General features: G+C 54.7%; 3 long non-coding RNA genes across 4 annotated transcripts; 1 reads left to right on the top strand and 2 right to left on the bottom strand.

The window, feature by feature from the left end:
• Nucleotides 1-30,356: 30,356 nt before the first annotated feature.
• On the bottom strand, nt 30,357-47,093 carry LOC106782777 (uncharacterized). Of its 2 annotated transcripts, XR_011432609.1 has the most exons (4): nt 46,433-47,093; nt 45,638-45,729; nt 34,576-35,756; nt 30,357-34,177 (listed from the first exon to the last, which is right to left on the bottom strand). It is a non-coding gene; the product is annotated as an uncharacterized lncRNA (long non-coding RNA). The 2 variants fall into 2 exon arrangements; XR_011432608.1 differs by lacking the exons at nt 30,357-34,177; nt 34,576-35,756 and having other exon boundaries at nt 41,265-45,729.
• Nucleotides 42,309-51,231, top strand: LOC138920799 (uncharacterized). Its single transcript, XR_011432610.1, has 2 exons — nt 42,309-44,820; nt 47,034-51,231. It is a non-coding gene; the product is annotated as an uncharacterized lncRNA (long non-coding RNA).
• A 2,538-nt stretch (nt 51,232-53,769) lies between these two features.
• On the bottom strand, nt 53,770-56,085 carry LOC138920800 (uncharacterized). Its single transcript, XR_011432611.1, has 3 exons — nt 55,953-56,085; nt 54,415-54,523; nt 53,770-53,921 (listed from the first exon to the last, which is right to left on the bottom strand). It is a non-coding gene; the product is annotated as an uncharacterized lncRNA (long non-coding RNA).
• Between the last annotated feature and the right edge of the window lie 14,285 nt (nt 56,086-70,370).

Here is a 70,370-nt window from a genome sequence, read left to right on the forward strand (position 1 = left end):
TGAGATCCACGGGGCAAATTCTCCCCCTCCGCCTTCTCCTCCTCCATTGTCATAGTTTTTATTTATTTGGCTTTCAGATGGGCCACCCAGAGTTCTTTATAAAGATAAAAATATCATAACTCAAAGCTTCCCCCAGCAACCCAGTCCCGTCTGCGTGATGGAGGGTTGCACACAACGGCTTTGTTCCTTCCAGCTCTGACCCTTTGAAGGTCTTATAAAATGAGAAAGTCCACTTTAAACACTAAATGGAAGATAACGGTGCCGATGGCGATGCCGACGGGGTGGCCGGCCCTCGCCAGCACTTGCTCTGTGCCAGCCCCTGTGCGCAGCCCGGGCGAGCTTCGTCTCATTAACTCTTCACAAGAACCTACAAAGCACTCGGCTGTCATTATTGCTTTTACGCGGGTGAAGAAACCAGGCCTGGAGAGGGAAAGTAATTGTCCAGGGTTGCAGAGTTAACGAATGGGCTTCAGACCCAGGCGTCTGCCTCCAGGGTCTCAATTCTGAATAATTAGGCTGTTTTGTTCCCTGGCAACAACAACAATGGCTGCTACTATTATTCCTACTGTTTTCAGCCTTCGCTGAGCACTGATGTGCTGTGCATGGGGCCAGGGCTTTATACTTTGTTCTAAAACATCCACGCTGTGGAACAAATCAACCCAAAACTTAGTGACTTCAAACAATGACATTTATTTTGCTCATGAACTTGCTCGATTTCAGCAGGGCTGGACGGGGACAGCTCATCTCTGTCTCAGCCCGGATGACTCCGACATCTGGGGCAGGAAGAGCTGGGGGCTGGGCATCTTCCTCTCTCCCTTCACGGAGGCTCGGGGTCTCCCCACCGTGGTGCCTCCGCACGGCATCCTCAGGGTCATCCGATTTCTTACATGATGGTTGGGGGCTCCGTGAGGCCAAAGTGAAGTGGCAAGGCTCCTCAGCTTCCTGGGAGGGCCGGCAGCTCGCTCCTGCCACATTCTGCGGTTGTCAGCCAGCACTAGGGTCAGTCCAGGTTCCAGGCGAGGGGCATTGAACCCCCATCTCAGCGGGAGGAGGGTCAGAGGACTTGTGGCCATCTTTCCTCTCCCACGCTGTGCTCTCATTTAGGAATCTTTACAACAACCTAGGAGATTCATTTATTCACTCGCGTTTGTGGAGCACCTACTGGCAGACATGGCTGCGGGCACTGGGAGGGAGCAGCGAATGGAGAGATGCTACTGCACCCACTTTACAGATGAGGCAATGGAGACTTACAAAGGTTTAAGTGCCAAGGAAAGGCCCAGCACTTTCCCTGTAGACTCCAGCTGATTCTTGACAACGAGTGTGTGAGGTAGGTACCGGGACTGCCCGCCTTGACGTGGAGGAGCGGGATTCAAACCCTGGCTGGCGGGATCCTAAGGCCAGGCAGTTGTCCTGCACCCCATGCTGCCCCATCTTAGCATTTGCTACATCCGTGCTTCATGGGATGCCGATGCATGGGTCCCACTGGACATGGGGGCGTCTCTTGGGAAGAGCCAGGCTCGTTGAGGAGAAGCCCTGTGACACCAATGCATGGGTCCGACTGGACATGGGGGCACCTCTTGGGAAGAGCCAGGCTCGTCGAGGAGAAGCCCTGTTGGCCTGTTAAAAAGCCAGCCCTGATGAGAGCACGAGGGAGGGAGGGGCAGGAGCGAGGATAATGGCCCAGCCTGAACCGGTCGCCACGGCAACCGCAGGAGCCGTCTGGAGCCAGCAGCTTGCCAGGCCTTGGCCCCACAAAGCCCGGGGGGAGGCAGAAGGGGCGGGCCCAGGGGGGCATAAATCAGGGAGCCCTATGCCCCTGACTCCGGGCAGACGATTTATGGGGCTGCTCACAGCCCAGGGGATGCGCTGGGGAGAGAGGAGGGGATCTCCCTGTTCCCACCGCCCCTGGGGCCCCTGCTCCGTGCGGGCTGGGCGGGAAGAGGCGCCTGAGCCTGGGAGCCCCTCCAGGCCACCCTCAGTGCTGCTGGAGGCCCCTGCCCCCACAGGCCTGCCCTGACCCCTCCGTGCCCACCGCACCGGCGTGCTGCCCCCATGCTGTCAGCAAGAATTTCGAGAAACAAGTCTTCTCCTAAGCTACTTGAGATGCACACTGATCATTTCTATCCTATTCTGTCCTGTTTCTTTTGTAAAATGCTGGTCACATCTACTAAATTAATGTCACGACTCACTAATGGTTTGTGACCCAATTAGATAAACATTGAGCCGGAGGAAGGCAAAAGGGGAAACTGAGACTCACTCAGCCCTCCCTCCCCTCACGCACAACTGGAACAGACTGTACATGCATCAGCTCTTCTGTCCTCCCCACAAGCACCTGAGTCTGCCTCCGAAGCCCAAACTCGTTCCACTATCCAACCAGTCATTATTGCTATCCAAGACGAACCAGCTTCCTCGAAAGGTAATGAGCTGCCCATCTCTGGAGTCATCCAAGCAAAAGTTGAATGACTCCCTGCTGCAGTGCTTCAGGCGATCCCAGCACCCATCAGGGACGGGGCAGACCTGACGCCTCTGAGCTTCCACGGGATGGCAGCAGGCGAATGCTGACCACTGTGCCGTGTGGGGATGGAGCCCTGGGTGGGATGGGAGAGAAGCTGCCTGCCAGCCAGCACCACTGGGGAGGACTCAGAGCTCAGGCTGGCTCAGACAGACAGAAGCAAAGATGTCATCAGGAAGGTCAGCGTGCCTGGCGGTGGCCTGGCAGAGACGGCAGGAGCAGTTGCGCCCATCTAGGCGGGGCCACTGGAACCCAGCCCCCTCTCCCTTGGCACCTTTGCACCTGGCCGTCCAGAACTGAAGGCAGCTTGGGCCTACCCTGGATGAGCCCCTCCTCCCTGAACCAGCCCCACGGTCACCGCGTCCGCCTGCCTCCTGCCACTGTACAGGTCTGTCCCTTTCAGTCACCCCCTCAACTCTGCCTCCAGGGGCACGTCCTTCCCAGGTCACCTGAAGAGGCTAAGAAAGATTAATGACAGTATTTTGGTGCATCGACGAGGCCTCGTGCTCCACATTCAGATGGACCTGGGTCCCAGTCCTGGCTCCGTCACTCACCAGTGCGGGACCTCGAGCAAGAGACTTCCCTCTCCCAGCCGAGGTCTTTTGCCAATAAACTGGGGTCATAATTTCCACCCTGAAGATGTCCCCCATATGTTAAGTTGAAAGGGCAAATATGTCCCCTTGTTTGTTGAAAACAAAAACCTGCGTTTACATGTTTGCTCGGCGTGGCAAAGTGTAGAAGGAAACGGCCAACAGGCAGCGGGGGCACTGGGTTGGGGGAAGGGAAGATCCCCATTTCAGACTCATGCGCTCCCATGCTATTTGCAAAAGTTTAGACCAATAAGCAAGTATTAATTTCATAACAAAAAAATTGAAATTAAAAAACCTGCCTGCCCACCCCATTTTTGTTGTGAGGATTCAAAGGGGCAAATGGACAGAGGAGGTCAGCCCAGCGCCTGGCCCGGCCCTCACCTCCAGCCCGTTCTTTCTTCCAGGGGTCTTGTGCGGTCCCAGTTCTTTTAAAAACTAATTAATTAAGGCTGTATAAAGATATACATATAAGTTATTCCGGTTATTTGGATAACTGAGGACGCTCCTTCACCATAAAGAGCGTTTGCTGACTGGTCTGGCCTCCCAAAGGGATGAAGGGCGGAGTTCCAGGCAGAGAGGCGTGAGGAGGGGGGATCCCCCTTTCTCTGCCTGGGAACAGGTAAACTTCACACGGACCCTATGAGGTGCACACTGTTACTATTGCCATTTCTGGAGAAGGAAAGTGAAGTTCAGAGATGAAGTCCTTGCCCAAGGTCAAAGGGCCTGTGAGGGGCAGGGAGGGGGGAGCCCTGGGGCCGGGTGCCTCTCCAGGGCTTCCCTTGGATCAGGAGTGGATTCACTGCTCTGGGTGACGGGAGGGCAGAAGGAGGAACAAGGCATGGAATGGGGGAACCGAGGCTGGTTACCGCCAGCCTCCTCTGCTCTAGGTCTGAGCTGAGTCCTTTAGTCCGTTGAATCTTCACAGCCACCCTCCAACTCCTCAAGGCCTCCACACTGGCTCTTCCCTCTTCCCGAAATGCTGTTCCACTATATGTCTGAATTTTGGATTTTCTCCATATTCAGGTCTCCTCAGAGAGGCCTGCTCTGACCATCTGGGCTCAACGAGGGCCACCTGCGGACCCCCATGGACCCTGGCCGGCCACCCACCCCTGGGTGCCCCTTCCTGCTCTGCCCAGCATAAAGCTGCCTGCTGGTTCACTGGCTGATGGTCTGTCTCCCTCTTGGTGTGTCAGCCCTGCAAGGGCATGGCCTGGCCTGTGTGCTAGGGGGCTGCATTCCACATGCTTGGAATGGCGCATGTGCACACAGTAGGCGCTCAATAAGGACCTGGTGGACACTGTGGATGCCCCGTCCACCTCCCCTCAGCACTGCCTGACCTCTGCTGGAGCCTCCCCATCCACACACTACTCAGGCCAGAGCTCAGGGCTCCGTGTCCCCAGGAGCAGGCTTTGTGCGAGGACGGGTGGAAGCTGGTGGACAAACCCCTTGGCTGGGGTAACCCTGAGGCTGTGATACCCTCTCCCTGAGCTCCCAGGGGGCCCAGCCTCAGTTTCCCACAGCGGCCATCTGCTGAACACCGACACTGCCCTTTTCTTTACAGCTGCCTTCCTGGCTTCCTAGGGCCACCATGACAAAATACCACAGACTGGGGGCTTCAGATGGCAGAAATTTCTTCTTTCACAGCTCAGGAGGCTAGAAGTTGGAAATCAAGATGTTGGCGGGGCTGGTCCCCTCTTGGGGGCTCAGAGGGAGCATCTGTTCCAGGCCTGTCTCCTGGCTTCCGGCAGTCGCCAGCAATCCTTGGCGTGCCCTGGCTTGTGGTGGCATCGCTCCAATCTTGTCACACGGCTTCTTGTGTGTGTCTGTCTTCACACAGCCATCTTCCCTCTGTGTGTGACCATGTGTGCAAATTTCCGCCATCTACGAGGACGCCAGTCACTGAATTAGGGTCCACTCTAATCTAGTACCACTTCCTCTTGACTTGGCTGCATCTCAAGACCCTATTTCCAAACATGATTGTGTTCACGGGTGCCAGGTTAGCCCTTGAACATATCTTCTTGGGGGACACAGTTCAACCCACAGCGCCCTCCCTGTCTCCGTCTCCCCTTCTCCGTGGTTCTTCCTGGGATCACCTCCCAAATACTTGCACTCAAATCCTCATCTGGCGTCTGCTTCTGGGGAAACCCAGCCTGTGGCAAGATATTCATAGAGTGGATGAATGATCCCGGACACAAGAGGGGTCTCGGCTGGGAGCCCCTGCTCAGGGACTGGGCTGGTGCTGGCGAGCATCGGAGCTGGGAGTTTGCTCCGGGTCTGTCCGTTTCCACAGCCCCCGAGCAGAGAGATGACGGAGAGCTCTCTATCACCAGCACGGCTGCTTTGAAAGATGGCGAGCGCCCCATCCCTGGAAGGCTGCAAATATGCCAGCGGGGCTCGCCGCACAAGGCTGAGAGTTGGTTTGGGTGACCTCAGAGGCCCGACGAGCGCTGACATCCAAGTCTGTACATTTTAAAAGCATGTGGTAACAAATCCGTGCCTCTGGGTCAGAAAGCAGAATAACCTTCCACTGACCTCCCCAGAGCCTCACGGCAAAGCCAAGTTTCTCCAGAATCAGCTTTAATTTGATGTCTCTTCTTCTCGTTTATTAAAGGGACACAAAAGAGAGAAAACCACTTGAATTGTCCCCAGACGGGCTGGCTATAAATGTCTGCAGGAAGGGACCCAGCTTGGGCTCTGGTGCCCAGCAATTACAGCCGCCTGGAGCCCCGCCCAGACGACCAGCCCCGGGCACCTCTTTGCTCTCCTCTCGGCCCAGGCAGCTCACTGCCAGCAAAATTCCCTCTTGAGGGGCAGCCTATGGACCCCAAGCTTCACCCAAGACCTCAACAAACACTCCCAGCTGATTCTTGTCCAAGCGCAGGGGCGGCCTGGCTCTGCGGGCCTGTTCCAGCATCTCCTTCAAGGTCACAGCAAGCCCAGCCGGGGGAGCGTGGAGGCGGGACGGCCAGCAGAGCGTTCTCAGCACAAATGCCCCTCCTGGCCCTCTCGGTTTCCCCGTGTGCCTCCAGCCTGAGGCAGAGGCGGGGGAAGGTCAGACCTTTATCCTCTTTCCCAAGAGCTGTGACGGCTCCCTCTGGCCCAGGGAACACAGCCGCAGTCCTCAGGCTGTTTAGAGGAAGAAGCAGAGAGCGAGCCCTAACAGAACAGCGGGTACAAGCATGGACTCTGGTTCGAATCCCAGCTTCCCCACTTGCTAGCTGTGTGACTTCGGACAAGTTGTTCAATCTCTCTGAGCGTCTGTATCCTCATCTGTTAGAGGGGTTGATAATAATGATACCTACTTCATAGGGTTGTTGTAATGCTTAAATTGAGAGTTAAGCCAGGTAAAGCCCTAGCACAGTGCCTGCCACCTGGCGGTACTCCAGAAAAGCCAGGTCTGTTACCTGCTGGGTGCTCTCTATGCCGCCGGCACCATGCAAGCGGTGAAGCTGCATTGATTATCTCCCTGGACCTTCAGGAGCACCTGGTGCAGTGGACACTACATTGTTCCCATTTTGCTGAGGACAAAACTGAGATTTCAAGCAGTCACGCCCCACCCCCAACAGTCTCGTAGAAAGGGGTGGAGCTGGCCTTTGAATCCTGTCTCTCTGACTCCGGGACCTGGGGTCTGGCAGGGCTCTGCGCAGCCCCTGGGTAGAAAAGAAAGATCTGTGTCTGTCTCCGCCCCAGCCGAGCCACTGTTTCATTCATTGGTTCCTTCCTTTCTCCATTGAACAAGCACGTACTGAGCTCCTGGGCAGGTGTTGTCAGGCCCCGGGGACGGAGGCCGACAGGAGCCCCAGGACCCACGCTCTCAGGGGGCCCCAGCCTACTGCTCCTCCTGCTTCTCCAGAAACTGGTTTTCAACTGTAGAGTTTCAAAATATGCTGATCCTTCTGGCCCAGCTCAAAAGCCTCTCCAGGAGGCCTGGCCCAAGCTACTCTCTCAATCCAACAATCACAGTTAATATTTCCTAATGGCAGCTGTGTGCCAGGCACGCGCTGGGGGCTAGCCAGGTATTAGCCCATCGGTGCAGTAGGATGGGGCAGGCCCCTGGCCTTTCTGACTTCTGAGGCAGGAGGCACATAGTAGGTCCACAGACAATGCTAACTGACTTCCTGTCCCTTCTCCCAGGGGCAGGACCCTTGCACGTTTGTAAAAGTCAAAGTGCTTCTGATGGCCGAACTTGACCTGCCCAACCCTGACCTCATCTCCTCGCTCTCCCTGCTCCAGACACCCTGGAATTCTTTATCTTTCTCAATTCACAAGCACCTGCCCACCTCAGGACCTTTGCACATACCCTTCCTTCTGTCTAGAAGTCTCTTCTCCCCAGATACCAACATGCCACGCTTCTTCATCTCCTCCAGGTTGCTGCTCAAATGTCACATTGTCATTTAGGCCTTCTCTGACCACTCTGTTTAAAATTGCAATCCCATCCCCACCCCACACTCCCTAAGTCCTAACTTGCCTTTTTTCCTTCACAGTACTTGTCATCTGATATAGTAAATACTTAAGTTATTTGTTAGCCTTTGTCTCCCCACCCACTACTTCCCCCACCAGGAATGCAAGCTCTAAGACGGCAGAATTTTTTTTACCTACTTTGTTGACTGAAGTATTCCCAGACCTTGGAAGAGTTTATGACTGTATACAGTGTATACAGAATATATGACAGTGTAGTAGGTGCTCAAAAAATGCTTGTGGAGGGGCTGGTCCCATGGCGTACTGGTTAAGTTTGGTGCCCCGGGTTCATGGGTTCAGATCCCGGGCGCGGACCTACACCACTTGTCAGCCATGCTGTGCCGGTGACCCACATATGAAATAGAGGAAGATTGGAATAGATGTTAGCTCAGGGAGAATCTTCCTGAGCAAAAAAAAATTGCGCGTTGAATAAATGAATTTCTGTAGCTCCAAAACTGCTTTGTAAATAGTAGGTAATAGTTTGCAAACAGTAGGTAGCCAATAAGTGTATACGGCTTTTTAAAACAGCTGTGTTGAGCTACAATAAGCTGCACGTATTTAAAGTGTACAGTTTGATAAGCTTTGACATACGTACACACGGATGAAACCAACACTGCAAACTACGTGATCCCCTGGTAATTTCTCCTTTCTGCAACAGCCTAGGCAACCACTGATCTGCTTTCGGTCACTAAAGATTACTTTGTATCTTCTAGAAGTTTATAGAAATGGCTCTTTCACTCAGTGTAATTATATTGAGATCTATCAGAGTTTGTTCCTTTTGATTGCTGAGTAGTATTCCATTGTATGAATATACCCCGACTCCTCCTTGTTGACCGACTCCTCTGCTGATGGATATTTGGTTGTTTCCAGCTTTGGGCTACTCCGAATAAGACTGCTATGAACACATATGTACAGGTCTCTGCATGCATATAGGGGACTCATGCTTTCTTCTCCTGTGAGTGAACACCTGGAGTAGAACGGCTGGATTATATGGCGGGTGTACATTAACTTTATGAGAAACTGACAAACTCTTCTCCGAAGTGTTTGCACCATCTTCCATTCCCTCCAGCAGCGTATAAGGGATGCGGCCGCTCCACGTCTCACGGACGCCTGAAATGGTCAGTCTTGCAGACTGTCGCCGTTCCGATAGGTGTGTAGAGGTGTCTCATGCCTTGATTTGCATTTCCCTCATGACTAATAATATTGAGCATCTTTCCACATGTTTATTTGCCATCTGTGTATCTTCTCGGATGAAGTGACTTTTCAAATCTTTTGCCTGTTTTACAAAGTGGGTTGTGTGTTCTCTTATTTACAGTTTGGGGAGTTCTTTTCATATTCTGGAATAAGCCCTTTATCAAATAAACGATTTGAAGCAAATCCCTCCAAGTCTATGGCCTGTCTTTTCATCCTCATAACAGCATTTTTTGGACAGTAGAAGTTTTATTTTTTATTTCAATGAAGTACAATTTGTCCATTTCTTCTTTTATGGATTACGCTTTTTGTGTCTCATCTAAGAACTATTTGCCTCACCCAAGGTCACAAAAGATTTTCCCCTGTGTTTCTTCTAGGAATTTCGTAGCTTTAGATTGACATTTAGATCTATGATCCTTTTTGAATTAATTTTTTTTTTCCCTGAGGAAGATGTTCCCTGAGCTAACATCTGTGCCAATCCTTCTCTATTTTGTTTGTGGGTCACTGCCACAGCACAGCCGCTGACAAGTGGTGTAGGTCTGCATCTAGGAACCAAACCCAGGCTGCCAAAGCAGAGCACACCGAGCTTGACCACTAGGCCACAGGGCCGGCCCTTTGAATTAATTTTTTAATAGGGTATGAAGTATAGATAGAAGTTTTTTACTCTTGCTTTTTTCTCTTTCTCTCCCTCCCTCTCTTCCTCCTTCCTTCCCTTTTCTGCACATGCTGACATTCAACTGTTTCAGCACCATTTGATGAAAAGACTATTCTTTCTCCAATGAATTGCCTTTGTGAAATTAGTTGTCCATGTTTGCGTGGGTCTATTTCAGGATTCTCTTTTCTATTCCGTTGATCCATTTTTCTATCTCTATGCTAACACCACTCAGTGCTGATTACCGTAACTTTATAATAACACTTGAAGTGAAATAGTTTGTCATCTCACTTTGTTCTTTTTCAAAGTAGCTTTGATCACTGTCGGTCCTTTCAATTTCCATGTGCATCTGGGAATCAGCTTGTCAATTTCTAACAAAAACCAGGGGTTTCGATTGGAATCGCACTGACCCTACAGATCAATTTGGGGAGAAATTGATATCTTAACAATATTGAGTCTTCTAACCCATGAACATAGTATCTCTCTCTATTTATTTAGGTTTTCTTTCATTTCTCTCAGCAATGTTTCGTGGTTTTCAGTGTACAGGTCTTGTACATCATTTTTCAGTATTTTATATTTTTCAGTGTTAGTGTAAATGGTACTTTAGATCTCAATTTCTGATTGTTTCTTGCTAGAAATACAATTAACTTTGGTATATTGATCTTGTATCCTGCAGTCTTTTTTTTTTTTTTTGGAAGATTGGCCCTGAACTAACATCCGTTGCCAATCTTCCTCTTTTTTTTTTTTCCTCCCCAAAGCCTTAGTACATAGTTTTGTATCCTAGTCATAGATCATTCTAGATCTTCTACGTGGGATGTTGCCACAGCATGGCTTGATGAGCAGTGTGTAGGTCCGTGCCCAGGATCTGAACTAGCCAACACCGACTGGGCCATTCAAGTGGAGCACGTGAACTTAACCACTCAGCCACAGGGCCGGACCTGTATCCTGCAGTCTTGGTAAACGGAAGTATTAATTCTTAGTGCTCACTGGATTTTTTACATGCAGCGTCATGTCGTCGGCAGGTTTTACTTCTTCCACTCCAATCTGGATGCCTTTTATTTCTTTATCTTCCCTCTTCCCCTAGGACCACCAGTACAGCGTGAAGAGCAGTGGTGACAGCAGGCATCCTGGTCTTGCTCCTGGCCCGAGGGAGAAAGCATTCAGTCCTTCTCCATTAAGTATGATGTCAGCTGTAATTTGGGGTTTTTTTGTTTTTGGTAAGTGTCTGTTATCAAGTTGAGGATGTTCCCTTCAATTCCTAGTTTGCTGAGAGTTTTTCTAAGGAATGGATGTTGAATTTTGTCAAATGCTTTTTCTGCATCTGTGGGGATGATTATGGAGCTCTTTTCTAGTTGGTCAATGAGGTGAATTACACTGATTAATTTTAAAATGTTAAACCAACTTTGCATTCCTGGGATAAACCCCATTTAGTTATGATGTAAAGTCACGTGTTGCTTAACAAAGGGGGTACGTTCTGAGAAATGTATCGTAAGGGGATGGCGTCATTGTGTGACCATCATAGAGGGTACCTACACAGACCTAGATGGTAAAGCCTACAGCACCTGGGCTGCATGGTACTAATCTTATGGGACCACTGTCGTGTATGCAGTCCATTGTTGACTGAAACGTCATTATGCAGCACATAAGTGTGTTATCTCTTTAACATATTGTTAGATCCAGTTTGATAACATTTTTTAAAGAATTTGTGCATCCTTGTTCATGAAGGACATTAGTTGCAGTTTTCTTTTCTTCTAGTGTCATTTTCTGGTTTTGGTAAAAGGGTAACGCTGGCCCTGTAGCATGAGTAAGGAAAGTATTCCTCCTGTTCAGTTTTCTGGACAAAATTGTGTAGAATTGATATTATTCTTCCTTAAATGTTTGGTAGAATTCACCAGTGCAGCCTGAGGTGTTCTTTGTGGGAAGTTTTCTAACTATACTGGAATTAATAGCTGTGAGGCTGTGTCTATTTCTTTCTGAGCAACCTCTAGTAGCTTGCACCTTTCGAGGAATTTGTCCGTTCCATCTAAGTCCTTAAAATTATCGGCATAAAATTATTAATAATATCTCCTTACTATCCTTGAAATATCTGTAGAATTTGTAGTGATGTCATCTCTCTCATTCTTTTTTTTAAACAAACTGCTTCAATTTTTTTTCTTTTTCTGAGAAAGATTCGCCCCGAGCTAACATCTGTTGCCAATCCGCCTCTCTTTTTTTTTCTCCCCAAAGTCCCCGTGCATACTTGTAGATTCTAGTTGTAAGTCCTTCTAGTTCTTCTCTGTGAGCTGCTGCCACAGCATGGCTGCTGACACAAGCGGTCTGGTTCTGTGCCCAGGAACCGAACCTGGGCCCCCTAGGCGAGTGCGTTCTAGGCCATCAAGGCTGGCTCTCTCTCGTTCCTGGTATTGGTAGTTTGTGTCTTTTCTTTCCTCACCAGTATGACTAGAAGTTTAGTACTTGTATTGATCTTCTCAAAACTAGCTTTTGGTTTTATTAATATTTCTCTCATTTTTCTGTTTCACTTATTTCCTATCTCATTTTCACTATTTCTATTCTTCTGCTTATTTTGGTTTTAATTTGATCTGTTTGTCATTTCTTTAGATGAAAGCTGAAATTGTGCATTTCAGACCTTTTTCCTTCTCTAATACAGATACTTAGTGCTACAAGTTTCCACCTAACTCCTGCTTTAGAAGCATCCCACAAATTGTGATAGGTGTTCACTTTCATTCAGTTCAAAATATTTTATAATTTCCCTTTTGACTTCTTCTTTGAACATTGGGTTACTTAGAACTGTGTTATTTAGTTTCCAAATATTGGAGGGGTTTTCCAGAGATCTTTCTCATGTTGATTTCCTGTTTAATACCACTGTTATCAGTGATCATATTTTCTAGGACTTAAATTCTCTTAAATTTATTGAAACTTGTTTTATAGCCCAGAATGGACTCTATCTTATAACCATTCCACGTGCACTTGAAAAGAATGTGTATTCTTCTGTTTTAGGTGGAATGTTCTATCAAAATCAATTAAGTCAAGTTGGCTAATAATGTCCAAGTCTTCTATATCCTTACTGATTTTCTGTCCACTGGTTCTATCAGTTATCAAAAGAAGGATAATGAAATCTCTGATTATAATCAGGGGATTTGTGTATTTCTCCTGGCAGTTCTATCAATTTTTGTTTCTTGTATTTTGAACCTCTTTTATTAGAGCTTGATCATTTAGGAATGTAGATCCTGTTGGTGAGTTGACCCCTTCATACTTTTGAAATGACCTTCTTTACCCTTGGTCAAAATCTTTGCTTTGAAATCGACTTTGATATTAATACAGCCACTCCAGCTTTCTTTTGATTAGTGTTACATGGTAAATCTTTTTCTATAATTTTACTTTTAACCTATTTGTGTCTTTACATTTAAAGTAGGTTTCTTCTATGCAGCATATAGTAGGGTCTTATTTTTTGTCCAGTCTAACAACTCTGTCTTTTCATTGATGTATTTAGATCATTTATATTTAGCGTGATTATTGATATGGTTAGATTTCAATCTACCACATCACTATTTGTTTTCTAATTGTCCCATCTGTTCTTTGTTCTCTTTCTCCTCTATTGCTGCCTTCTTTTTCTATTAATTGATTTCATTTTATCTTCTTTGTTTGCTTATTAGCTGTAACTCTGTTTTGTTATTTTCATGCTTGCGTTAGAGTTTATAGTGTACATATTTAAGCTATCATTCTACCTTCAAGCAGTATTATATCACTTCACAAATAGTATAAGAACTCTAAAATGGTGTGCCTCCATTTCTCCTCTCTCAGCTTTGACGCAATTGTTTCCATACATTTGGCATCTATAATACGCTAGAAATTTTACATTCCTTTGTTATTGTTTTTGTTTAGCCAGTTGTCTTTTAAGTAGTTTTAAATAATAAGAGAAAAATCTTGTATTTTTATCTTCATAATTATCATTTCCAGTGTTCTTCATTCCTTTTTTTAAATCTATATTCCACCTGGCATCATTTTCTTCTGCCTAAAGGACTTCCTTTTTTTTTTTTTTAACATCTTTCTGTATGGATCTGCTGGTAATGAATTATTTTGGCTTTTGTATGTCTTAAAAAGTCTCTATTTCACCTTCATTTTTGAGGGTTTTTTTCCCTTGGTGTAGACTTCTAGATAGACAGTGGAGGGTTTGGTTTTTTCCCAGTACTTAGGCATTGTTCCATTGGCTTCTATTTGCATTGTCTCTAATGATAAATCTACTGCCATCTTTATTTTTGTTCCTTTGTACATGATGTGTCTATTTTCTTTGGCTACTTTTAAGATTTTCTCTTTACCACTGGTTTTGAGCAATTTGAGTATGACGTGACTTAGTGTAGTTTTCTTCATGTTTCTTGTGCTCAGGGTTCATCCAGATTCTTGGCTCAATTTGGAAAAATGTCAGTCATTATTTCTTCTAATAATTTTCTTTCTAATATTTTTTTTCTTTCCCTCACCCCTTATGTCTCCTTTCCTTTCCATTTACTCATAGATTAGGTTGCTTCAGGTTGTCCTGCAGATCACTGATGCTCTGTTCCTTTTTATTTTTGTGTCTTGTTTCTCTCTGGTTTCATTTTAGATAATTTTTATTGGTGCGTCTTCAAGTTCACTAATCTTTTCTTCTGCAATGTCTAGTCTGCTATTAATCCCATCCAGGGTATTTCTCATTTAGAACATTGTAAATTTCACATCCAGACGTTTGATTTGAGTCCCTTTTTATATCTTCTATCATTTTATTTAACATGTCCAATCTTTCCTCTAGTTATTTAACCATCTAGAATATAATTATAAGAACTGTTTTAGTGTCCTTATCTGCTAATTCTAATAGTTGTATCAGTTTTGGAGTGGTTTTGATTGATTTTTCTCTTCTTTGCGTGCCTGGTAATTTTTTATTGGATGCTAGACATTGTGAATTTTGCTTCATTGAGTGATGGATATTTTTGTATTTCCATAAAAAATTCTTAGTCTTTGTTCTGGGGCACAATTAAATGATTTGGCAGTCATTTGAGCCTTTCAAGTATTCCTTTGGAGATTTGTTCACAGTGACCAGAGCAGCATCCGTATGGGGACGATTATTCTCGCTGCTGAGGCGAGACCCTTCTGAGTGCTCTACCTAATGCCCCATGAATTATGTGGTTCCTCAGACTGTGGGAATAGGCACCGTTCCAGGCTCTACGTGAGTCCTGAGTGCTGTTCTCTCTAATGCTTTTGGGTAGTTCTTCCCCAGTTCTGGGTAATTTCCTCAAATGCACATGCTCATGAAACTTAGGGCCTCTTCAAAAGCCCTGAAATTACACACAGAAGGACCCCTGCATGTGCACTTGTCATCCAAGGCCTCCATCCCATTTTCCATGGTTGTTCCATACTCCAAACATCCCAGCAACAAAGACCAAGAGCCCACTCTCCAACCTGACACCTATTCTGAATTTTAAAAGCAAATCCAATGACAATGATATAAATTGGTGCCACTGTAGCACAGTCAGGTGTTGTCCTTGGCCACTCATTTTTTTTTCTTATTATTCAATTAATGCCGTTATCAAACTTAACAGACAACCATTTATTAAAATGAGGAGCCCTTGTAGTGTAACAAAGATACGGTCCTTGTGAACCAGAAATGGAGTAGGACTCTCCCCTGAGAGGAGGAGAGAAGCAATTTGCCCCACCATCAATGCCCCAGGCTAAAATTCTTTTTACACTACATCCTGTACCCCCCCAAAAATTATGTCATCTTTCTTCTTCATTTATCTGATTTTATACTCAATGTACCGTATCAGTTACTGACAGCATTTAGTTCTATTTAATATTTTCATGTATAGAGTGCTTTAAGGCATCGCCACATTAAAAGGCACTAACTTTAATCAGATTCACAAAGGACTCGGTGGCCAGAAAACAAGTTAAAGTAACCATCGGAGGAAAGAATCTCTAACACTCAGAACTTCCCCTCCCCCCACTCTGTGCTTATCCCTCTTTTCCCTACTCTCTCTGCTCGTTCTCTTTCCCACCCCCTGCCCCACCCACCTCGGGTAGAAGTCAGAGACCTGGAGTCCAATCCTGGCTCCACATCTTGTTGGGTGACACTGGTTAAGTGATTTCTTCACCTCTCCAAGCCTCAGTTTCTTCACACATAAAAAGAGGGACAGTGCTGTTTTCCTCAGTCAGTGGTCATGAGGATGAAATGAGATAACATTTATAAAATGCCCAGCACACAGTATGCACTTAGTAACAGAAGACATTATTTCTTCATCTGGTAAACATTTATTGAGCACCTATTCTATGCCAGGCCCTGTGCTCGGTGCTGGAGATACAGAAAGAAAGGAGTCTGATAATTTAATAACTTATTTGTAAATTACACTGAAGCATAAATTACACTGAAACGTAGTAAGAGATGTGATAGAAGTCTGAATAACGTTATCAAAGGACAGGGCTGCCCCCATGCTGGTGAGCTCTCCATCACTGGAGGGGTGTGAATGGAGAACATGGGTACCATGTTGTTGAGATGGAACACATTTATGGTTCTGTTACTTGGTGTCTGGGGATGAGGCTTGGGTAGAAGTGCTACTTCTGGACTTCAGGCAGAGTTGACTCAGCTCCCAGCTTGGAGGTTGGGGTGGTACATGTGACTAAGCCTGGCCACTTGGAATGCCACATCCTAAGTCTGTGGGACTTGAAGATGAGAGCATGAAGCTGCTGGCACCATCTTGCCTCTGTATGATTCCAAGAATGAGGCCACCAAGGAGGGAGCAGAGCTGAAGGATGTTCAGAGACCAGATCTTGATGACTTGATTGAAACTGCTGGGTCCAGCCATACCTGAAGCCAAACTCTCCTTGGACTTTGAAGTGAACTGAGCCAATAAAATCCCCCTTTAAATTTTGTCTAGATCAGCTTGGGTACTTTTTTCTATTCCTTGTGGCCAAAAGAGCCGTATAACTGACATGACGAAGATGCTGAGATGCTCCATCGATGTTTGGGTGGCAGGGAGGAGAAAGGAGGAGTGAGGTGACCTTTAAGAGCCCTTCCGGCCAGAGAGGCTCTGACTTGGGCATTGAAGGGGCTGAATTGGTGGTTGTTTAAGGGACTGAAGACCAGAGCGGGCAACACAGTGCCCCAGCATTCCACTGACTCCACTTTCCATTCTGGGGGCACTTCCTGGTGCATTTAAATGTGCCCTGTGTGCCAGTGCCTTCAGGAAGTTTCAAAATAGCCTGAAATATAAACAGACTGGAAACTCACTCCTGCTCTTCCTCTCACTGCCTTTCCTGCTCCCTGAGGCGGAGATGGGGCAGAGGTGGGGGGGGGGGGGGAGCGGGGGCTGCAAAACGTCTATTTGAAGGATGTAGAAAACGTTTCAAATGAGGTCTCCCTCTTTCTGGGTTTGGCAAACCCACCCTGCCCTGGGGACTTTCTCCAGGCCCAGGTGTGGGGGCAGGAAAAAGCAGACTGCTGTGCTCCAGTTACAGGTGCTTCAGGTCCCACGACCTGGCCCCCACCAGCCTCTGGTCCCCAAGGCAAAGGGGCCTGTGGGAAAGCGAGGAGCCAACTGGGGAAGGAGCTGGTCCCCGTCACCTTCCTGCTGACGGAGCGGACATATAGATATAATATATGTCCTTCAAGATATAATTCCAGGCATCAACGATTTATTAAGCACTTGCCCTGTGCCAAACCCTGTGAGCTCCCCCAGGGTGGACAAAAGCAGGGAAGAGAAATGCTGTAATCTGGGGCTCAGGCGGTGTGTGAGCTTTCCATGTCACTGGGGTAGCTTGTTTCCAAAAATGACTCCCAGCGCCCCTCCCAGTATTCATGTCTCCTGTGGTCCCCTCCCCTGAATCTGCGCCGGGCTCTGTGACTCGCAGTGGACGAACGGAATACAGCAGAGTGACGCTGAGTGATTTCAGAGGGTCGGTCCGAGGACGCCTTTCAGCTTCCCCGTCTCTGTCTGAACACTCGCTCTGGTGGGGCTCCCTCTCGGATCTCAGCCGCCACGGAACTCAGCCGTGAGATGGCCAAGCCACAGGCAAAGGCCACAGGCAGTGTTGTGGCTGAATTGCGCCCCCTCCAAATCCCTCTGTTGAACTCCTAACCCCCAGCACCGCAGAATTTCCTGATCTGGAAATAGGGTCACTGCAGATGCAATTGGTTAAGATGAGGTCCTGCTGAAGTAGGGTGGGCCCTAATCCAGCACGATGGGGGGCTTTATAAAAAGGGGAAATTTGGACACAGACACACACACGGGGGAACACTGTGTGAAGATGAAGGCAGAGATCAGGGTGGTGCTCCACCAGCCAAGGAGCTCCAAAGTTGGCCAGCTCACCACCAGAAGCGAGGCGAGAGGCCCGGAACAGATTCTCTCTCACAGCCCTCAGAAGGAACCAACGGTGCTGACACCTTGACCTTGGACTCCAGCCTCCAGAATTGGGAGACATAAATTACTGCTGTTTAAGCCACCTCGTTTGTCCTAATAAGGACAGTCCCAGGAAACTAATACAGGGCTCTTCCTTGACTCCATATCAACCCGATGAGACATGGACCAGAGATGTTAGGTGGTTTTCCCAGGGCCACACAGCAGACTTGGGTCCTCTGCCAGGTAGCCACTTGTGCACTTGTCTTTCCCCTACATCCTTGAGACTGTGAGCATCTTGGGGCAGATGCCATGTCTTCTTTTTTTTTTTTTTAGGAAGATTAGCCCTGAGCTAACATCTGCCACCAATCCTCCTGTTTTTTTTTGCTAAGGAAGATTGACCCTGAGCTGATGTCTATGCCCATCTTCCTCCATTTTTATATGTGGGACGCCAGTCGCAGCATGGCTCAACAAGTGGTGTGTAGGTCCACACCCATGATCCTAACCGGTGAACCCCAGGCCGCCTAAGCAGAGCACACAAACTTAACTGCTGTGCCACTGAGCTGGCCCCACATGCCATGTCTTGCTTATCAGTGTGTCTCATGCAGCAGCCAGTGCAAAGCATAGCACACAGTAGGTGCTCTGTACTTGTTTGTGGAATCGAATGTGGGGTTTTCCCTTCCTCCTTGCCACCCTGGCTTCCTGAGTGTGCCTTATTTCTGCAGATCTTGCTGCCAGCGAGCCGTCCTTGACAAAGACTAACGCCACTAAAGCCTAGGTGGCCATGAGCGCTCCATTGAGTCCTCCCAACACCCTTTGTAGGTGTCGAGTGATGGACTCACGTCTCCTTCCTTGATTTCAGAAAAGAAATTTGGGCATCAGAGAAAAGCTATTTGAGGATGATGCCAAGGCCCGAATGGTTCAGACCGACTTATTCTTAACTGATGTGGGGGCCCTTTCCTTGCTCAGGAAAAAGGCAAGCACGCCCTTGACTCAAGGATGCCAGAGCTGTTATTTTGCAAGGGGTAGGGGCAAACCACAGCCATAGAGGGCCTTGAACTCGTCATGCGAGCCCAGGCTGTGTGGTTCAGGGGAGAAAAGTCAGTGCTTGGTAAGTGCAATGTGGGAGCTGGATTGCATCCCGGGACAGCACAAGGGCATTAGGGGAAAAACTGGTGAAACCTGGAGAGTCCATAGTTTAGTTAATAACAATCTATCTCTGTTAACGTCTTAGTTTTGAGAAATGTCCCGTGGTAACGGAAGACGTTGACATCAGAGGAAATGGGATGGAAGGTGTTATAAGAAATCCCTGTACTATCTTTGCAACTTTTCTGTACATCTAAATTTTTTTTAAATAAAAAGTTTATTAAACAAAAAATCAGCACTTGCAATGGCAAAGTCAAAAGGGAGTTGGCCGAAGCCCCTGCCGATGAGGAGGTCGTACCAAAAGCCACGCGCTCGCCCTCCGACCCTCCAGCGACCAGGCTGCTCCCCGACATCCGGAGCCCCAGCGACACTGGCTGAGCCCGGGAGAGCAGAGCCTGCAGCACAGAAGGCAGGATTAGGTGCTGGGGCGCCGTCAGCATGAAGGGGAGGGTGGCGGTGGTGGCCGGGGCGAGCGTAGAGAGGGAGCCGAGGAGGAGGGTTACAGAGGCGTGGAGGAGTGGAGGGCGCTGGGGAGGTGGGGGGAGTGTCCCATGAACCCCTTGAAGGCCTAACGTGGGCCTCGCCCCTCCCCACCTCCCCTGCCTCAGCTTCTGCACCATTGGAGGTGAGATTCAAACAATTCAGAAAAACTGCTGCTTAAATTTCCCCCTGAGCTCAGGATGGATCTGATTTGGGGCCATGAGTAAGATAACACTTAGTCCCCACCCTTGGAGGTGCCAAAGGAGGGTCACAGATCGGCAGAAGCCCCTTCTGCCCTCTCTCTGATCTCCACTCTGCCCCCACCCACAGGGATGCCTGGTGACAGCCACCGTGTATTTATTAAGGACTTTGCTTTTGTCCTCTCTGACAGTCGGGGTGCAGGCTATGCTGTGGTAACAAAGAGACCCTAAAATGCAGTGGCCCTCCAAGAAGGGGGTTCATTTCTCTCTCAGGTCTGGAGGTGGACAGAAGGTCCAGGGGGAGGAGAGGATGGCTCAGCTCCCCACAGTGGTCTAGGCTCCCAGGTGCTTTCTATCTCGTTGCTCTGCAGTTTCCCGGGGAGTCGCCCTGATCAACATGCTGGAAGCCGCCTCACCAGCATCAGGGTCCTGCTCCAGCCGGCAGGAAGGGGAGAGGGTGCAGAGGGCAGGCAGCCGCCTTATCCAGCTGTGACCTGGAGGCTGCAGCCTCACTTCCACTCACATTCCCCTGGCCTCACCTTGCTGCAAAGAAGGCTGGGAAATGTCGTCTTCAGGCGTGTGCGTGCGCTCCTGTGCACGAGGAGCGGTGAGGGACAGCTAGTGGGCTCCAGCACAAGTCTAACTGCCGAGACGGTGTTGTCAGTCTCGTATTCCAGAAGAAGGAAAGGCTCACACAGCTAGGAAGCAGCAGAGCCAGAACACAACCCAGATCTGTGCGGCCACCGCACCCCGTGGCCTCGGCCCAACAACCCGCATGGCATTCAGACCCCCGCATCGTGTCGGAGTCTGGAGCAGGGGCCTTTCTGTGTCTCAGTCTTGCTGGGTCTGCCAATCTGAGACTTCAAGCCCTCAGCGAGTGCTGAACTGCTCTGAACCTCAGCTCCGCTGTCTGTTAAACGGGGTAACAGTAGCTGTTCACAGGGTTGAGGCAAAGAGCAGACGGAATAGAGCACAGAGAGGGTTTGGCAGCGAGCAAGAGGCACAGCAGACATTCAGCAACGGCTGCTGCTGCAGCTGCTGCTCACGAAGCCACCTTGCCACGTCCCCAGGCTGCCACCCCGGCTGCTGGGAAGAATTCCTAACTCGGCCAGCCCACGCTGGCTTTGCCCTAAGGCACCTTCAGAAGCTGTGATTGTTTCTGTTGCTGCATAACGATGTCACCACACACTCGGTGCCCTGAAAGCAGCACACATCGATTATCCACGGTCTCCGTGGGTCAGGGGTCTGGTCCTCCACGGGGCAGCCATCACAGTGTTGGCCAGGGCTGGGGTGCTCCTCTGAAGGATTCTCGGGGGACGGGTCGGCTCCCAAACTCACATGGTTGTTGGCGGTGTTCAGTCCCTTGCAGGCTGTCTCACTGGCTGTGGAGACCGCCCTCAGGTCCTTGCCACGTGGGCCCCTCCTTGGACAGCTTACGTCCTTCATCCGAGGTGGCAAGGGAGAGAGTCCTGCAAGAAGGTGGTTACGACCCGACGTAATGTGATCGTGGAGGCGACGTCCCATCCCCTGGGCTGTACGTTGTTGGTTAGAAGCAAGTCCTATTCGAGGGGAGGGAACTACACAGACATCACAGCAGGGGACAAGGATCGCTGGAGCCACCTTAGAGTCTGCCCACCGGGAAGTGTTTAATCAAGATTGTAGGATCGGCGACTGTCCAGCTGCCTGGGGCCACGGCGTTAGAGGAAGCTGAAGCAATACGGAGATGTCCAGAGACACAGAAAATCGTAACTACCATTTATTCAGCATTTACTATGTGCCAGGTACTGTCCTAGTGCTTTATAAACATCTGTTCATTTAATTTTTACAACAACCCCTTGAGAAGGGGGTCTGAGTATCTATTTAGAGAAGAAGTCCCGTGAGACTCAGAGAGATTAAATGACTTGCCCAAGGTCACACAGCAGAGCGGTGGCCGAGCTGGGGAGCTCCAGCCGCCTCACATCACAGTCCTGGCTCTCAACCCCTGTGGTGCCTTGTCTGTGTCAGCCGGTTGAAAAAGACCGGAATCAATGACTGCTGAATCTAGACATTTCTCTAAAAATAAAAATAAAGGCCAGTCCCTGTCGCATGAGGAAAAGATGAAAGAATTGGGTGTGTTTGATCAGAGAAGAAAAGGAAAAAGAGGTCATGGTCACTGGCTGCAGATCGCAGAGGCTCGTCTCAGGAAGAAGGACACTTTTTCCATGACTCAAGGGCGTAAGTCGGGGGAGAGCAAACTCTGGAGGGTGGAGGGCGGACCACGCCGGGCTCCCCAGGCCGGTGTCTTTCCCCTCTGTGCGTCAGGACAGACTCATGAGTTTGTCTTTGCAGCTGAGCAAATATTTCTGCTTCCCCTTTGCAGGCTGGAGTCGGCTCTTCTCCCGCAGCTCTGTGGGCCTCCGGGGCAGTGGCCTTGAGCTCTGGGGTGGAAGTGAGCTCGGCCACCCTCACCAGATGGGACCAGAGTGAAGACTGCCAGGCCCCGGTCGGAGGGCTCTGCTGATGTCTATCTCCCTCTCCTGTGCCTCATCCCCCTGGTGTCCCCTCCGGCCCGTTCTTCATGCAGCAGCTGAGTTGTCTTTCTACAACTTAAAGCCAACAAGGACACTCCCCTGCTCAAGCCCTTCCATGGCTCACTACTGCCCTCGGGATAAATTTAACTCGCCACGAGGCCCCACATGATGAGGCCCTGCTGTCCTCCAGGTCTCACCTCCAGATTCTCCCCACGCCCCCCAGCTCCCACTTCACCTGTCCAGGGCTCCTGGCCGATATGCTCTTCCCAACAAACCATGCAACTCCAACCCTCCGTGCTCACACTGCCTGAGCTGCCCTTCCACCTAGAGCACTCCTATACAACCTTCAAGAACCAATTTAAACCCCACCTCCTCTGAGAAGCCTTCCCGGGCTCCTCCAGATGGAGTTGCTTCCCCTCCTCTGGGCCACACTGAACCCAGGCCTAACAGAAGCCGACACCAGCTGAGCACCAGTTGCATGCTAGGCCCTGAGCTCAACGCTCTGTGTGCATGGGTTCACTAAGTCCTCCCCACGTCTGTCTGCTTTTTATCATCCCCGTTTTCCAAACAAAGATCAGGCACAGAGAGGTTAAGTACTTTATTCTAGGACACACTGCCAGTAAGCAACAAAGCCAGAACAGGAACCATCTCTCTCTGACTCCAGAATCCGTGCTCTTGGCTGTTTCCTTGGGTATGTGCTTACACAGAGGGACTCGTGCCCACGGTAACAAGTGGCTCAGGAGCAAAGAGTAAAGAAAGGAAAGAAATCGTCTCTCCTCCTCTCCCGCCCCCTCTGTCAAGTGCTGAGAGCACTAAAATCCAACAGTTAAGAGCAGCCTCTGGGAGTCAGACGCCCCGGGGTTCACAGCCGGTGTCCACTCCTGAGCAGCTGTGGAACCTCGAGCCAGGTGCACGTCTCTGCGCCTGTCTCCTCATCTGTGTAACGGGGTGACGCTGACGCAGCTTCCTCGTAAGGGTGTGGCAAGCTTTCGGTGACTCGGTGCAAACTCAGAAACACACCTGCTACGTGGCGGACACTCAGGGGTACCGATTATCATTATTTCTTGTCTCAGTTCTTCTGGCCGTTTCCTCCATACCCGCGTGAAACACACTCGCACTTCTGTTTCTTCGTGTGTCGACTTTAGACAGGATCTCTTGACTTCTCGTCATTAAAGGCGAGAATTTCTCTTATGTGCCCCCGTCTTCCCGCCCTTCCTCACGGTGTTTGACAATTACACGGTTTTCTTTCTCCTATTCAGCGTCCGCGCTCTCCACTCCACGTCACTGCCCTTGGCAAGGACACGTTCACAGGTCAGATTGTCCGTTCGACTTGACTCCCTGAGGGTAGGGACTAGGCGGGGCGTCTTTGCATCCCCAGCACCAGGCACGAACTTGGCACATCCCAAAGGCATCAGTGTGTCAGAGGAGGGAATGGAAGCCCAGCAAGGGAAAGTGCCTGGGACAAGGACTGGATCCTCAGGCTTCCAGATCGTTCCACCCATTTCAGGACACAAGATAGGCTGTGGCCTCCTGATTGTCCTAAATTTTAGTTATGTCGGTGCAAGAGGCTCAGCCCGGTGGACAAGGGCAGGAACTCTCCCAACCCACCACTGGGACCCCCCAGCACAATATCTGGCCAAAAAGAGGGAAAAGGGGAGTTTTGAGGACAACAAGGGCTGGATTGCTGTCCACTAGCTGGGAGCTGGCATCCACATCTGCCTCCCCAAGACCAAGTCGGGAAGAGATGCCTCCCATAGAGGGGTCAGTGATAGTCTCTTTGTCTCTAAGGTTTGGGGGAGGGTCCCTGATATGAATGGAGGGAGCAGAGCCCAGGGCCCAACAAAGCCCCAAGCTGCCCGCACACCTGCGCTAAAGGGCCGTCTGGCAGGGGAGACAGACCCCACTGCCCAGGGAGCCCAGCCCCAGAGCAGGGCAGCTCCCACCTGCTCCTGCACGCTGACCACACGGCCAGATGCCCCGAAATGGCCCAGGATGAAAAGCTCAGGGAGGAAGGACGCCTCACACAATCCAGAGTGGATTCTGCGAGCTGGAAAGTTCCACAGAGGAGAACCGTGCTGGAGAAAGACGCAGGTGCCAGGCAAGTGTGGGCGGTCATGCCCAAGCGAGCGTGCGGGGCGGAGACTGTCAACTCTTTCTTAAGAAACAAAAAGGACCCGTTCTTTCTCTATCGAATATTCCACTGAAACCCGATATGTCAAGTACATAGTCACAGTAGCTACTGTGCGGTAAGACTGACCACAGGCCAGCGCTCTTCTAAGCCCCTGCCGGCATACACTCCTTCCGTCTTCTCAGCAGCTCTCTGAACATCATCACTCCCACTGTACAGGTGGGCCGACCAAGGCACAGAGTGATGAATGCCTTATCCGAAGTCATGCAGCTCACAAGCGGTGGCGATGGGACTCACCCAGGCGCTGTGGTTCCAGAGCCCTTTTCTTAAATATCACGTGAAACGAGGCCACTCTGGTTAAAATAGGGGTGGGAGGAGGGCAGGGTGAACTCAACTGCCCCCTCAGCCACTCCCCATGCCAGCAACCCTTGAGGCTCTGCAGGACCCCACAGCTAGGAGGGACGCAGAGTGAAAGCCATTGCTGGTGGGCAATTTTGTGGCGTTTCAAAGGCCCGGTCATACCCTGTTCTTCTCAGATGAATCCTGTGACCTGGTTGGTCCTACGCAGGTCAATCTTCGGGTCCCCAGGCCCAGACATCGAGATGACTACGGGTGCCAAGAAGCAGTGGGAGGCTGGGGGGAGAGCCCAGGCTTGGGAGACAGAAGTGTGACGTGCAAACCCCCACCGCCTGAAAGTAGCCAGGCTCCAGCCATCAGCTCGGGCGACAGAAGCAGAGGGAAAACTAGCCTTCTTGGGGGTGGGGGGCGCACTCTGCACCCACAGGAGGCTGGAGGAGTGAGCTCGGGAGCGGCAGGTCCCAGGGGGCTCAGGAATGCCAGGAATGAGGGAGCCAGGATGCTACCTGTCGATGGCGTCCCTGAGTCGCAGACTCACCGCCTGGCCCAGTGTGGTGCTCCCGGGACAGCTGTTGAATGAACAAACAAATGAGCAGAAAAAGGCTGGTCAGCACATCACTGCCACCGTGATGCACACAACAGTCCCCAGCTGTCGAGCGACGCTGAGTCACCACTCGAGGATGTGGCAGAGCATCGTCAGCCGGCTCCACGACGGGTGGGAGAGGATGGCTGTGGACCCCTCTGTGCTAGTGGGGGGAGGGGAGCACCGAGAACCAGCCCCTCCTCACCGTCACCACCAAGATGACACAAAGGGCAGGACCTCTCGCCCCAAGGAATCCAAGGTTGGACTCTAGCAGCCAACCCAACTTGTGCCCGCTGTAGCTGCCTGATAACGTTGATAGTGACGACCATACGACCTTGGAACTATCTATTGACCGTAGATCCGTCCCAAGGCTGTGCCACACCCCTCCCGTACATTGTCTGACTGAACCTCCATCACAGCTCTCTGGTTATCGTCCCCATTTTACAGATGAGGAAACTGAAGTTCAGAGACACAGTAATGTGGCCAACGCCCCCCAGCCAGTGGGTGGTGGCAACAGGATGCCAGTCAGCCTCGGGGACCGTATTCCTAACCCTGTGACACCTCACCTTCTCCGTCACCGTCACCGTGGTGCAGTGTGATCTTCAGCAAATGAGTGGGGGCTCTCTGACCCTCAGTTTTCTCGTCTGTCAAATGCAAATAGTAGCTCTGCCGTTGCACCAAGGGAGCAGCCTGGCACACAGGAGGCTGCTGGTTAACCGCTGTCACTGAGCAGCCCCCGTTGTCCCCATTCTCAGCACCCCCGACCTGACACCTAGGGAGATCAGCATGTGCCCGGTGTCCGCAGTCAGTGCCTGGGGTTTTCGCTCAGCTGTGGTGAAAGGCAGCTCGCTCTCTGTCCTGGGCCTCAGTTTCCCCATCTGTCAAAGGAGGAGGGGGTGGCCGCCCTCTCCAAGGGCGCTGAAGCGCTGACGTCCGACTTTAGGCAGCAGCACACCCGCGCCCGCTCCGGAAGGCCTCAGCGCGGGCTCCCGCCGGCCGAGGACGGGCCAGATGAAGGCCGTAAATCTCCCTCCTGCGAGGACGCCTCCCCTTCCACACGCTCCTTCTCGAAGCCTCACACTTTCTCTGCTTTCAGAGAGATGTTTTCCAAGCCTCCCGTGTGGGGGTCCAGGCGACAGCAGCGCGCAGAAGGCCGGCCCCGCGGCGACCTGGTGGAAAGCGCGCGGGCAGAGCCGGGCGTGCCGGATCCCCAGGAGGGGCCTCGCCCGACCCTTCTGTGGGGAGCGGGCGCCAAGGCCAGGGGCAGGGCCCCCAGAGCCGGCAGTCCTCCCAGAACACCTCACTGGGACTGCGCACGGATCGGGAGCATCCCCAGAACCCGGCAGGCAGGCGCAGTTACAGAAGCCATCTTGCTTGTTGCTGGCACAAACAACAGGCTAAGTTGTTACCACTGCTCTTCCTCCTGCCCGTCAACTCAGCCTCAGACCAAATACCAGCTGTCCTGGAGCCTGAATGGGCACCCAAGACCCAGAATGTGGCCTGTGAGCCGTAAAATGAGCATGGGATTCAGGGTGGGGGATACAACTGTGGGATTTGGCAAGATGCTGAACAGGGCTGCCATGTATGGTTGCTCAGATTGTGCACTGAACAAGGGCACCTGGTGTGATAGGGTGAACCCCTGGTGTGCTCTGCTTACCAAGCAGTGATGACCCAGAGGAGCACTTTTTTCTAATACACACAAAGGTGCTCTATGGACTAGCAGAGGTCCAGACCCTGAACCTGAGCTTCTGCCTTTGCAATGACCCACCCATTTTCTCCTACAGGGACATGGTGAGGACATAGTCATATACCCCAGTGAATGCACCTAATCATTACTTGTAATGAATCATTATTGTTTATTTATACAAAGTCTTGTTCCACAAGGGTTTAAAGGTGGATTATGAAATGACATATGTCGTTCCACATGCCTTTAAACTTTTCATAATCTGCCTTTAAACCCAAATATAAAATATGAATACATACAATTTTATACTTTGAATGAATGAGAGAAGGCAAATATGAGATACACACAGCAGTACTTCCTTTCCTGTGCCTAGAGCAGACATCACTAATCGATGCAATCCATGATGCGTATTGCCCATAATCTGAAAGTCAGGTTCCACCTTGGTAGAAAGGAGATGAGAAAATTGGTACAGGATTGTATCTCACCCGCCACGCAGTAGGGGCTCGATACATGGTAATTATTATAATTCAGAGCTGGTGGAGGGGGCCGGGGGAAGTAAGCTGGATCAGGAAGTCCTCCATTCCTGTGTGTCACAGTTTTGGCCCTGAGCTTCCTGGTGGGCAATACAAAGAAGTAACACTCAGGCACGCACGTGCGTGAACACACACACTCGCACAATCAGCGTCCGGATGTCAAATCGTAGCCGTTTCTCAGACTTCACGCTCCTTGCCTACACTGAATGCCGAGCGAACTTTTGCTCTGGTTCCTCACAGCGCGGCTATGCGATGATCAGATGACATCCTCGGTGGCAGCCAGAACAAGCCCACGGCAGGTTTTGACTGGCGACTCCTTGCACAGTGAGCCCAAGATACAAAATACAAAGAGCTGGTGAGAGCCGGTGTCGACCCTCTCCCCACCCACGCCCGGCTCACAGCAAGGTGATGGAGCAACAGGAGCCAGACCTCCCGCTCACTTTCTGGTGGTGGGGGTAGGCCCTTCCCTAGATGAGGGAACGAGACTCTGAGGGGCAGGGAGGAGCCCCAGGTCCCCACCTCCAAGTCCAGGAGCGTTTTTGCTCCCCCTACTGACTCCCCCAGAAGTCGCTCACCTGCAGCACGTCCTGGTCCAGCCTGACCCATCGCTAGGGTGGGTGTCTTCTCCAAGTCCCACGGCCCAGCCCTCCGGGCAGAGCCACCGCTGGAGGGCAAGGCTGTGGGCCAGGCTGCCCCAAGGAACCCCGTTGCATGTGCACGTGCCTGGGGAACACAGATCCGGACCGTGGTCCCAAGGCCCGGGGGGAGGCAGCCTTTGAGTGGACCTTCCAGGACCGGCCCCAGAGCTTCGAGGGATGGACAAGGCACGGGCTGCGGGATCCGGCAAACCTGAGTTCCAGTCCCTGCCCTGCGGCTTGCTGGCGGTGTCCTTGGGAAAGCTGTTCCAGCTCCTCCGAGCCTAAGTTTCCCCATCTGTAAAGTCGGCTGAGTGACTGAACCCCTCCCAGGGTTGTTGTGACGACTGAGGGAGACCGACTGAGTGCCTCACAGAGTTAGCGGTTTGTTAATTCACATTACTATCACTACCAAAGATAACTTGGCTCACGGGCGGTGGGCAGAACACTGGCTTAGAGTCAGGCAGATCTGAGTTTGAATTCTGGCTCTGATACGACTGGCCAAGAAACTGTCTGAGCCTCCACTTCCCCATCCGTTCGACGGGAGGCAGGACTATTGCCCCGTCAGCAGCCTGCGAGGGTGCGGTTCCAGCGTGACCCCGCAGAAGCCGGGGAGCCTGTGCCTCGTCCGGTGGAAGGCAGGTCCCAAGAGGGTCTGGGGCCCCAGAGCTCCCCGGCAGCTCCCCTGCAGGCCTGGGCCGGGGAATGTGGAGGAGGGAGGCAGGGAGCGGGGAGGAGCGGCCCTGGCGGGCGGGCAGCGGCAATGACCCAGGAGGGAGGGAGAGCTTGGCTCCGAGCTCATCACTCAGCCAGCTGTCTCCCCGGCCCGGAACCCCGGCGGCCTGTCCGCCCCACTTCCTGCGTGCTGGGTCAATATTGTGATTTCCACAGTGCTGCCCGCCTGGGACGGCCTGGCCCTGCACGCCACCCAGGGTCACGGGGCTGGAGGGAGACAGGGGTATGGAGAGGTCACTCGCTGCCTGGAAGATGACTCAGGACCTGTGGGCCGAGAGCCAGGAGCCCCAAGCAGCCTCACCTCCACCCTCCCCTCCAGGTCCACGGAGACGTGGGCCACCCGCCCAGGACCCTGACCTGTCAGAAGGGGAATGGCGCCTTACCAAGACCTGTGTGCTGCTCCCACCCAGCAGCGGCTGAGGCCGGGGAGGGGCGGGGCTTGCCCAAGGTCACTTGGTGAGTGTGTGGCTGAAGTAGGATCTGAATCCCATCTCGGACCCCACATCAGACCACACCCCGTCTCCCACCCTCCCTGCCATCAGCATTCACGTAGCTTCCCTCCTACACTGCCGTGAGCGCAAGACAGAGAACAAGGCCCACTCTGACCAAGGGACCCAGGTGCGAGGCTTCTCCAGGGCTGAGAGGCCGGCAAGAGGCGGGGGGGACACCCACCAACTGGCTTGATGGAGACAGTGAGGGACCGGCCCTGAGAACAGGGGATCGTGGTTTCATTTCCACCTAGTGAGCTCGTCCCGTTAAGACAGCGCAGACTGCAGCCCCTCTCGGGGCCCTCGCTCTCCTCCAGGCCCAGCCAGCTGCTCCCTGCTCTGCCACTTCCCACATCCCACAGCCGCCTCCCCTACTCGAATGGGAGCTCCTGGGGGAAGGCCGTGGCTGTCTCACCCGCAGCTCCCATGGCCATCTCGGTACTGAGGCCCCCCTGGCACTCAGTTGGCACCTGCTGAGTGAAGGAAGGAGCAGACGGATAAATGGGTTCATGTCCTGTCTTCCCACATCACTCGAACTCCATGGGGGCAGAAACTCTACTCCTCTCAGCATCACCTGTCCTAGAACCTCCTCTTATTCTTCACCTGGCTACTTCCTACTTTTCCTTTAGGTCTCCGCTTAGCTGTCACTTCCTCCTGGAAGCCCTCCCTGACCATCCTGCCAAAACTACATTAGCCGGCTCTGCTCTGAGTACCACATATTCCCTTATCAGTGCCCTTATCCCAGGGAAATACTCTTCCCCTCAAGGCAGCACTAGGACTTGTGTCCCCATCTGTGAGTGAGACATGAGGCATTTGTCTCATCATTGTGTCTCTAGCTCAGGGGCTGTGCAGAGCTGGTGATGGATGGATGGATGGGTGGATGGGTGGATGGATGGATGGATGGATGGATGGATGGATGGGTGGGTGGATGGGTGGCTGGGTGGATGGATGGATGGATGGATGGATGGGTGGCTGGGTGGATGGATGGATGGGTGGATGGATGGCTGGATGGATGGATGGGTGGATGGTGGATGGATGGATGGATGGATGGGTGGATGGAAGGATGGGTGGATGGGTGGGTGGGTGGGTGGGTGGGTGGATGGATGGATGATGGGTTTCTCATGGGATCTGACCCACACTAGGGATTCAGTCAACATTGGCAGATGGCAATGGTGGTGATGGCAGTGTTGGCCAAGGTGGATATCTCTTGCTCTTTTCTGTCCAGCAGCCTCCACATCCCATTCTTTGCCCAGTATTAGCCACCCTACCTTCTCTGGGAAATTGCTCTTTCTGCCCCACATGACTCCCACATCACAAAACCTCAATGCGCCACCCACATGACCCAGAGTTGGTCAATGGTGGGATCTCATGTCCCTGGTGGCAGCAACTGGACCAAGAGTGGGGATGGGACCCACACAAAGCCAAAGTCCTTCCTCAGGGCTGACATGGATCCGAGAGAAGGTAGCTCTCTCGTTTTAGCCTGGAGTTGCCAAGCTGGGCTGATGGTGACCAAGTTCCTTATTCATAGAAGGGAGAGAAGGAGGCCGACCCCAAAGGGATGTAGGGACAGCAGAGGCGAGTGACACACAGGGCATCCTGGTGGCCCTGAGCCCTGGCTCCAGCCCCCCGAGGCCCCCCCAGCCACTTCTGGGGCCATCAGGTTCCCTTTTTCTCTCAAGCTGATGTGTTGGGGGCTTCTTTCACTTGTAACAGAAAGAATTCTGAATAACATTAAACGGAGAAGAAAACAGTGAGGAACAGGGCAAGTGGAAGGGTAGGCACAGACGTGCAACAGCGATGGGCCAGGAGACGCAGGGTGACGGAGAAACACCCGTGAGGGCGCAGCTGAGGCCCCAGCCCAGCGGGAGCAGGGCCAGAGCGCAGAGTCATGCAGCAGAAGGAAGGACCAAAGGTGGGCTTGGCGCACTTTCGCTGAGTGACAGAAACCCCACTTAAACCGGCATATTAAACAGGAAGGGGCATTCCTTAGCTCACAGGACTAAAATGTCCACGGGTCTGTAGCTTCAGACACAGCTGGATCCAGGTCCTCAGCCGCCATTGTCAGGACCCGTCTCCCCAACCCTCCACTGTCCTCTCGGTGGACTCATTCTCAGGCTGGCTCTCCTCCGCCGATGGCAGCTTTGGGCTTCCATCCTAACAGCAACCTCCGCTGAAAAAGAGCCTCTCCCCATGGTGCAGCGAAAATCCCAGAATTTGCTCTGGATGGCCGTGTTCCAGTCACAGGCTCACCCTAAAACCAACGCTGAGACCAGGGGAGTGTGGCGCTCTTAGCGGCCAGCCCTGCACTTGCGGGAAGCCCCCAAACCGATGATCTCAACGGGGGGAGGGGAGGTTCCCAAGGGTGCTGCTGTCAGAAGGGGGTGTCTGTGACGGGCAGGCAGACGTAGGGATGCCCACGGTCCTCGGGCAGAGGTCTTTGGCTGGAAGCTACTCCCCACAGGAATGAGAGCCTGAGGGAGAGGAGAGGAGCTCTTTGGAGAAAAGATATCATTCCCCTTGGCTGGGTCTTTGGAGGAGGGGCGAGGTCTCCCCTGAAGGAAGAGGAGAGATGGGAGGGCCTCTCGGCTCTCGGCTACTCCCAGCCCTGGAAGTCTCTGGTTTGCAGCTGTGACGCCAATTGTCTGCAGCCAGACACATTCCTGGACCCGGCTGACAGGGCAGAGAGGGGATTCAGGCATCGAGAAGTACCTCCAATTCCCACATCTGCGTGCTCCAAATGCACCAGGGGGCCACTCCTGCGGGTGCGCAGAGAGAATCGCAGCCGTGTCTGCCCGAGCCGCCTGACTCCAGCAGTTCGCACGCGAGAGAGCTGGCGGCTTCCAGGATGTCGGTAGAGGGCAACAGCCCAGGGCCGCGACTCCAGGGTGGCCTCCAGGACCCCCTCGGGACGAGGCTGCAGACGGGGCTCAGAAAATGCCTGCCCCGTGCTTGGAGAGAAACAGGGAATGCTGTCCTGACACTTCAAGCCTGCCAGTGTCCCCTGTATTGTACAGTGACCACCCAGCCTCAGCCCCACGTCATGAAGGACCCCCAGCCTGGCTTCCCTCTGCTGGGCGCCTCCCATGACTCCCTGCTTCCGCTCCTCCTCTCGTCTTTAAAGCCAAGAATGGACACGCCATCGAGAGAGTTGCACACGTCGTCGTGAGTGAGAGCGGCAGAGTGCTTCTCTGAGACTCAGTTTCCTCCACTGTTTGGGAGGGGAGAAAGCTTCCCTGCCAGCCCCTTAGAGACGCTAAGATCATCAAATGGTCTGAGGCTATGACCCGGCCTTGGAAATGATAACGCCTCTCACCGGGCGCAGTACACTGCTCGCCCGCATGGCACCTGGGGATTGGGGTCCCCCAGTGTGCCCTCTCTTGGAGTTGGGGTTTAGGGAGAGGGGTGAGTCTTGTTTGCCTGGAGGCAGGAGGATGGACAAGATGACGTCTCGAAATCCTTTCCAGCCTTGAGTTGACTGATCCAACATGGAGGTGATGTAGTCAGACTTTAAATCCCCACTGGACTGGGCCCCCAGCCCCTCTGTCACCTCTCCAGCACGTGCTGAGCACATACGAGCTCAGAAATGCCTGCCAGGGAGACGAAAGTCACGAGTGACACTTCCTCTTGCCTTCCCATCCAATTGGCCAGCTGGTCCTATCGACTTTCCTCCGCTCTCCCTCTTGGATCCACCCACTTCTCACCACATCCCTGGCCACTGGCATGGTCCAAGCCACCCTCTCTCTCCAGGATGACTGTCCAGCCTCCTCACTGGTCTGCCTGCATCCATGCCTGCTGCCCAGCATACTTTCTCCGCACAGCACTCAGAGCAATTCAGCAAACAAACAAACAAACTATATCTATGTAATTATATCAGTCCCTTCCAATGGCTTCCCATTACACTTAGAAAAATATCCAAACTGTTGACTAAGGAGGAAAGACGATATAATGTTTCTTTTTAAAAAATTGTGGTAAAACACACATAACATAAAATTTACCATCTTAACCTTTTTTTTTTTTTTGAGGAAGATTAGTCCTGAGCTAACTACTGCCAATCCTCCTCTTTTTGCTGAGGAAGACTGGCCCTGAGCTATCATCCATGACCATCTTCCTCTGCTTTATATGTGGGACGCCTACCACAGCATGGCTGGCCAAGCGGTGCTATGTCGGCACCCGGGATCCAAACCAGTGAACCCTGGGCCGCTGAAGAGGAACGTGCGTACTTAACCGCTGCGCCACTGGGCCGGCCCCTCGTCTTAACCACTTTCAAGTGTGCAGTTCAGTCACGTTAAGTACAGCCAGATTGTTGTGCATCCGATCTCCAGAACTTTTTCATTTTCCACAACTGAAACTCTATCCCCACTGAGCAACAGCTCCCCGTTCCCCTATCCCAGGCCCTGGCAACCACCCCTCTTCTCTGTCTCCATGAGCTTAACGACTCAGGTACCTGAATAAGTGCAATCACACAGCGTTTGTCTTTCTGTGGTGGGTTGTTTCACTCAGCATAATGTCCTCACGGTTCACATATCGTAGCATGTGTTACAACTTCCTGCCTTTTTAAGGCTGAATAATATTCCATCGTATGGACAGACCACATTTTGTCTATCCATTCGTCCATCGATGGACAACCGGGTTGCTTTCACCTTTTGGTTATCGTGAATAATGATGCCATGAACACGGGTGTGCAAGTATCTCTTCGAGCTCCGCTTTCGACTCTTTTGGATATGCAACCAGAAACGGAATTGCTGGGTCATGTGGGAATTCTATGTTTAACTTTTTGAGGAAGCACCATCCTGTCTCCCACAGCAGCTGCAGCATTTTACACCCCACCAACAGTGCATGAGGGTCCAATTTCTCCACGTCCTCACCTGCACTTGTTTCCTGATGGGCGTAAAGTGGATCTGATGTGTCTTGATGGCAGAAATATCAGTACTGTGTGGATGCCTGTGTATGATAGGATATTTATTATCCCTCCCAGCACTAAATGCCACTGGCATGTCCCCTGATCCTTGTGACAAACAAAAACACTCACTGGGGAGGTGGCATGCCTGGCCAAGGGCCACCAGCCCTGCGCAACCCACACCTCATCCCGTACCATGCTTCCCCTTGCTCACCACCCCTGCCACTCTGGCCTTCTTTCTGCTCCTTAGTCACGCCAACTTCAATCTCACCTCAGGGCCTTTGCACTTGCCATTTTGCATGCTCTTCTCCTAGATCCTCACATGATAGATCGCAGCCTCAGATATCACCTCCTCAGGGAGCCCTTCCCTGACCTAACACAGCCCCCTTGCTCTCTCTCACGTGACCCTGTAGTGCTGTCACTTATCACCATCTGAAAGTACCTTCTTTATTGTTGGCATGTTCGCTGCCGCTCCATCAAAAGCACAAGCTCCTTGAAAGCAGATCTCGTCTTCTTCTTCATGTAAATCCCACACTTAGAGCAATGCAGGTGCTCAGTCAATGTCTGTTGACCGACTGCATGACTGGTGTGTTCAATGTTAGGGCTGGAAGGGAGATCGTCCTCTCTTGCCACCACTCCATTCACAGAGCGGCATCACAAAGCCCAGGAAAAGGAAGGGACTCGATCAAGATCCCTGGAGGCCCAAGCCAGGCTGGTGCTCTTTCCCCTGCATCTCGCACCGGGAGGCTTTCCATGCCCAGGTTGGCACCCGCGCAGCGAGCGTCTCAGGTTGTCCATCTGCGGGAGGCCGCACCTCGTCTCCAGCCAGCGGGTTCTCCTCTCCACGTGGTTCGTTCTTTTTTGGCAAGCAGATGAAGCAGTTGGCTTGTTTGGAGGCCAGGCAGCATGAAAAGTCAGGGTCTTTACACCGCAGAGCACCGCAGCCCCGCAGGGGGGCTCAGGAGGGCCACGTGGGTCAAAGGCGGCCTGCGGCCCCACTGATGTCACAGGCCCAGCTCCACCCAAAGCTGATTGCAGACCCACGGGCCGAGAGGTCCTCCCTGTGGACCTGCCCTCCATGCATCTCTCTCACTCCCTCTCGATGCTAAAGGTGTAGAGTTGAATATAGGTGCGTGAGCTGCACACTCGGTGTGTTTCCCTCTCTTGAGAACGCCCACGCTGCCCGCACCCGGCCTCCCTCAGATCTGCCCCACCCCCACCACTGAGTAAACCTTCGGCCCCCTTGGCGGAGGGAACGCTTAATGACTAACCCGACGTGGCTGGAAGGTGTTTCTCCAGTTCTGCATGGAGTCAGGCTGACCTGTTCGAATCCCAGCTCAGCCCCGGGGCGTCAGAACCAGGTTGCCGGCTCCTGTGTTAGGGTTTCCTCGTCCGCCGGGTGGGGCTGCTTCAGGGAGTTTGGGCTTCACGAGATGAGGATACCTGTAAAGACTCCGCGCCGTCCTGGCCCGTCCCCCAAGGGCTCCATCCATCACCATTACCATCCAGCAGCTGGAAAGACTGCAGGCACCATCCTCACTCCCGATTCTTGTCCAAGCTCCCGGGGAAGTTCCTCCCATTTCCATCTTCAGAGGATTGGACAAGACTCAAAGGCCAGTGCGTCTAGAGAGACCAAGAAACAAAAATGGGATCAATGCAGTGATGCCGTGATACAGCCCTGTTTCTGGAGCAGCGAGGACATGCAAGGTGAGCTCCCTGCAGATGCTAACAGAGGGAATACCCACAGCCACCCGGGAAGAAGGTGCTATGGTATCCCCATTTAACAGATGAGGAAACTGAGGCAGAGGAAGGCCAATCAAATTGTCCAAGGCCACGTGGCTAAAAGCGGTGGCACCAGGCAGCCTGCAGCAAAGAAGTGGGGGCACCCAAACGCCATGGGGCACCAGGGGGATGCCCAGCCCAGCCTGGAGCGTCAGGCAGGCTTTGCTCCCAGAGCCTGAAGGAGGAGTTGACACTCTGCTCTGGTGCCACCTTCTCAGGGAGGCCCCAGCTAAAACAGCAACCCCCTTCAGACTCCCCCACCTGCCTTCGCCCTGCTTTATCCCTCTCATAACATGTAGCATCATCTGACAAAGATTTACAGGGCTCGAGAAATGGACAGAGGCCAGTCGAGAAGGGCCTCGTCAGGCTGGATAAAGTGCGTGGACTTTGTCCTTGGGTCCTTGGGAAGAGCAGGGAGGATAGTGGGAAGGCAGCCCCCACAACACACACGTGCACACATCTGACCGCAAACAAGGATTTTGACAGTCCAAAAGGGCAGCCTTCCATCCGTTTGAGCATCGAACCCAGGACCTGGTCCCCTGGGCCAGGCGGTGGCTGGGATGTAGGGACAGTAAAGGAAAGGCCCCCCAGGGGCCATAGTCAGGTGAACTCACACATATAATGGCCTTCTGTAGACCAAGTGGCTTGTCCCACAGAGCAGGCATGCCTCCACACCCCTGTGCATCCTGGAATGCCATCCATCCATCCAGCAAACGTTTATTGAGCTCCTACTATATACCAGCATTGGGAAAATGGATAATCTAGGGCATATATGGTTCCTGCCTTCACAGAGCTCTGGCATGCCTAGGGAACTCTTGTTCATTCCTCAAAACCCTCCTCCAGTACCCTCTCTTCAATGTGAGCCTTCCCTGACTCCCCCAAGTAGTAAGCTGCTTCTCTTCCAGTGCTCTCCTAGCATCCTATGACTTTCACTGTAGAGGAAAGAGAAAGGGGACAACCGGCCACTGAAAACTCACTGTGCACCAGATCCTGTGCTGGGAACAGGCAATATCCCACTTCAGGCTCTCAGCAACTGTGCAAGATGGGCTCAGAGAGGTTAAGTCTCTTGCCCGAGGTCACACAGCCAGCCGGTAAGTGAGAAAGCAGAGGCCAGGAAGCAAGGCAGTCCTACTCCAGGGGGTCGGCCATAGTCTATGCTGTGAACACCCTGAAGAGAGGGGTGGCGGGTCATGTTAACCTCACACTCTGTCCTCGGGCCCAGCACAGGCAGGGCGCACAGTAGGTGCTCCAGGTGTGGAGGGCGGCAGCTGCCCTGGAGCCCAGCTGGGGCTGCGCTGCCCTCCTCGGGGCCTAGGTGGCGGTGTGCACACTCCGTCTCCGGCCCCTGCAGGCGTCCACCTTCAGCTCGGATCCCTGGCCTGGAAAGGCACTTGCCGCCTTCACCCAGCCTCCTCCGCCTGCAGCCTCGAGGACCAGTTCAGCCTCAGTCCCGCTGACTGGGCTCCTCCCATGCTGACGCTTATCACCATCACGGGGCCCTGGGAAGGGCCAACTCTGCTTCCCCAAAATGTTGTGGAGGGGAGGGAGGGACTCACGTCCACGGTCAGACCCAGGAAGCCAACTGGCTCAGGCGCCCGGGGGGGCTGCCAGGGACCCATCCCAGCCTGGTCCCCTTCCCCGTTGCTTCAGGGGGGCCTCCCCACACCCCACAAGGCCAGGAGCTGCCATCTACAAAGCTCCAGAGACCAAGACAGAACCTCTGAGCCACTCTGCGTCGCCCAGAGAGGGGACAGAGACCAAGAGAGGGACAGGGACAGGACCTTGTCCAAAGCGCCGCTCAAGTCACGGGGAGCCGGGGTAGAACCCAGGTTTCCTGATTGCATCCTCAGCAATTTCCAGTACAGTGTGAAGCTGTTTCTACAGGGCCCCGGGGGCAACTGGAGAAAAATGCAGTCCAACCAGTTATCTGATGGAGTAATAATCAAAATAGCAACAACTCCTGTTTCTGTCGAGTTTTGGTCTTTCGCATGCATTACCTCGTCTGTCCTCACACCTGCAGGGGGAGTGGGTGCCACTGTCCCTCACTTTCCCGACACCCCCTCGAGAGGAAGGGGCTCACCCCGGGTTCCCCACGTGGGAGGGATGGGGGGTGTGGGGAGGCATGAATGGGGCTGAGGGGCGGGAAAGGCTGAGATTTGGGGGGCGGGCAGCCAAGCTGTGACTGCAGGTGGGGGAGCTCAGGGTGCCCGTCCTCTTCCCAGACTCTGCCCTGGCTGGGCTGCCCCTCCTCGCTCCCTGCCCTCCCCAACTGTGACCCCAGGGAGCCATCTGGCCTCTGCTCACCATCAGATTTTGTTTTGTCTGCCTGCCCTTAGGTAAGTCCCTTCCCCCATCTTGGACTCAGTTTCCCCACCTGTACAATCAGTGAGCTGGGCTTTGAGTTTGCCCTCTCAGCTCTCATGGTCTGACCCCTCTGGGAAAACGGGTGGGGACAAGATGCACAAAAGGGAACAGAACAGCTGTGTTTGGGGCATCTACCCAGTGCCAGGCGCCAAGCGCTGCCTTCTTTGCTGGTGGTGCAGAGCAGTCAAAGGCAGATGCTGCCAGGAGGCTCAGGGTCCATGGACACTACTTCCCTACCTTCTTGTGCCTCAGTTTCCTTATCTGTCTAGTGGGGCCAATAAACCTACCTCACAGGATCATAGGGAGAGCCCAATGTGATAATGTATATAATGTGCTTCACACAGCAACCACCACACGAGCACTCAAACGTGTTACCATTGTCACTGTCCTCATCTGTCCCCTCCTCCTGGTCTGGTCCAGCCCATGCAGGGCTCAGCCTTAAAAGAAAGCTCCTAGCTAGCATCGGAAAAGCCTGGGCTCCACTCCCGGCTCTGCCATTAGCCTGCTGAGTCACTCAAGCCTCAGTCTCTTCACCTGCAAAAGGGGGCCAATAAGATCTGTGTGGAAAAGTATCATGGGCATGCAGCAAGATCGCTGGTGGAGCAGTGCCCGGTGCAGGGCACGGCCGGGGGCAAGTGTCTGCTGAGCGCTTGTCCCTTCCTTCCTTGTTGAAGCAAAAGGAAACTTTATGACAGACAGAGCAGAATAAGGACACAACAGTGCTGCAGATGCTTAAGGAGCACTCACCATGTACCCGACCCTGTCCTAAGGATTTTGCTCATTTAGCTCACTTCATCCTCATCAACAACCCTATGAGGTGGGCAGAGCCATTGTGCCCATTTTACAGAGAGAGGAACAAGCCCCCGAGAAACAAAATGCCGTCCTCTCTGCCCCCAGTGCTCCTTGAGGCCCCTCAGGAGGAAGCACTCACTTTACCAAGCAGCTACTGTGTGCCGGGCAGAATTCTAACCCTTCCCTGTGTTAGCTCCTTCAATTCTCCCATCCATATTATGAGGTAGCCATTATCATTGTCCCCATTTGACAGATGAGAAACTGAGGCACAGGGAGGTGAAGTCATTCATGCAATCGGCAAATGGCTGAGCTAGGACTCGAACCTGGGTGACCCCTCTAGCTGCTTCTCCTAACCACTGCACCAGACCCCACCTGGAGTCTGGCACTCCCGTGAGGCCTCGGCAGCACCCAGGGGTGCAGGCCAGACCTCCATGACTCCAGGAGGTTATGGGGAGTGACTCCTCATCTTTGATAGCCTCGAGTTGCTGGGGGTCTCAGGCAGGCAAAGCTGCACTCTCTCAGGAGGGCAGACACCCTCCTGCAGCCCCACCGGTGTCCAGACAGGCAGGGAACAGGTGCACAGAGCCTGGCCCTGGGCTGGGTGATGGTGGAACTCGTTTGGCAGCCGAGCCCCCCCCCACGCCAACAAGAAGAAACCCAGCCTGCAGCCCCTTGGCCCTGGCGGGAGATTAGCAAAACAAATACCCGAGCAATCTCAATTTCAACACTTGGGGAGGGGGCCGGGTGTCAGGGCGCAGGGGGCCGGAGGGAAACTCGGAGACGTTTTACCACCTAAATAACTTTCCCTCTGTTTAGTTTCACACAAACATACACTCAAGTGCGCACGCTCTCTCTCTCTTTTTTTTACATTTTTATTTTATTTTTACAAATGCTCAAACTTTCCTGCCACAAATTATTCTTGGCCAGGTGACAAGTAGAAAGGCCACGTGGATCCTTCACTTGACAAAAAGAGAAGGGGAAGGGAGGGTTCTTATGAAATATTTGGGTTGTGGGGCTGAGGTGGGACTTCTGTCTTAATTTTCCTGACTGCGCCTTTGGCAGGGCATGCGGGACCTCTGGCCCCTCGCACATGAGCCCTCTCTGCGTGGTATGATCCGCCACTGCTGTGTTTGCCTCCAGCTGCCCCAACAGGATTTCGAGGTTCTGGTGTCACCCAGCTGTTTTGGAAGGGCATTCGGGAAGGGCAGACTGGAGCTGCCGCTGGTAGGTCTCGCTTCACCCAAGCCCTGCAGGGTCCCGTGCCCAGGCCAGCTGGAGGGTCCCATCTGGAGGCCTGGGGGCTGGGGCAGAGGCTTCCGGATTCCCAGGTGGCCCTGTCCTCTCTACCCAGGACCCAAGGAAGGGGCTGGCTCTGGGGCCTCCGCAGGTGTGCAGAGGGGGTGACCCGTCCCATTCACCTCAAGCCTGCCCCGTCCTCCAGTCTCCCCTCCTGCAGATCGGGCTCAGGCCCCCTCCGCAGCGCCATCTCACCACTCTAGCCCCTGTCACTTCAGTTCTCAGGTACACTGAGCTTTTCCCACCTCAGGGCCTTGGCCAGTGCTCTTCCCCCTTCCCAGAGTTCCTGCCCTCCCCGCTTCCTGCGGAGCCCTCCTGTTCATGGTCCAGGTCTCAGCTGGGTTGTCACCACCTCCGACTTTCCTGACGACCTCACCCAAAGTGGGGACCCTGTCATTTGCTATCTCAGCCCCTTGTTGGTTTTCTTCTTAACACATAGGCAATTTATTCTAGTTTTATTTGTCTCTGTTCTTGTTTTTCACGTCCTGCCTAACTAGAGTGAATAAATGGAGGAGTGAATGAATGAATGAGTGACTAGAAGAATGAGTGAACGAATAAGTGAGTGAGTAATTGAATGAACCAGTAGGTCCTGAGGCCTGGGCCAGTTTTCCATTCCTTACATTGATGTGAACGTGGACTGTCTGTGGCCACCCTTTGTGAGGGCCACTCCTCCCCAGGCTGGTTAGAAGGAACCACAGTGGGGCTGGTATAAAAGCATCTGGTGTCCCCAGTCCAGTGGGGGAGCTCTGACCCCAGCAGGGAGGGTCTAAGCCCTCTTGAGACGTGACTGCATCACCAAGGGCACTTCGTAGGTGTTTCTTATACAAGCAGAATTTGCACAGCCACATGAGTCCTTGCCCACTCTGTGCCCAGTGCCTAAGAGTCGGGCCATGCTAATTCAATTTAAGTCAGAATTTATTAAAAGCATGCATCTTAAGTTGACGGTGTTATGAACTTTTCAATGCATGCTCTCACTCGCAGAGGTGCTGTCGAGGCAGAGATTCTGAATCCTTTCTGACAGATGAGAACACGGAGGCTCAGAGAGGTGACAGCATTTGCACAAAGCCATCCAGCAGATCTGATCTCTGGCTCTCTGCGGTGTGGCCAGCCCTGTCCTCTGGCTTCGATTTGTGACAGCCATCGTTGTCCATCTGTCCCCAGATGTGCAGGCCAGACATTTGTGAGTCGTCCTTGACGCCTTTCTCCCCCTCAAACCCACATCCGATCAGTCCCCGAGTCCCGTGGGCCGCCTCCCAGCAGCACCCCCACGACCCTCAACCCCACTGCTCTGCACGCTCAGCAAACGTGCTCCGGGCTTCCTGCTATCGGCCCCAGCTTGCACAGCCGCAGACCAGAGGGCCAGCCCCTGACTCCGACGCTGCGTCAGGGCCGCGTCGTTTTATTGGCGTGACGAACGAGCTCACGGAGCTCTGCGGTGTGTAATGACGCACTCGTTCTATTGATTAGCAGCTTGAGGCTGGAAACTTATCCCTTAATAGAAGCCCTGCCGCTCTCTCCAGCAACTCTAATGGAAATTAATGACTACTTAGATACGACTGAGCTCATGAGCAATCGTTTCGGGGCCAACTACACGTGAGTCGTGAGGAATACAACTGTGTCTTTTCAGGCGCGTGTCCAGCCAGCATCCTGGCCAGCAGGCACCCGCCCCTGCCGAGGCCCTCAGTGGGCTGCATGGAGTGATGGGGGCAGAGTGGCGCATGTCGACCTCCTAGCACCCCCGTCCTTACATCCAGCTCGAAGCGCCGCAGGCGTCCGACAAGATTTCCTTGGATGGATTCTGTCAGCATTCTTCCAGCCGCCCCTCATCAGGAAGGAGAGAGCAGTGGAGAGCTCGGGGAGTGTGTGGGCTGCGCAGAGAAGGGATTCCAGGCAGCAGGGGGCCGTCCACGTGGAGCAGAGGCTCCTGGACGGGAGGGAATCATCCGGGGAGGGAGCAGGGGTGGGACAGATGAGGTGGACCTTTTCTCTGCTACGCACCCCTCGGTCTCGGGTCTGGGAGTTCTGGGCCCACATCCTGGTGCCACATTCGACATGGAGGCAGTGCGTACCTCCCACGCGCCAGGCACCTGCTAAGCGCTGGGGTGATAGCATGGCACAGAGCAGACAAGAGTCCCTGTCCCCACGGAGCTTCTGGTCTAGGGCTGTGAAGAACAATAAGTACACATATAATGACCGCAGGTATTGGGCCAGGAACAAACAAAAACGGTCAATGGACAGAACGGAGAGGAGCGGAGCCTAGAGAGGAGGCCCGTAACCACTCGGAGGGAAGATTTCCATGGTCTTGGGGAGAGAAGACTTCCGTGAGCAAGCTTCAAAGCCCCGAAGCCAGAAAGGAGAAAACGGATGAATTTAAATACAGAAGCACTAAGCCTCCAGCAGGAAGGTCAAGGACAAGCAGGGGTGAAAGCAATGGTCACAAGGACCACTGTTAGGTGGTGCCCCCAAACCCATCAGGCTCCTGGACTGGGGGGATGGACAGGGGTCCCTGCACACAGCTACACCCCATCCCCGACTCCTGCCCCTGCCACTCCCACTGCCCCTGGGAACCTGTCCTGTCCCTGCCCCACCCTCTGGGCTGCAGCTGAGGCCTCCGGGCCCCATTCTCAGCCCCCCTGCCCCACTCAGGGGACTCTGGGCTCCGGCTGCCCCTCTTCTGGCCTGGCCCGGGCAGCTGCTCAGCCCTTCTGCCCACTGAGAGAGGAGGTGGACTTGTCACTTGGGCCCTGAGGAAGGCACTTGTCCCCTCCCTGACCTGGGTCTGCCCCAGGCCTCGCTCACGTGCTGCCACCTGGATGTCCCGAGGGCTGCCCACCCCTCACGGGCCTTCGGGGGAGGGAGTCAGGGCTTGAGTGCTCCTCCAGGACCTTCCACGCAGCAGCTCGCTCCTGTGGCCACAGCTGGGAGGCGACGGGGCCAGGACTCAAACCCAGCTCCAGCTGGCTCAGCTCTTCTTTTGCCTCTGCACCTGCCCACTGGTGACCAGCTGCAAGCCGGGCCTCTTCACCCCTTGGAACCAGAGAAAGAGTTGAAACTGTTGGGGCACCCAGGTCCTCGAAACACCCACCGTGGAGTCTGGGCGTGTCAGGCAGGGAGGAAGGAGGAGGAAGCCTGTGGGTCGAGGCAGAAGGAGAAAGACAGAGAAATAGGAGCGCTGACCCGGGAGAATGAAGGTAGAACCAGGGACAGGGAGGCGAGTGCTGTCCCAGGGCCCCTGGTGTGCCCTGGACCCTACCCAACAGGGCTGGGAGTCCTCACTGCACCTGTGGTACGGGGGAGCGGGCCCTCAGTGACGTGGACAGGGACAGGGGGGCCAGCAAGGCCACTCAGGAGAAAAAAGCTTCCTGCGTCCCAAGGTTACCCAACCCGGCTGCCCAGGCCAGCTGGAAGACCCCCTCCCGGGCCTCCACTCAGCCCCCAGGTGTGGAGGAGGGAGTCTCTCTGGGAAGCGAGGAGATCAAAAGGAGGAGAAGCTGATGACTCACCAGCATGCGCCTCCCTCTCTGCTCTCCACGCACCACAGAGCCTTCCCACAGCCACTCCCACAGGGTTCAAGGACCCCAGGGAGAGCCCAGCCTGGCGTGGCTCCTCCAGCCATGGCCCAGCCACTTCTGCCAACTCAGGCTTTCGTCTGCACCGGTCTGACCTGCCCCTGCCACCCAACGACACACACACGCGTGCACAACATATGCAGGTGATGCACATACACCACAGAGCAAGGGGCCACCACACCCTCTGTGGGGTGGGAGTCCAGCTTTGACCCCCTCCAGCATCCCCGTCCAGACCAAGGCCATCTCAGGGGATGTGGGCCTCGGGCCGTGTGATCCACGGGACTGTCTCCCCACACCTTCTCTCCGGAAGCCAACATTTCTTCTCATGAAACTGGATGAAATGCGCACCCAGGGCTCCGCCGAAGGGGAGCGGGGAGCTCTCAGGAGGCTGCGCCTGCCTAGACTTCACAGCCGTGGGCAGAGCTTCCTGGGCGCCTGGGTCAGTCTTCAGACCTCAACCCCGTCCACCTGCCTGAAGCTTCCTGCGCAGTGGCAGCCCGAAGCCGTGGGGGTAGAACAGCGAGGAGTCAGTTCTAAAGTCAGCTTTACCGTTCCACTGTGGCCTCCAGCAAGTCACTTAACCTCTCTGAGCCTCAGATTCCTCATTTATCAATTGGAGAGGAGCCAGGCACCTAGGAAATACCGCTTTCCTAAAACTCACCCAGAAGAAGGAAGTGAATCCTCCAAAAGGGCTCCAGCCATATCTTGGGGCTGATCAGAAGAATAATAACGGGGACTCGTTCTGTACGTGCACCGTCTCATTCAGTCCTCATAGCTGCCCTTCACAGGAGGCACTGTTCTCATCTCCGCTTTGCAGAGGAGACGGCACAGCTCAGAGCCTTGCAGCTGACACAGGGTGTCCGAGGTCACAGCAAGATGCAAAGGTAGGTGTGTCCAACATCGATACCCATGGGCCCATAATCGACCCCCAGAACTGCCCCCCGGCTCCAGACTGCCTGCTTCCTCCTCACCCCTCATGCCTCCCCGGGCGAGGCCTGTGACTGGGAGCCTTGGCTTCCATCCTTCGGCCACATCAGGGTGTGCACACACGGACACACTGAGCAAAGGCAGGGCGCAGCCCCCCCCGTGAGCCGGGCTCTCAGGCTCTCTGGATGCTAATGGCGCCCACACTGGTGTCCCCCACTCCAGGCTGGGTTATCAAGTTCCCGGAGGTCCAGTAATCATGCCAAAATCAATGTCTCTGAAACGCGCTTCCCCCTCCCCTGCCCCCCTTGCCAAACCACAGTCACCTCTCAATGGACTTGTGACATCCCCCTCACTGGCCTCCCTACCTCCCCGCTACTCCCAAGTGATCTGCTCCAGGTCCTGCAATGGCTCCCCTATTGTTCACAGCAAAAGCCAAAGCCCCACACCACGTGATCCTGCGGCCCCTGCAGCTCCGCTGCCTCCTGTCCTCCCTCTCTCCCCCCATGCACTCCACTCCAGCCATACTGGCCTCTGTGCTGTCCCCAGAACACCTCAAGCACGCTCTCACCTCAGGGCCTTTGCACTTGCTGTGTCCTCAGCCTGGGACATCCTCCTCTGCCTCTCATCCCTCAGGTCTGCTCAAATATCCTATCAGCGAGGCCCTCCCTGACCGGCCGAGGGAAGCAGCCCTCCCAGCTCGCAGTGCCTCCCCCTGCCCCCATTTAGATTTCCCGGAGCGCCTGGCACCATCTAGCAGGTTACTAATTTGCTTACTTGTTTACTGTCTCTTTCACCCCCCCGGGAATGTGCTGCCCTGGAGGTCAGGAAGCTCTTCTCTCCTCTTCATCCCCATTCACACCCGGAACCTAGAACAGAGCCTGCACTTTAGATCCTCAATGCGCACTGATGAACGAGGGAAAGAAGGAAGGAAGGGAGGGAGGGAGGAAGGAAAGAAGGGAGGGAGGAAGGGAGGAAGGAAGGGAGGGAGGGAGGCAGGAAAGAAGGGAGGGAGGGAGGAAGGAAGGGAGGGAGGGAGGAAGGAAAGAAGGGAGGGAGGGAGGAAGGAAGGGAGGGAGGGAGGAAGGAAAGAAGGGAGGGAGGGAGGAAGGAAGGGAGGGAGGGTGGAAGAAATGCTCACACAGCGGGGGGCGGGGGCTGAGGATCTGAAAGCAGGGTGGGCAGAGGAAGAGAAAAGAGGAGGAAAGGAATAGACATGAAATAGATCCAGAGACATGTGTTTGTGCAGACAGAGGTGGGCAGATCAGACCACACACACACACACACACACACACACACACACACACGTGTGTGTGTTAAAGGCCAAACACACACATCCACGCCGTAAACATGGCTCAACAGAGAGGCCAAGAGCCAAGACACAAAAGCACCCAACTTGTGTATACTAACACACACACAGAAACCCTCACACACAAACGCATCCTCAAATACCCGTATACACATAAACACACCCTTGCACACATGCACACCCGCACAGAGCCCCTTACCAGTGCTCCATCCTGGCCCCGCACCCCTCCCCGGGTGACTCGCTGAGCAGGGAGGGAAACTCACCGGCTCTTTTTCAAAGCTGATTTGGCTCCAGTCTCCCTTGTAATCTGCTCCCGGATCAGTGCTCACAGGGGCGCTGGCCCTGGCCTGAGGTCGGGACCTTTCACCTTCTCCCAGGAAGTCCCACTGAGTCCTCCCCCCAACCCCCTCGGCCCTGCCCTCGTTCCGCTCAGCTGTGCCTCCTTCCCCTGACCAGTATAACCTGCTGAGCTGAATTCCTGCTGGGCATTTTCAAACAATTCTAGTTATTTGGGGGGAGAGGTGATACTGTGACTCCTAGGAGGAGCTTGGGGCAAATTAGGGAGCAGAAGGGACCCCATTCAGGACGGGCAGCCCCTCACTTGCTTGTTCTGAAACAGAGAACCTCGGTCCTGCCCCCTCAACTCCAGCCTCCGTTCTCTGAAAACATGGAAAATTCTCAAACCTCCAGGCCTTCTCGCCTGCAGTGCCTTCTGCCTAAAGTGCCCTCCCCTCCCTTCCCCTCCCCAACCAGTGAACTCCTCCACATCCTTCAAGGCTTCAAGCAGATGTCCCCAACACCTCCCGGCAGGGGATCCCACCCCCCTCTGCTGTCCTCATCTCTCTGTTGTCCCTGTCTGTTTAGGTGTCTGCCTCCCCAACTGGATGGAGATCTCTGAGGGTAGAAAGGGGGACCATGCACCTGTACCCACTCAGATGCCGGCACAGGACCCAGCACGGAGCACCAGCCCAGGAAACGCTTGTGGAACGCAAGAAAGGGATGGACTGGGCATTCACAGGTCTGGACCGGGTGCCAGAAGTGCTGGGTCACTCACTACCTTGCTTGTGACCTTGACCAAGTCACCCACCCTCTCTGGCCTGCCATCCTGAGATCCTGGGCTCACGGAGGCCCATGAAGGGCTGTGCAGGGGCCCCGACCCCACAGGGAGAGCGTGGTGCCTTGAGGGAGCTGCCACGGGCGAGAGCCAGCCAGGTGCTGCCCTCAGGTGAGGGAGTGGCCAGACAGAGCAGGAGGGGAAGAGTGAGGGCTGGTGCTGCCTTGTACAGGTCTCCAAGACCACCACCCTCACAGACACCACCGTCTCCCCCATCATTGCTCCAGCACCACCCACCATCAGGGTCATCAGTGCTGTCGTCTTCCCTGTCACCCATCTTTTACATCATCCTGTCTGCACGCGCGTGCACACACACATGGGATTTTGCTCTCCTCCAAAGAACAACTGTATCTTGTTCCTCTCTGGACCCCTATCACCCCAGCAGAGAACCTGGCACATTCTAGAAGCTCTGTGTTGTGGACTGAAGGAAGGAAGGGCTCAGAGGATGATGGTGTGGCCCTGTGGTTTGGTCCCACTCACTCGAGCTTGCATAGCCAATAGAGAAAGCTGGAACAGGGCAGGACCCAAGGTCTAGGATGACACCAGAGGTCTTCATGGGTCACTGCCCACCTGCCCTGGCTGCCCAGGACCAACAGGGCCACCAAGTGGATGATTTCTCTCTGAGTCCCCACGTTGTTTCACGGGAGCTGGGCTGAACCTCCAGGCCTCACAGAGCATGTCAGAAAGCCCAAGTCACAATGCAAGCTCGGAGAGTGATGCCCCAGCCTCAGTTTCCCTGTTGATAAAATGGGGATCATGTTCCTGCATTTCAGGGCTGTTGGAAGGATGAAGGGAGCGAGAACAGGGGAGGCAGCAGGCCCAGGGCCTGGCATCCGGCAGTGGGCACCCCTCAAGCCTGCCAGCCCCTCATCCCCAGTGCTGCATGGCTGCTGGCCGAGGGGGTGTCGGTGTTTCTTCAGGGTTAGGGCTCCGGAGGGGCGAGTGCTAAACCGTAAACTGCATTACTCTTTTTAAAAAAAATTATTTTGTTGGGGTCATAGGTTTATAACATTGTGTAGTTTAGGTGTACATTATTATGTATCAGTTTCTGTGTAGACTGCATCGCGTTCACCACCAATAGTCTAGTTTTCACCTGTCACCATACACATGTGCCCCTTTACCGCTTTTGCCCTCCCCCCATCCCCTTCTCCTCTGGTAACCACCGATCTGTTCTCCTTGTCTATGTGCTTGTTTATCTCCCAGACATGAGTGAGATCATACAGTATTTGTCTTTCTCTGTCTGACTTACCTTGCTTAGCAGAAAAAATGCCCTCAGGGTCCACCCACGTTGTCGCAAATGGCATGGTTTTGTCTTTTTAATGGCTGAGTAGTATTCCATTGTGTGTATATATACCACATCTTCTTTATCCATTCATCCGTTGGTGGGCACTTGGGTTGCTTCCGCATCTTGGCTGTTGTGAATGACGCTGCTATGAACGTAGGGGCGCAGAGATCTTTTTGCGTTCCTGTTTTCACATACGTTGGACCTGGACACATTCCCTACATGGTCTCATTGCCCGCTCACACCAGCCCAGTGAGGAAGGGTCTGGATTCCCGTTTTACAGATGAGCAGATGAGGACTCGCTCAGGTTACCCAGCAAGAGCAAGGACCCCAGGATGATGGGCTCTCTTGGCCCCTCAGCAGCCTAGGGGCTCGAAGGGGTGTTGTGAAGCCCTGAGCACCCGATCAGAGCAAGGGCCTGGACCTGACATCGCCAGCCTCCTGGGCAGCAGGGGACCAGAGCTCAGAAGTGTCTGGCTTGGATGCCTCCTAGGAAAGGAGTCTGCACAGCTCCCGGGGTTTTGAGCCTGGGCCGTCTGGGGAAGTTCTTCCCATCCTCTCCCCTCCGTCAGAACCCGGGAAGCTGCGTGGTTTAGGGGTCTTCCTTGCTGTGCCCCACTCCCACGCTCAGCTCATCGGGGAGACAGGAGGTTGGCGGCCCAAGCCAGGTCCCACCCTCTGGACCACTTCCTCTGGAAGATTAGAGGGGCAGGGTCTCCCCCACACCCGCCTATCCCAGCATCAGTGGAGGAGCAGCTTCCTGTTTGCAGGGATGGGCTCCCGTTGCTATGGTGATGGCAGGAGGTGCCCCCTCCAGGTGGCTGATACCAGGCTCTGCCCCTTCCTGGGCCTGCCTCTATCACCGGCTGCTTCTCCAGCAGCTGGGCTGGCAGAACCATCCTGTCTGTGATCAAAGGGGCCGCGGGCAGGCACTGCCCAGGGGCCTGGGCAAGGCACCCCTTATCTCTCCCAGGCTGGGGAACTTTCCAGACTCAGGACACCAAGAGCTGAGTAGGGCAGGAGAGGCAGGCCAGAGGGCGTGGGAACAGACACTCCCTGGGAGTGGCGGAGGGACTTGAAACTTGCCAGGAATGAGGCCTGAGACTGAAAACACAGGCAGGAGGGGTCAGTGGTTCGCCCTTATGGCTCTCTAGCCCCACTTGCCCCTCATTCTGCCCGGGCCTCAGCCAGCTGTGTGACTTGGGGCACAGCACTCCACCTCTCTGAGTCCTAGTCTCCTCTGCTCCCAAGTGGAAATCAAAGCAATGGTTGTGAAGATCCAAACTCACACGGCCCCTAGGACACTGCTGAGTCCCGGGTTGCAATAATAAAGATGTCATTTACCATTATTGAGGACAAGCCCTTAAAGTGCATTATTCTCATTTAACCCACGTGGCAACCTGAGATGTGTGCCCTCCTATCATCCACATTTGACAGAAGAAAACGTTCAAGCTCAAAGAGGTGAGGAAATTGCCCCAAATAGCACAGCTTATAAGTGGCTGGTAAGTGTCAGCTGCTAATGCTGCCATTTTCCTCCTGTTATATTTTGGCCGAGCTCACAACAGACCTGACTGGTCCCTGACTCCATCCTCTCCTCGCAGTCCATCCTGCCAGGCCACAGCACGATCTTCATCCATCGGTTTATTTTTTAATTCACCTACTAATAATTACTATTATGAATAAGAATTATCAGTGACTAATATTTATTAGCCCTTGATAATGACCAGCAAGTGCTGAGCCCAACCAGTGAGCCAAGAGCTCTGAGATCTGCGTGACAGCCTTCTGAGGTCAGAACGGTACAAGGAATAAGGAAACAGTGGCCCAGAGAGGGGCATGCACACACACAGACACACAGACACACACACAATGCCCCAGTCGGACTGAACTTCCGTTTCTGGAACATGCTGCACGCTGTCCCACCCCTTGGTCTTTGCCGTGCTATTCTCCACACGTGGAACAACCCATCCATTTCCAGTCTGTCTAGCTGGAACGCGGGCTCCGGGAGGACCAGGACGATGTCTCTGCTGTGCAATCCCCAGTGCCAAACCTCAAATAGAGGAGGCTGCAAGTGCGGGAACAAGGCAGGACTGAAGTAGGAAAGGAACCACTGCTCAGAATCTTATTCGTGTAGACCTGACAGAGGCTAAAAGACAACAACCGAGCCCCTGGGTTTTTCCAGATTCTCTGCAGAGGAAACAATCTCAGTTCCTTTAGCATTTCCATATTGTAACTTTTAGAGCCCTGAGCTCCTAGCAGAGGAGTAAATGAATGAGGAACGAGTCAGTGACCGGATGAATTCTAAGGTGAAATGTTCGCTCACTGTGTTAGTGAGCAAACAAGTTACGAGCTGGAACGTGAACTGGAGATTTACTGAAACAATGAAGGAGTTGGGCGAAGAGCCCAGTGAGTAAGTGAATGGGTGGGAAGGAAGGGAGAGAGCAAGAAATGAGAGCACACACCCATCCAGGTGGAGGGGCACCTCCAGCAGGGTCAAGGGCATGACAGCAGGTCAGTGGTCTCCAATCCACAAGCTTCCTAGAGAGACCACCCCCCACCCCCACCCACAGGCCCCAGAACCGTAGGCTCCGTAGGGTTGGCAGACTGTGGTCCATGGGCCAAATCTGACCCACCACCTGTCCTTGTCAATAAAGTTTTATTGGAACACAGCAAACTCGTTCTTTATGTGCTGTCCATGGCTGCTTTCATGCTACAGCCGCCGAGTTGAATAGTTGCAAACAAGATCATATGCAAAGCCTGAACTCTCTCCTACCAGGCCTTTTGCAGGAAAAGTTCGCCCATCTGTCTAGTAGAACCGCTTGCTGGAGGGACCTGAGCTGGCACCTGCCTGGGACTCTCCCGGTGCTGGCTGGAACCCTCTGGCCCTCAGAGGGTGCTCAGGACCCTGCTCGCACACCTCTGGGCCTGGGCCCTCACCACCTCTCCAGGCAGCCCCTCCCGCCCTGGGGAGCTCGGGCCTTCGAGAGCTCTTCGTTCTGCTGAGCAGAAATGTTCTGTCCTCCTTCTTGTCTCCACCCTCATCCCGACCTCCCGCCTTGACCGCGGGTGTTTACCCTGACCTCCGCCCTGCGTCTCCTTCCCCACCAGCCAGGACGGCTCAGGCCGGCTGCATCCCTTTCTCAACCAGGGAGGCAAGCGAGTGAGTCACCAAGTCCGGAGTGGGGACATCTGCTGGGCTCCGGCCCTCAGCTAATCTCACTGATTCTGCGAGAGGGCCCGAGCCACCCCGGCTGCTTCTTGTTTGAGCTCAGGCCCAGCCTGGAAGGCTGCCGCCTGGAGACACAATTTATTCACCCAGAATTGCAGGGTATTTGGACCCCGAGTGTTTATTTCAAGTTTAGTTTTCTCTTTGCTCCTGGGACGATTTCCCAAAAGAGCTGGGAAAATATGCCCCCCCCCACCCCGCCGCCCCCGCCGGGCCGGTGCACCGGGAGGCAAGGCTGTTCTCATTTGACCCCCACGCAGATTTCCGTGCCCACTTTGCAGGATAACACACACAAATTGTCCAGTTACCGGTCCAGGGCGCCTGCTTTCCCATTGCCTCTGTTATTCTGGAAACTTCTAGAATCATTCGAGATCCACACAAGCCTCAAAGGGTTGCTTTGGACCCGTTTCCACTCTGCCCCAGTGACGCCTTTGCCCCACTTCACAGACTGGAGGCTGACATACCTCCGTGGTCCTGGAACTCGGGACTCACACTTCAGTGAGCGATCATCGCTCAGTGGGCACCAGACAGAGGAGCAGGGTAGGGAGAGGCGGGCTGGGGGTCGTGAAGCAGGAGGAAGGAAAGGCACGCCAGGGAGGAACAGCATGGGTGAGGGTGTGGAGTCTCGTAGGCTTCCTTCCCCGCAGATCCTAAGTGCGGTTTTATCCTCTGTTCAAGGTGCCTGCTGCCTCTGTTGCTAACCACAGGAGCAAGAACAGGGACCATAGGTTTGGAGGGGAAGAGGAGGGAGAGAGAGAAATAAATGAGGAAAGCATAGCAGCTGTGAACTGGGCTCTGGGATGAGACTGACCGGGTGCAGGCCCCACACGGTTGCTTTTTAGCAGAGCTCTACTTTCCTCCTCTGTCCGATGGGGCTCACAGTGCTGAGCTCACAGCTTTTTGAGGGTGAAATGAGGTAATGTGTGTCAAACACTGGGCCCAGGGCTGGCACAGGCCGGGTGCTTGGGTTGCAAACTCCCTTCCCGTCTCGCAGACACAGCATGCTTCTTGTCGCTCGCTATCTGAATCTAGACCTTATCTGGAGCCCCAGAGTGATGTTGGGTCTCATCCCCATCGTGTGAACCCTCCACCGTCGCTAGCCCAACCCAGCAAGGGGGAGGCGCTGCCGTGGGCGCATACCTGGCCTGTGTCTGCCCCTGTGGTGTCACCTGTGCACATTAATGAAAAATTCACAGCGCGGAGCAGAGCCAGGCCAGACCAGGAAATTGCAAAGTCGCGGGCGCCTTACCTCAGCCCTGCTGCACACGCTCTGCTTTTATAGCTCCACGTGTAATAACATAAAAGCATAATTTATTAAAGTATCACTTTAAGTGGGGATGGCAGGAGGGCGTCCATGCCCAGGGGGCCGGCCGTGAGTGCCACGTTGACCAGAGATGCCAAGGGAGGGGGAGGGCAGTCAGTGCTCCCCCGCCTGTTGGTCATGGCTCAGGGCACGGCCAGCCAGGGGGCCAGGAAGTGTCCAGGAGCAGCGTGGAACAAAGGTGACAGAACCTGGAGACAAGAGTCGGGTTTGAATTCTGGCTGTGTGACCTAGGGTGAGTCAGTTGCCCTCTCTGAGCTGCACTTTCCTCATCTGTAAATGAGAGGAATCGCTAAGGGGCCCTGAGTCCCTCATAGCAACTCTCCTCCTAGGCCTGTTTCTCCCAGAGTGAAAGAGACTTCCAGGCACTGAGCCGTGCCAGGAAATGGCCCGGGATCGCCTCATTAAACACGGAGGGGTATTTACACTGGGAGAAACAAATATTTATCTCTGGACCAAGAAGGAAGAAGGTCTTTGGAACCCAGTCTCGTATCTGGCTCAGCCCTGCTTGGAGGGAAGGGACCAGGCGGGGAGAGGAAGGAGGAAGGGCAGGAGGGAGCGTGCAGGGACAGATGCAGGGCCGGGAGTCAGGCGAGCCCGGGTTCAAATCCCAGCTCCGCCACCTCCCAGCGTTGTGACCCTGAGCTCAAGTCCTCACACCTCTGTCCTCTGTGTCTTCCCAGGAAACACGGCTCTAAGACACCAGCAAGCTCCCAGGACGGAAGGGAGCTTCAGCCAGGTGCGTGCGCTGGGGCAGCGCAGGTGTCCAGTTATGACCGGCTCCGTGCCAGGCGGCGTCCGAGCTCGGGATCCTGCAGGGCAGAAGGCAAATATGCCTGGGCATTTTTATTAGGAAAAACGGGATAGAGGGAAAAAAGCCTCCCATGGTCACTCGAGGGAACTGGCAGCACCAGGGGCCAGGGCCACAGAGCCCGTGCCTGCACAGTTTTTAAAAATCAATAAATATGCACCAAATGACTAGACGCCCAATAACTCTCTCCTGCTTTCGCTCGCCCACCCACCCAAAGGGCACAGTGGATGGGTTGCTCCATGGGGACAGGATACAAATTGTCAGAACCCAAATTCAAGAGCCTTAGTTTGACCGTGTTTCCTTCAAGATGTCTGGTTGCTGAAATGGGAGAATTTCTGGAATCCAGCTGGCTCTCTCCACCTGTGTGGCTACCCCCCCTGGTCCAGGCCACTGTCCTCTCCTGGCTGGTCTATTTTGGTAGCTTCCTGGCTGGTCCCCTGTCCCCCGCCCTTGCCCCCTGCAGTCTTTCCACAGTAGCCAGTGTGTTCCCGTACCTCGGAAGTGGTGGGGGAGGCTGGGGTTGGCTAAGAGGAAGTCCTTGAACTAGGAGAAATGGACGCAAAGCAGGAGAGAAGGTGGCCAGATGTGGAAAGAACTTCCCGGCTGCAGGAAAGAAGCATCTTCGATGTGCCCTCGGGAGAAGCTTCAGAGGATCGGAGCCCGTCCTGCCCTGAGGGGGTCATTTAGCTTCTCGGTGGGGCTGAGGCACTGGGTGAGCCCAGAAGACCCCAGAGGGTTGTGGACACCAGAACGTTGGCAGGCTGATGGTGTGACCAGACCAGACTGGCGGGAGAGGAGCAAGGCCTTGCCCGAGGCTCCCGGGGTGACCAGCCACCCACCCGCCAGACCTTATTTATTTAAAGTTGTGGCTATTGAGTTTGGTGTTTGTTGAAATGACTTGGGGGCTCTCCTCCCGCGGACTCTGGGCCCCACTGAGAACTTGAAAGCGACATTCCTCAGCCCAGCTAAGAGGAGGGCAGGACCCACGCCAGAGCAGAGAGTGAAGAGAAGGGCAGCTGGGGACAAGGTAGAGTGGACACATCCGGGTCCCAGCAGGAAAGACTCGGCGAAAAGCGTAGCAGCAAAGGCATTTTCAGAGGAGCAGGAGGAATAATGGGAAACCAACACGGATGGTGCCACACAGGGGCCTGGCAACGGCAGGGAGCTGTTAGCACCCCTCTGCCTGAGGGGCAAAGCGGGGAGCAGTTACTGGAACCCAGACAGGGAGCCCCACGGAGAGCTGTGGAGGGATGAGGCTCCCCAGGGCGACCCAGCAGAGACCCATTGGGACCCCCTTCAGCTCCTACCCTCCCATTGGCTGGACCCAACCAGAAGCCAGAGAGCAAGGAGCCAGGCAATGCAAAGAGAGCCATCAGGTCCCAGAGGCAGAGCGGGACGGGGAGGGAGCAGAGAGCTTCTGGGGAGGGGCAGCACTCTCACAGGCCCTGGGCTTCTCCTTCTGGAGGGGAGAACTTGAGTTCCAGGCCTCCCGAAGTCCCTGGCTGCACGCAGTTCTGTTCCCTGGGACCGGGAGTCAGCGGCCTCCAAGGGCTAGTAGGTACAAAGCCCTGCGCTGGGGGAGAAGACCTTTCCCATCCCCTGCTCAGCCCTGCCCTCCACGGGGTCCCCTTTCCCCTCTGCGCCCCGTGGAATCCTGTCCCTCTTTATGACTCAGCTCCGTTAGCTCACTCTCCCTTGATAATAACAGCTATTTACGCACAAGTGTGTGCCAGGAGCCAGCCTCAGGGTTAGGATCACCTGAGTCAGCCGGCTGTGTGAGTCCAGGCGGGCACCTCCCCTCCCGAGCTTCTGTTTCTTATCTGACACAGCCCACCTCCCTCAGGCCCGGTCATGAGGGTTCAACAAGGCCTGACACTGGCCTGTGGTTGACGGAGAGTGGGTGCTCACGACGCACCGACTCTTCTGACGGCATTCACTTCCCCACAGGGAAGAAACCGAGGCCAGAGAGGGGCCATGACTCACCCAGGGCACACAGGACAAGACCAAGCTGAGACCCCAACCCTGGTCTCACCCCAAAGCCAGCCTTCTCGCCATTGTACCAGCCTGTCGCCTTGTGCAGGAAGTCTTCCTAGGTTGCTGGAATGAGAAGAAATCTCTCCATCTCGGGTTGCAATTCCTATAATTGGAAGAATAGATACCACATGCACCCGCGCTTGAAATCATTTAGTCTTCACAATAACTCTCCAAGATCATTCCTGCTGTCACCCTCATTGAGGAGGGATTGGGAGCCCAGAGAGGTTAAGTAACATAGTCACTGGGATCAGCATCTGAACCCAGGCAGCTGGCTCTCCAGAGTCTTCGTCCTTGACCTCAACCCAGCCCTGCCTCCTTTTCGGGTTTGCACTGATGTGCCCATCTCCTCACTAGACAGGAAGGAAGCCACCTGAGGTCAGGGCCAGCCAAGCATCCACTCTCTTCCCCTAAGCTCACAGGCAGGGCCTCTCTTGGTTACGGCTGGGTTAAGACCTGTCTGTCTGTTAGGGGAAAGCCGATGGGGAAGGGGCGTGAGTGGCGAGAAAGGCCAGGGCTGGGGCCGCCTCCACGCGGCAACCCTGTGTCGTCACCCCATCAGACCCACCAATCTTGCCCAGATGGGCCGCTAGCCTGCTTGGTGATCAACACCCCCCCGACAGGAGCCAGGTTCTCCCTCAGACACACAAGTCTGTGCCTGCCCCACCCCTCCAACTCCGCCTGGTGCCTCTCAAGACTAGACCGAGCTCCCGAGCGGGGCACCCTGCATCCCCATGATGGAGCTCCAGCGGCTTCTCATGGCTGCCCCCACTCACACACAAAGCCCTGGCCTTTCCCAGGACGCCCTCACATGCTCCTCTGCTTTTCTGGAATCATCTCTAGGCCAGGGGCAGTTCTTTCCATCCAGCCACCCTCCACCCCTTCACCTGGCCCAAGGCAGATGCTCAGCAATTGTCAGTTGAATTGGGACCTCAGCCTGGGAGCCCTGAATTCCGGTCCCAACCTGGTCCCACTAATTTGTTCAGACACATCCCCTCCCTACCCCTGAGCCTCAGTTTCTCCATTTGAACAAGGAAGGAGATGAACAGCGCGCTCTTCGGGGAGCTCGGACGCTGTGGGATTCTCTCTGTCTCTCACGCATGCACACGCATGCACACGCATGCACATCCACACACATGCACAGGCACATGCTCCCACAGGGCCCGTGCCAGCCTCTCCGCCAGGATGCTGAGCTCCTCTGCGGGTTGAATTACCAACGTTTCATGGGGAGGAGGAAGGGAGGCGGGGCCGGGGAAGGAGCTGTGAATTCCGCACACCAAGCCTGTCCCCGCAAGGCCTGGACCGAATGCCACGGCGTGTCTGTGCCCATCTGCCTCTGGGGTGGGGCGGGGGTGGGGGTGGAGGTACAGGCAGGGAGGGGTTCCCCCAAAGTGGAACGCCAAAGAAAGACACCCAAGGAACCTTACACAGACTCACTTGCACACACGCTCTTTCCTCACAGACACTGCCACACACACATGTGTTCATACATGCACACACATGCTTAAATATGCATGTGTCCCCCACACACATTTACAATACTCAGCTTTATTCAGTCAACAAACATTCATTGAGCCAGTTGGCTAAGAAAGCCTCAATCTCTATTTCTCACTCTTTTGTGAAACACAGCCCCACTCTTGGTCACATCCTTACACACGTACGCACCCCCCAGTCGCCCACACAAACTCACACATCCTGAGGTTTGAGCTGGGGGCCCCTCCCAAGGCCCCGTGAGGGCCTCACAACACGTCACGTGATGGTCAAAGCCGAAAACAGTAGAAAATCGGCAGCATAGAAGGGTGCCGGGAAGTTAATGAATAAAAATATTATGATTTTTCTGAATTTGGTAACGTCTGCGGTATTTGTCAGTTTTTCAAAATTGTGCAATTGGTTGTGGTTTCTTTTCTCCTTTTAAAGGCTCATGAGTGTTCGTAATTTTGCATTCTTTTTCACAAAGAAGGTCCCCGGAATTGAATACTTTTTCGGCCTCCCCAAGCCTGAACCCGGCGCTGCAAACACCTGGATGTTCAGTCAGTCACACCCACCCTCTGTCACCCTCACAGTGTTGCACACGCGTGCACATCCCCACGGGTCTTATGAGTCAAAGACTGTTGTCACACACGCCCGACACACAGCCTCTCACACGTCTCCCTTAGGCCAGGCGGGCGGCCCAGCGCACCCCCAGGTCCCCTGGCCCCGGCAGACCCCGTGCCTCCACCCCTCCTGGCTCCCGCCCCTCTGACCACGGACCCTCCCTGACCCCCAGCACTCGCAGAGCCGCACACCTCCTCAAGACTCCAGTCCCTCCCTCTCCCGCTCCATCCCCAAAACTGGACCATCCACACACGCTGACTGCCGACTGCCCCACAGCGCCACATGCCCACCACCACCGCAGCAGGAAGCCGCCAAAAGCCGTGGAACATTCTGGAATTTCCTTGGAGATCTCCCTATTGCCCAAAGGCGGCTGGCGTTGCTAAGAGGACACGAGAAGCGGAATTAGACAGTCCTTCCTGGGTTCAAATCCTGACTCTAACGCCTGCTTTATGATCACAGGCAAGTGAGGAACCTCCCAGAGCCTCAATTTCCTTCTCTGTAAAATAGGGTTAATAGTCCTACCTCAGAGGCACGGTGTGAGGGTTAACTGAGCAAACACAAGCAAAGCACCGAGCGAGAACCCCGGGCACGCCAGTGGTCACTCCGCTCTCCTCTCCATGACTGCCAGCGGGCGGGGTGGGAGCCCTGGCCCCTCTGGACTGGCCCCTCCTCCGGCCCTCGGCCCCGTCCAGCCCCCTCCCCACCCCCGCTGCCTGCGCCACATCACCTCGCGGCCACCCGGGTGCTGGGATCACCAGCGCACCTGCTTCCAAGGGCTCCAATTTCCTGTAAGTGTAAGAATTCAGGTCAGACACGGCGCGCGGCCCGCGGCCCCCTCCCGGCGGAAACCCATAAATAACCCGGCTCAGGCTGCCCGGCCGGGCACGAGACCTTCTCTCCTCGCTCAGCGTCACGCTGGGCCTCAGCGAAGCCCCACAAGGCAGGGACCGAGGTCTCCACTTACACACAGGGAAACAGGTCGTGGAGGGGAATCTGAGTTTGAGATCCAGACTGATGCTCTCGAAAGAACTTCCTTTAAGATGCACCCTTCCCATCCCACACCCCCACCCAAACGCATGTCCGTCATCCGTCCCCAACTGGCCCACAGCTTAGGCCTGAAATCCATCCATCAGTGCAAACTTTTCCTGTAAAAGGCCAGAGAGAAAATATTGTAGGAGTTGAGGGCCAGACAGGGTGGCAACTACTCTCCTCTTCCATGCAGCCACAGACAATATGTAAACGAACGGACAGCGTATGTGCCAGCGACACGTTTTTACAAAAACAGGCGACAAGCCAGATGGGCTGCGGTTTGCTCACCTGCACTGGTGCACCAGCCCCTCCACGCTGCGCAGGAATCGAGTGTAGGGTCCCAGCTTGTGAGAGCTCGCAGGGCCCTGAGACTGAGATTTCAGCCCCAGCCGGCAAAGGAGGAAACTCAGGCCCATGAGGGGACGCAGCCTGCCCAAGTTTTCCCCGCTGCTCCGAGCCGGGGCTCCGGCACCTTCCTCCACATCGCGGATCCACCCTCCAAGCTCCTGCTTGCTCCTCTCTCAACTCCCTGGCTCTGGGGGTCGGGATGGAGCTGTGTCCTTGTCTGTCTCCCACACTGGACTGGGGGTTCCCTGAGCACCAGGACTTGACAGTGGACCTTTCCGGGGTCTCCAGTGTCCTGTCCAGAGCCTACCACAGCGAGAGGCTTAGGGAGAAAACGCAGCATGGGGGCACCAAACGCCAAACCCCATTCCAGCCCTCGGCCTGGGCTCCTCAGCTTTGGGGTTGCTGACATTTCGGGCCAGATTATTCTCTGCTGTGGGGGCTGCCCTGCCCATTGTAGGACATTTAGCGACATCCCTGGCCTCTACCCTCTGGGTGCCAATAGCACAGCGCACAGACACACGCCACCAGCTGTGACGACCAAAAACGTCTCCAGGCCTTGACAGATGTCCCCTGGGAGGCAAAATTGCCCCTCCCTGGCCTGGGAATCACTGCCCCAAGCCGAGCGGCGGAGCAAAGCACATGCTGTGGGAGAAGGTCTCTTCTCTCCTTTGCTCTGCCATGGCACGGCTGGAGGACCCGCACCCACTCCTCGGCCGCCTCAGCCTCCACGGCCCGGGATGGGTCTGTGCCATTCGCTGCAGCTCTGGCTGGAGGGGAGGAGGGCGAGGCGGAATGCGACCACAGCTGCAGGGTCCAAAAGTGCTGAGGAGACACGAAGACGTTTCCCTGTGAGTCAGGAGCCAGGAATGTGTCGCCCAGAGTGGCCACGAGCCAGAGCCCCCCACACGCCACCCCCCGCCCATCCCCCAGAGCATCCGCCTTTTATTAGAACAGAAAAGGCGGCAGGTGCCAGGTCTCCGAGAGCCCCTCAAGGACCCAATAAACTCTGCGAGCACCAGGGAGGGGCCGCTGGGCGGGTGGTGCCCTGAGAAGGAGCTGAGTGTGCTGGCCCAGCCGGGGAGAGGGAGCCCCTGCGCAGAGAGGGAAGCTGTGGGATTCCAGCACCAGCTCCATCCCTCCCTGGTCCTGGCTGTGCCACCTCAGGCTCTCTGGTCTGCATGTCCCTCTTTTTAAAAATTATTGTTTTTTATCTTTATTTGATTGAGGTTTTCTTTTCCTTCAATTTTTGCTTATGATAAAGCCCAACACACTAAAAGCTAAAACTGTACAAGGCCAAGGGCCTCACATGCGTCCTCCCCCTCGCTGGGAGTGACCAGGACGCACAGCTGCCTGCGAGTCCTCCGTGGGCCTCAGTTTTCTCCTCTGTGAAAGTGAGGGTCATGCATGTGTCTTCCCACAGGGTTTTGGGATTTGAGAGAATGTGGGTGCTCTGAGACGGCATGCTCCCCTTCTCTTCCCCTTTCCCCTCCACCCCACTCCCCAGTTTTGGACAGCCCAGCAAGAGCATCCTCCCAGCTCCCACATCATTGTCCCCCCTCGCCCCCCCCACCCCCGCATCCTCATGGCTCCACCTGGAGCTCCCCAGATGCCCATCCCCCCGGGAGCCCCCCACCCCCCGCTCCACCTCCTGGTCCTGTTTCCACGGGCTCCCGCCTGGACTCCGACTCAGAACAGCTTCAAAGGCCACCCTTCCTCCGGGAAGCCTGCCTGGATGGCTCATTTCCAACATGAATCAAGCAGGAGCTGCAAGAAGGCCCTCCGTGGGCCCTTGCCCTCAGCCGGGACAGCCGGGCCAGGGCCGTCGCAAACACTCTGTCCTTTAATCCCCACGTCACAGCCACAAGGCAGGAACTACTCTCCTAACTTCCAGATGTGGGAACTGAGACTCAGAAAGGTGGTGTGACTTGTTCACGGTACACGCATTCCCCACAGTGCCAGGAGGCCCAATCCGGATGTTTCAAAAATTCACACACACCAGAGACACTTTGGACTTTTTTACATTGTTCTTTTGAGTTATAAGCATTTCTTACAACTGCCATCAAGCCCTTTGGGAAGCAAAGTAGGCTAGATGTAAAGAAACCATAGCCGTAGGCTGTGCTAGGATCAATATGCAGTCGGTTGAACACTCCTGCACGCGCACACACGCACACGCACAGCCCTGAAATACTGTGGCCCAGGACATCCTGGGGGCTCACCAGCCTCTGCGTCACCTCCCACTTCCCAGGGCCTCAGTACCGCTTGAGGAAAGTCAAGTTCTTCCCCTGACACTGCCGTCCCCACACCTCTGCACCCAGAATTGTATCTTCCGTCTCCTTCTCACACCCGGCCCCAGAGCCAGCTTTTCACTGACTGGCAAGTCGAGATTTTTCATTTTTAAAAACTCTGGGGCAGAGGGAAAGGCAGCTGTGGGGGCTCTGGACCGAGTCGCGGGCCACCAGGCAGGAGAGCTGAGCCCTGGCCCTATGACCGGAGGCACTGGGGGTCTCGGTTCTAAGGTGTCCCCCGGGGGAAGCCCCTTCCTCCCGTAGAACGCGCACCCCTCCCGTCAGCTGCCCCAGCTCTGCCCTGCAGACTCTCAGGAATGCTGGGTCTGCGAAGCACTGGGCACAGTTTATCTCACTTGGCACAGGAGTGTCGTCCCCTCTTTACAATGAAGAAGCAGGGGCTCCAGAAGGGTAATGCCACGTGTCTGGGGTCTGCGATGTGGGTGGGGGGACAGCCTGGGAGCTTCTCCCACCTGCCCCCACCCCCAGCCTTGCCCAGGCTGGATCCAGTCTCGCCTTCTTCCCAGAAGCCCTGGCTCACCAGGGCTCCGAGCGAGCATGTGCCCAGGGAATCTTTTCCCAGGGCCCAGGTCACGCCAGAAAGGCGGCCAGCACCCGCCCAGGAGGCTGCAGGGAGGGGCGGGCGCCCAGCCGTCCCCAGGGGCCCCCATGTCCACGCTGACCTCTCCCCGTGCACCTCTGGTGGGCACAGCCCAGAAGCCACAGCCGACAGCAGCTGGTGGGTCCTGCAGGAGGGCCGGGGCAGTGGGGCATCGGCCGCTCTCCTGGCCTTGGCTCAGGACCGGAGGGGCTGGCCCTCAAGGCCCACCTGCACCAGTCTTGACTTCCAGGGGCCAATGGCCTCTGCTGACCCTCTTCACTCCACTCCTGTGGGCTGTGTTCTGGGGGCCAACATGCCCTCGGGACCACCTTAGCGATGGTGATAACCCAACGCTCCTATTGCCGGGCAGCGGGGGAGCTCCCTTTCTTGAATCTTAGCCACCTGATCATCCCTTCCTAAAACCAAGGATGCTTGAATCATTGTTTCTGTTCTTAGAGTCCTGGAAAGTTAGAGTTCTTCCATTAATTTTAGAATATTTGAAGCAACTCCTTTGTCCCTAGAGCCTTAGAGCATGAGGTTTTCTTCCTTTGTTGCCGAGATGATGGAAGCCCAGAGCTGGATAGGACCTGAGGTCTCCAAATGATACAAATGAGGAAACCGAGGCCCAGAGAGGGAGAGTGACTTGCCCAAGGTCGCACAGCGAGATGGTGGCAGATTTGGGGCAAGCACCCAGATGTGTGGTTCCTCTGTCCATGCCTGTGGCCCTGGAGCCTCCAGTCCCTTGAGAAAGGAAGGCTTTCTCTGGGCCCCCAAGCCTGCCAAGCCTTGGAGTCCCAGGACGTGGTTCCCTGTGCCCTGCCCTCGCCCCAACCCTCTGGGAGGGCCCATGGGCCAGGGCCTACATCCCCAGCCTGCAGCAGGGGCAGGAGACACGCCTTCCCCATCAGGGTGCCTGGGCCTCCGGTGCCACCCCCGAAATAGCCCAGCTCTCCGGCCCACAGATCAGGTTGCAGCCTCCCTGTCCAGATGGGGCGCCCGGCAGGGCAAGAAGCACTTCCCCTTCTCCCTGCCTCCACCTGCTCCCCCCTCACACGTCAGCGCTTGGGCCAAGCCTTAAATCACAGCCTCCCTCTGGAGGACGCAGCCTTTTCTGGAGGCTGTGGGGACGGGAGCAATGGGAGCAGTGCCCAGGGCTGGGGAGGGGAGGGGAGGGGGGCTTTGACTACATCAGTAACAGAAGAAACAGGAGGAAACGGGAGGGGTCCAGAGGGAAGAGTGATCTGAGAGTTCTTTTGTTCCCACGGATCTGCTGTGCAGTCTTGGGAGAGTCCATTGCTCTCTCTGAACCCCACTTTCTCCATCTGTAAAATGGGGAAAGTGTTCGGACCCGTCCAGGGCCTGTGATCGAGTGGTGAACAGACAAGTCCCTGCCTCCCAGGAGTCCACAGTCCGTGGTCGGCAGACCCTGGCCCAGACCGTCGGTTCCAGAGCCTGTGTTTGCAGCCCGTGCGACATCTGCCAGTGGGTCCTGGGGAGCCAGGGGGAGGAGGGGTTGTGCTCTTTTGTTTAGGATAGTCCAAGGAATACTCTCTGAGGATTTGAGCAGAGATGCCCCCACCCTGGACCAGAGAGGTGGGGGTTATAAGGGAGACCAGAGGAACTGCCCCCCTAAAACCAGGGATCTAGGAGTGGAACTGAGTTTTCTGTTGCAAGCACCCAGCTGGGCCTCACCCAACAGGCCCCATTCCCCTGAGACTCAGCAGTGCCTGGCCCTGCAGTTCAGAGGACCCAGCTAGAAGGGGCTGGGGAGGCCAAGGCCCAAGGGCCTAGACAGCCCAGGGTCCCAACCCAGCCCAGGGCCACAGGAAGTAGTTGGAGCCTCACCTGCAGCCTGGGGGATCAAGAGGAGGCCATGAAATGAAGACCACCAGCCTCGGGGACACCTCTGCATTCCAGGGTGGGGATCCTGGAGCTTCAGGGACACAGGTATCTGTGGTGGGAGGTGGCTGTGAAGGACTCCTTCCTCCTCTGGCCGTGCGCCCACTACCCCAGGCTCGAGGGCAGTAATCACATGCCCCAGCTTCACAGTCACTGCCCCCTCAACCCTCCCAGCGACCCCGCCAGGGGAGAGGTGGGAAAACAGACTCGGGGAGGCCTGGACATCCGGGAGACAGTTGAGGTGGCTCTCTGAGTCCAAAATTTGCTTGATTTATTTTTAGGGGAAAAAAGATGAATGCAATTTTTCTTTTTACTTTTTTTTTTTTTGAGGAAGATTAGTGATCAGCTAACACCTGCTGCCAGTCCTCCTCTTTTTGCTGAGGAAGACTGGCCCTCAGCTGACATCCATGCCCATCTTCCTCTGCTTTATATGTGAGACTCCTACAGCATGGCCACGTGGTGCCATGTCCGCACCCGGGATCCAAACCGGCAAACCCCGGGCTGCTGAAGTGGAACATGCGAACTTAACCACTGTGCCACTAGGCCGGTCCCTGAATGCAATTTTTAAAAATCTTACACTCGGAGGTTTTTTGTTGTTGTTGTCAAAGTAGTGCCTTATTTAACCTCTTTTTTATTTGGAGATTTTCCTATTTGCTTTTTCAAAACACGAACTCACAGATGCATTTTGGAACAAGTGACCAGCATCACAGAAGACACTAGAGATCGAGTCAGCCACCTCTTCCCGGCCCCTGGGGTTAGCATCTCCTTCCACACCTGTCTCTAGGCCCAAGCGCTCTCGTCACCCTCAGGCTCCACCTGCCTTCCAGATCGTTCTCTCCTTCTTCAGGAAGGCAATATTTCCTAAAAGCTGCCTGCGTGCCAGGCTCTGTCATGAGCGCCAGGCAGGGTCCTGGCAACGTCCCGCCCTCCCGCAGCCGGCGAGGACCGGTGCAGGAAGACATAAGCGCTGGCCGGTCGGCTCCACAGGGACAGAAAATTCCATCTGTTTGTTCATTGATGGACCCCAAGCATGGAGAGCAGGATCGGCCGCACGGTAGGTGGTCAATAAATATTTGTTGAATGAATGAGTTCTCCGAGATGGAGAGCCCAGAGTACGGAGCCAGTCTCAGAGGAGCTGATTAGAACTTGAAGTGTCCAGGGCCACCCGAGGGAACGGGGTGCTCAGGTACCCGCAGTGTTGCATGCCCGGATAGGGAGCTTGTTGGGAAATGGAGCAGGGAGAAGTGTCTGTTTGGCTCACACTCAGCTGTCCCCTCCAAAGCTGTCCCCTCCCTCAGGCCCCCACCTCCCTTCCCAGGGATCTGAGAGGGGGGTCTGAGCGGAGCCCCTCCAGCCCCAGACCGGCCAGCCCGGCCTCCCTGCTCTCCTAAGCTGCCCCAACAAAAGCTGCCCTTGTAGGAGCAGGACCATCGTAATTAAAAAGGAAACTTTATAAAGCCTCGCTCTGAAGCCAAATCCCCACCCCTCCCGCAGATGCCCGGCCCGCCCCGCGCTGCCCACGGAGGACACACGGCCCCTTTGTGAGCCCCGGGAGAGGGCCACTCCTGCCCTGCCCCGCCCAGCCAGGGCCCTCCCTCCCCTCCCTTCCTGAGCACCCCGACCCCTGAGGGCCCTGGCATCCTGGCCGAGAGCCTAGCCCCCTCTACCCACAGGCAGGAAACTGAGGCCCAATGAAGCAGAGCCTGAACCCAGCCCACTGCTCCTTCGGCCCAGCATCTGCCCAGCGAGTGGCCTCTCTCCTGGTCTCTGTGCCCGGGAGCAAGGAACCCAGGTGGACAATAAAGAGCTCGAATCTCAGAGCCACTACTCATACAGCCAAATCGAAGGGGACCCCAGCAATTGACTGCTGCCCACTTATTGAGCGACAGTTTGCTGAGGCCCAGAGAGGTTTGATTTACCTGGGGTCACACAGCAAGGAGGAAGAAGACCCAGGACCAAACCCCAGTTCTCCTGGCTCAGCCTGAAACTGCACGGTGGCCGGCTCATTCTGAGCACAGAAGCAGGGGGAGCTGGGCTCCGGGCTCCAGGCATGAGGTCTCTGTGATATGGAAGGGGACGGGGAAGGAGGAGAGCCCCAGCCCTCCTTCTGTGGCTGGACTCAAGACGCTGTGGGGGGATGTGAGAATGCGCAGGGGCTTCCCGAGCCGTGGGACAGGCCCCTCCGGCACCAGCAGCCGTGGAGGGTCTGCCGTGAGCTTTCAGGAGGACAGTCCCTGTGTCAGCCCTTCTGAACTTTCTGAATCCAAGGAGTCCCCGCAAGGCCCCGCTCGGGTTCTTCTCCCAAATCTGCCAACCCCAGCCACCCCGGCCGTCTGAGTGGCTTCGGACGCTGAGCTCAGAGCCAGCTCATCCCAGGGGTCCTCTCCTGTCATCCCTGCGGCCCCAGCTGGGAACAGCCCATGGCAAAATTGCGGCACTGGCTGAGGTTTTCTGAGGTCCTGCCCTCCTCCCCTCTCAGTGGTCCTGCTCCTGATCCCCGTCTGCCTCGCCCTCCTAACTACGACCTGCAACCCCACGCTCACACTCTCCCCAGGCTGTCAGGGACCCGCCGCACAGGTGGCCACACCAGCAAAGGCCTGGAGGGGGCCAGGGAGGCACCACAAGCCTTCAAGCGACCAGGGAATGGCCCCCGTGCCCAGTGGTGCAAGGCCAGGCACAGTGATGGGTATGTTGGGGGCTGGGGCACCACCACCATGCGCATGTGCAGACGTCCAGGTGGGGGTCTGCTTGAGATGTGGGCATCAGTGGGCGTGCAGAGAGGCAGGCCTGTGTCCAGGGCAATCATTCAATTCATAACAGTGAACCACCCCCTTTACTGAACATCCACCCCGAGAGCTCTGTCTGCTTCGCCTGTAAGCCTCCCTTCCTTTGTGGGAAAACACTCGTTATTCCCATTTTACAGAAAAGGGAACTGCCCAAGGTCACGGGGCCAGCGAGTGGTAGAGTCTGGATTCAAAGTCGGGTCAGTCTGACCCCCACCCCTGCAAGGCATGTCCAAAATGGTTGACAGCCAGCCATCTGTCTGCCCATGCTGGTATCACTCAACCTGCCCTTTGTACCGCGGACCCCTCAGAATTAAGTATGAGGGAGACAGAGCTACGAATTGCTCACCCGTTCTCTTCACGTCGGCCAACTCCAAGAACGCCAAGTGTGTGTGCACATGTAAGAGCGAGTGTGAGCGCGTGCACGCGTGTGTACACATGTGCTCAGGGAGGTGCTGGCCGGGCCACTTCCACCTCTCCCCACGGCCCCACCCCTGGCACCCAGGGCAGGGAGCGGCCCGGAGGGGGGCTGGGGGCTGGGGAGATAATGCCTCTTGTAAGAACAAGGGATTGTTGCAAAGGGGACGGGGAGTGGGAGTCCCGGGCCAGTTCAGATTTCTCCAGGGGTGAAAACTGAGCCCCCCAGGAGGAGGTGCCCCGCCTGCCAGGCCCTAATCCCCGTGGTTCTCACAAAAACCCCAGAGAAGAGGCTGTTCACGGCGGCAGATTCCTGGGACTCATTAATTCGGGATTTGCAGGAGGGCCTCCCCAGGCCAGGCAGCAGCCGGAGCGGGCCAGGCGGGTGCTGGCGGCGCGACGCGCTGGGAGCCACAGGGAAAGGTGGACGGCGGGAAGCTCCAGGCCTTTCCATCAGAGCGGGGGTGTCCTGGGCTTGGGGGGCTGCCGAGGGGAGCAGAGGCCACCCCACCCTTGCCTCCGCCCGGAGCTGTTTCTCTTCCACCAGTTCCCAGCTACTGAATCTTTTCCTTCTCTTCGAGCTATTATCGATACCTGGTGAAATGCGCGGGTCTTAAATGTGCAGTGTGATGACTTTTAACAAGTATCTCTACGCAGGTAACCGCCATGATGGTGAGACGGAACATGTTCATCCTTCCAGAAGGTTCCTCATACCCGCCGAGCCCCCGTCCAGGCAACCACTGATCTGCTTTCTGTCCGCAGACGAGCTCTGTCTCTCCAAATCCCACAGTCCGGGCTCTGCCGTCTGTGCTCAGCGGAATGTCTGTAGATTCACCCACGTGGTCACCTGAGAAGTTGGGTTTCTGCACAAGATCTCACCTGAACAGAGGGTTCTCGGGCTAAAGCCAGTCTGCAAACCCCAGGATCTTCCCGAGCTCAAGGATTCTGGGCTCCTACACATCCAATTCTGTGGATTCACCTCCTGGATTTTTTCAAATCCTCAACCCCCTTCCTGCCCCCACTCCAGTCCCGTATTAACCGCTCCTCCTGCAACTGCCACCTCTGACCTATTCCGCCCCCGTCAGGATCCCCCCACTGCTCACCTGGTCCCTGCCTCAGGCCTCCCGCCTCCACTCCAGAGCAGCTCACCAAATGCATGTCACTCTCCTTCTAGACTCCTCATGTCTCTTTTTTTTTTTTTGAGGAAGATTAGCCTGAGCTAACATCTGCCACCAACCCTCCTCTTTTTGCTGAGGAAGACTGGCCTTGAGTTAACATCCGTGCCCATCTTCCTCTACTTTATATATAGGACGCCTACCACAGCATGGCATGCCAAGAGGTGCCACGTCCGCACCCAGGATCCAGACCAGCGAACTCCGGGCTGCCGAGAAGCAGAACTTGCGAACTTAACCGCTGCACCACCGGGCCGGCCCCTCCTCGTGTCTCTTCATTGCCCATAGAAGGTCTGAACCGCTTTGCCTGGCATTCTAAGCCTTCGGGGTCCAGACTCTCTCCATCGCTAAATCTCATCTATCAACATCTCCCGTTACACTCTGGGTTCCCACACACACATCCACTCTGGGTGGCAGAGCCACTGTGCTCTTTCTCCCTCTGTCTCTTTTCCATGCCTCTGCTCATGCTGTTCCCTCTGCCGGGAACACCACCCCTCAGGAGCCCTCCAGATCCAGCTGAGGTCCTGCCATCCCAGGAAGCCTACCTTGCACCCCCTCACCCCAACTCACTCCACTCCCCACTCTGCCCCTGCCCTGGTCACCAGGCCTTCCGTGCCAGTCCCTCCCCCATCTTGACTTCCAGCTCCCAGGGACAGTGTCTTGTTCAGATCTGGATCCTGGGGCACACGCCAGGGTTGGCACATAATAAATCTCAGCAAGGTCCTGCCACTGCCTCTCCCCTTACCCTCCTCAGCTCTGGCCTGGCCCGCACCTGGACACAGAGAAATTGGATCGAATTGAATTGAATCAGCAATGTGGCACTGGGGCAGAACAGAGACCCAAGGTGGCAGGAGGGGCAGGAAGGAGGGGGTCATGTCTGGGTCTCCAAAGACCAGACGAGTCTGGAGTCAACTCCTGCCCCAGCAGTTGCATGACGTGGCAAAGTTACTTCAACTCCCTGAGCCTCAGTTTCCCAGTCTGTAAACTGGGCGTGCACGTAGTAGCCGCCTCACTGTCCGGTTTTTGGGTTTGTTTGTTTTAGAGTCCACTGCCATTCTGGGTGCAAAGTTCTTGGCGTAATGTTGTCTGTGAGGCCACGGTCAAGTGGGTGGGGGAAGAGGGGACAAGACGGAGGGGAGGGAAGCAGGCAAATGGTAACAGAGGGGAAGACGGGGTGGGCCCCACCCCTGAGGGCCGGCTTCCTCTTCCCACCAGCCTCCAGAATCCCACTCAGATGTTGAGCCCCTGCTTTTCAACTGGCCTCCGACACTGGCCTTCCTGCCTCCCGACTTGGTGGAGAGGCCAGAGGCTAAGATGATCAAGTCAGGCAGAATTAAGTAGAAAGTTCTGGCAGGAGCATTCGCAGCAGCCAGAACATGGAAACAAACAAACGTCCATCAACAGAGGAACGGATATACCAAATGTGGTGTCTCTGTGCAAGGGCCATGACGGGGAGGAGGCGCTGGCATACACTACACCAGGGACACACCTAGAGAACGTGATGCTCGGTGAAAGCAGCCAGTCACCTCAGACCACGTGTTCTATAACTCCGTTTGTACGAAAGGTCCAGAATAGGCAAATCGGTAGAGACAAAAGTAAATTTGCAGCTGCTTAGAGCCGGGGAGTGAAGGACACGGGGTTTCTCTGTGGTGATGAAAATGTTCCCAAACTGACAGTGGTGATGGTTGTGTCATCGGTGAATATACTAAAAGCCATTCAATTGTATATTTTAAATAACTGAATTGTATGGGACGTGATTATAGCTCAATAAAGCTGTTTTTACAAAGAACA

This window comes from Equus caballus, chromosome 2, assembly GCF_041296265.1.
Source record: "Equus caballus isolate H_3958 breed thoroughbred chromosome 2, TB-T2T, whole genome shotgun sequence".
NCBI lineage: Eukaryota > Metazoa > Chordata > Mammalia > Perissodactyla > Equidae > Equus > Equus caballus.